This window comes from Dryobates pubescens, chromosome 10 (genome assembly GCF_014839835.1).
Source record: "Dryobates pubescens isolate bDryPub1 chromosome 10, bDryPub1.pri, whole genome shotgun sequence".
In the NCBI taxonomy this organism is placed as follows: Eukaryota; Metazoa; Chordata; class Aves; order Piciformes; family Picidae; genus Dryobates; species Dryobates pubescens.
In genome coordinates, this window is record NC_071621.1 from 23,144,454 (window position 1) to 23,216,263 (window position 71,810).

Below are 71,810 nucleotides of genomic sequence, written 5' to 3' on the forward strand. Positions count from 1 at the left end.
AAAGCCACTGCCTCTTTTCCCACACAAAAATTAACCTGTGACACTGTACAACTCCTGGTATATGCTCTTAGTTTACTGGTGAAATATTCCATGTCCTCTCATTATCATCTCACGATCATCACTAAAGATTTCAGCATTCCCAGGATTTATGGTCTATGTAAACAACTGATCAACAAAAGCTATAATGATTTAAATGGCCAAGCATCATGTAAGGCAAGATAAATTTCAATAAAGACAAGTTTTCTAAAGCATCTGTTCCAAAAAACATCATCAGCCACAATCACATATACTTGTCCAAAACCAGACCTTTAATTTATTTTTTTTCACATGTGCATTATGCCATAAATTCGTAGGGAATGGGCTCCAGCAGCTCTGGATCCTTGCCATTAGTTCTCACAAAGTGTGCTTCTCTTGGTGGAGCAGGCTGTAAACAGGAAGACAAAAAAAAAAGGCCTCATGACACGGTACCTCAAAAGCAACCTTACAGAAGATTCATTTTGATTTAACACATTACAATATACACATTACAGCAATTTCATCATTCTAGTATCTTGAAAATTTCATTCAAATAGTAGTAAGAAAATGATTTGTTAAAATGTGCTACATTTTAATTGCTAAAAGAAAAAACAAGACACTGTATGCTCTGCAATTTACTAATCCAAATTAACCCTGTACCCTATGGTTCCAGAAGCAAGGGCCATTATTTCCTCTCTGAAGTATAGCTATTAATTCTTTTCTTAAAGAAGCTGCTGCATCTAAACTCAGCTGAACAAAAAACCCCAAACCACTGATCCTCTAAGTCAGGTACAGCTTCGTGCTGCAAATCAGCAACAGAGAAGGAAGCATCTGTCTCTTCACTCACAGCCAGGGCTGCAGCTTCCATCCAAAACCAGCACAGCTCTAGTCAGGCACCAAACACACCAGACAGCTCAGGTACAGGCATGCTGCCACACTATACTCTTGGGGAAAAGCAAACCAACCTCCCGTACAAAAGGACTGAGAACCCAAGTGAGGGTGGTGGCAAGAAGACACTTCCAACACAATCTGCCACAGAGTAAGACTTTCCAGAACGGTGTAAGCAGCTTCACTCACATGGAGTGTTTTTTTGGTGGGTTTTGGTTTTGTTTGTTGGGGGGGTGGGTGGGGTGGTGGTGTTTCCATGTGTTTTTGTTGTTGTTTTCCGAAGAGAGAAAACTCAGTTTACAGATTTAACACTCTTGTTTTCAGAGGCAACGTTTTACTCAACTGGTTTGATTCTACTTGTGTATTTCTGTGAACTGAATTAACAACATGTCAAATACAATAAAATGGTTACCTGACGTTTCAGCTGAACCCAAATGCCTTTTTCTTTTGCTTCCTTTTTCTTCTTTTCATTCTCCTTCACACGCTGCAGAAAGCTGTCTCTGCTCTTGGAATGTTTAATGTGCTCAATGCGCACATTAATTCTTTTGGCAAGAATCTTGCCCCTGAGACAGGAAATGAGTTTTTAATCTATGGCATTTGAATAAAAGGCTATTTTGAAGCTAGTTTTATGGCCCTTACATAAGTAACTCCACAAGATCAATACACTGTTGATGCAAATCAGATATAACTTCTGTAACTAAAAGCTTATTAATACATAACAATGTGCTGACAATTTAGATTAAAGTTGTGGAGAACACAATTTTAACCTTGTAGCACACACAGAATTTTATCACCACTGTACTCCAGTTCCTGGATAAACCCCAACTTGCCCTTTTTGACTGAGCTGTGCAAAATCCAGCTGAAAAAGCTACACTAATATTTTAAAAGGACTTCAGCACCAATGTGAAAGTTGGCTGAAAAACCCCATTTGGTAATGTCACTTTAAGCACAGAAAAAAAAAAATGTTTCCTCTGACAGGATCCAAGTCAAATGAGCATCATTTGCTTGGGTTATAAAAAGGATAAACACTTTACCCACCTTGAATGACCAATAAAGACAATAACTGTCTAATTGGCAAAGTGAAAGGAGGGTGCAATTACAGATAACTTTCCCAAATACAAAGATGCAATACATGGAATTTCATTACTTACTTGACCTGCTTATTAACAATAATGCCCACAGCATGTTGAGTAACATTATATACTCTTCCCGTCTTGCCATGGTAACACTTGTGGGGCATACCTTTTTGAACAGTACCCATACCCTGTTGGGAGATAAAACAAGAGTGTAAAATTTAACCTGAAAAAGACAGACAACAAAAAACACCAAAGAAAACACACCCTACAAACCCATCGAGGGCTTCTCTTTCAATAGTTATTTAAAATACACACTTCAATTTACTTGTGACTGCTTTCAAAATACTCCCATTTAATTCATAAATTAGAACATAGAGCCATGAATGTTGTATTCAAAGACTACCAAATTTTGCCATGACAATTCTGGTTGCTTTCAGTGTCGGTGAAAGGACTGATCACTTTGCTTTCAGCAAGCAATCACAGGAGACAATCATCATCAAGCTCCAGGGTGTCAAGAAGCATTAATCATGAACAGTACAGTTCTGCAAGAGTCAAACAACAACCAAGTACATTACACACCGAATGTGTGACTGGTATGAAAACTCTGCATTTCAAATTAAAGGATTCACCAAGAAACAACCCTTGGTGAAAGGCTTTCAGATTCACAACTACTTAATTTTTAGAGTATTGCTGATTTTAAACAAGTTCTAGAATCTACCAAGGATGGGAAATGTTGCTTAGGTTCCACCCCCGCCTTGTATTAATACATGTGTCACATCCTTACATTTCTTCGTTTCTAGTTTTAATGTGGCTTTGCAATCACCATCCCTGTGCACAGAGACAGAGGTATCTATCAGGTACACCATCCATAAACTTAGGTGCAAATTGGGTGAAACATGACATTTCAGAACAAGAGGACACAGTCTCAAGCTGCACCGGGGGAAGTTTAGACTCGAGGTGAGGAAAAAGTTCTTCACAGAGAGAGTTTTTAGTTGTTGGAATAGCCTGCCCAGGGAGTCACCATCCCTAGAGGTGTTCAAGAGGGGACTGGATGTGGCACTTGGTGCCATGGTTTAGTAGTCAAGAGATCTTGGGTGACAGGTTGGATTTGATGATCTCTGAGGTCTTTTCCAACCTTATTGATTCTATGATTTACTAAAATAACAGCTGAGGTTTCTTAGAAAGTAGTGCTGGTAGGCACCAACCACACAGCAACTCAATACTAGATATGGCAACTTTCACTCAGTTTTTTTCAGTTGAGCCCATAATAACAAAGTACATCCAGATTTATTGTTTTTTCATATATACATATAACCCCACAGATGTGACACTGAAACATTACTATTGGTTCAATAGCACTGTCATTCCAGTACTGCTTCAAATAACAGCAGCAAGTACTTGTTGTTTACACACCAGTCAATATAAAAAGACCACCTTGAGAAACTGGAGACTGAAAAGGATTACAGTGCTTTAGCATTTTATTACATAGCATTGTACAAAGTACCTTGATATCGACTATATCACCCTTCTTGTAGATACGCATATAGGTAGCCAGAGGGACAACTCCTGTTAAAGAGAGACAAATTTGGATACTGATGAAGCCCAGGTTCCACACACACAAAATGGGGTGGGGGACAAAATAATCACGCAGTTGGTAAAGTTCTCTTAAGTAGCTCATATTGTAATTCATTTCAAATCCACAAAACTGAGAAAGCAAAGCATCTTTTCTTTTAAGTAGTAACTGCCTCCTCATGCACTCCCAATTAAAAAATAAAACACCTAAATCAGGAAGAATTGCAACTTTAATCCCATTGCTAACACAGAAGTTGAAAAGGGATTACACTATTTTCTACTTCACTGTGAACACTGTTATTACCACTGTTCATTGCTAAAAGGCAACAAAATGTGTACATTTTAAGTGTTAGCTACTGAAATATTTTCTTCAAATTTATTTTCAACCACTCACAGAATTAGCATTATTGTCAAGCAATCAGAATACCAATGTATAAACTGTAAGAGCTGGGAGTTTCACTTACATCAAATTCTACAGTTTTTAGCCTAAGTTGTCACATATTCTTGAACACAAACCACTCTGTTACAAACGCTACTTAGGTACTGCAACTTAACGCAGCATTCTTGCCACAAGGTATACTCACCATGCTTGCGGAAGGGCCTTGAGAACATATAACGAGTCCCCCTCCTCTTTCCCTTTGTGTTCGTCATTTTGTCTGATTACTGTACAAACAAATGCAAATTATTCAGAACTACTAGTTCATTCACTGAATTCTTGCCTAATAGTATGCTCAGATAATTCAGAAAAATCAAGTCTTTAAGATTATTCACAATGACATCACTTCCCAATTACTGTGTCAAATCAAGCAATGTTGTTAGCTTAGGCATTCATAGAAAATGGTTATTTATAGGACCACAGAGTAACTCAGGTTAGAATGGATGCTAGCAAGTCACCTAGCTCAACCTCCTGCAGTGTCTGCTATGAGATCAGACCAGGTTGCTCAGGGCTTAAAATCCTTCAAGGATGGAGAGAAACCACTGCATGACCTCCCTGAGCGGTCTGTTTGAGAGGTATGGCTTGCCCTAATGACAAAAAAGTTTCTCTTTGCACCCAATGTAAGCGTCTCATTTTGACTTAAGTCAGACATGTGGTGCTCCTGCCACGTGCCTCTGTCAACCACCAGAATCTGTCTTCTTGATCATGCACTGTCAGGAACTCTGCTCCAGGTCCATTAAGCCCAGCTCCCTCCCGCTCTCCTTACACGGCACGCAAAGATCAGTATCCCCACCGTTCTATTCGCCACGCGGCGTAAACACTTTGCAGGCCAAAGGGGACGACGGCTACCAGGCAGGTTAACGAAATTCGAGTACCGCCGCAACCAGCGGTCCTCACCCTGAGGCCTACCCAAAGGAGTTGCCGCAGCCATCCCGCCGGAGCGGAGCCGCTCTCCAGGCCCCACCATCCCGCTGGCGGCCGCGGCGCTGAACAGGACCACTACCGCCTCCCCACCCCTCCACTACCGCACCCGCTGCGGACCCCTTTCTTCCCTTCATCCCTCAGCATTCTGCTGGCCCAGGCCAGCGCCCCGCAACACGCCTGCATGCCGCGGCCTCCTCCCTCCTGCGCCCTCCTCCTCCCTCCTGGCGCCCTGCGCCAAAGACTCGCCGCCCACAGCCGGAGCCCACCCTCTCCCGCCGCCAGTGCAACTCGGCCGCCTTCCCGCCGCTACGCGGACCCGCGGAAGCACCTGAACACGGTGAGCGGGGCTCCGCGCAACTCACCGCGTGTGCCCTCAAAATGGCGGCTGGGGCAAAAAGGAAGAGGCGGGCCCGCGGCCGCCCTTAACAGCGAGGCCTTCGCAAGGCTGCCCGCGCCGCGCCTGACAAAAACTCCCTGGGAGCTGCCCCCTGTCCCGCCTGATTTGCTTGTCTGTCTGCCTGCTATGCCCGCCTTCCCTTGCCTGAGGTACGGCTTCGCAAGGAAGCTACGTAAGCTCATCCTGATAAACAACCACGGAACTGCCGTGGTAGAAGTTTGATTCTTTTGCTGGAGCCGAGACAAATGTAATTTTTTTCTCATGGCTGTGCTGTGAGACGGACGAAGAGAAGTTTGACAGTGGGGTGGCCACTTTGTCCTAATAAATCGTACAAAGACTTTGGCTGCCCTTTAAAAACAGCCTAAGTTTCCTGCCAACAAATGCAGTGGTTATGGTGCTTCTCACTCCCCAAAACTATTTAAGGACAGTTTGGGGATGTACTCAATTCTTTGCATAAGACCCCACTTACCTTTCTTTACTGGAACCAGGATGCTAACCCTATTCACTGCACCAGAAGCTTTGTTCAGTGCTGAGAACCCCAGATCTCTGCTAGACTGCTCATGTCCCAGGGAAATACCGCTATACCTCATTTTAATTACTTCTAATTGCTTTTGAATGGCTTGACTGTGCCAAAAAAGTACATTCCAAGATTAAATCCAGAGTACAAGAAGTTGTTTGCTAACATTAAAGAAGTACACCAGAATTTACATTTGTATTAATGTGAACCTTCCACTACTGTGTTTTGGTGACAGCTGCCTGACTGTAGATCCAGGTAGTCCTGGTCAGGAGAGCGTGATGGGAGAAGCAAACCAACAGCAGAAGCAAAGAGGCTGCTCAGGTTTGGAAATTCTTATTGTTGTAATGAGGTTTCTTATAATGCCATAATCTGCAATTTTTGTGGCAGATGTCTCCACAAAGATAAATCAAGTATGAATTCTCAACAAAGAGCCTTTACATGGCCACAGGTTGCATCAGCTGTGTGGTGCCTGAAAATGCAGCGGACTGGTGAGCAGCTTCCAGAGTTGGCAGAGTGACTCATTGTGTTTGTGCATCATCAATATTAGAGCAGACAGGAATCATCATGGGAAGCGGATTGCAGGCGGGAGTGAGTCAAAAAAAGGGCCTCCCTCCCCTGAGCTAAACACGCAGGGACAGCTCAAAACTTGTCTCAAGCAGTAGTTGCTCTGCTGCAGGAGTTTTTTGTTTGGAATGAGGGAAGCACTTATTTAATTTAGGGGAGGGATGATAACTTAAAGCAGCATATAAAAACTTACTTGATCCTCTGACTAACTTCACAATTATTCTAAGGTTGTCTTGCAAAACTTAAGCCCCTTCTATCGTCATTTTAAAGCTAGTTTAATATTTATGGATCACAAGAATGGATATGGAGTGTTAAATACAGTGTCAGGTTCTGCCTGCAGAGCTAGCTGGCGTGGCATGTTATGACAGAGGCTCTGTCTGCACATGAAATCTCTTGAGTAAAATAGTACATTTAGAAAAATGCATCTCTATTCCAGCTCTGCACCATGAAAAATTCAGAATTTACAGCACCTGATATCTACACAGAGAAAATCTGTATCATTTAATATACAGTCAGCCTAGGCACCATGAAACCTTTCCAAGTGTGAAGATAGTTATAAGCCTGAACAGCTTTTAGGTGGGGAAGCATATTGGCAGCAGATAGATTTTTAGGGAGGCTATCAAGCAAAGTAAAGACAGCATGCCAAATCCTAAAAGGCATTATTGAATAAAGGAAGATGGGTATTTTCAGTGAGCTGAATGCCTTACTCTTGCTAGTAATTTACATAGAGGGCAAATCTCCACATGGAGCAGGAAGGAATGGGCAAGAAACTCCACGTGTTGAAACTCATGTCCGCATATAAAGCATGTAAGCGTAATTCATAAGGGAGCAGTAACTGTGAACTTAATTGAACTCTGCTTTAGATGGGGCCAAGTAAGACATTCAGGATTTGCTACCTTTCCTGAATAAATTGAGTGAAATGTTTATTCAAAATTTCAGTAATGGTTTTATTTGTAAAATTTGCTTTCATTAGCACATCCTTCTTTAGCTCTGCTTTTGAAAGAAGCAGTCGTGTTTGTCTCCATCAAATCGCTCACTGCACGTGCCGTCTGGGTTTGATCTAGAAGTCTATCAGTCTGTCCCCTATACCAACATCTGATAAATGGTCTCCCAATACAGTGGCCTACTGAGCACCTAAGGACTGCAGAGCCTTTGTGTGTTGCTCACAAAAAGATTTCTTAATAATGGCTGTCTCCAGCAGATAAAATTGCACAAGTTGTGGGCCGAGTTCTGCTCTGCAAACTGGAGCTAGCAGCAAAGCAGGTAAGAGGGGACCTGCAGCTCTGCATTCCAGACTGCCAGTGCTCCTCATGCTGCCCTGTCTCATCCTCTCAGAAATCCAGCCCATACTACTTTTTCTTGATCAAATTGCAGTTGTGGGATGCTGATTCCAATTTCTCCTAAGCTGTAGAGCAAACATCACATCTGGTTCTGCTTCAGAAACACCACATCCTCAAGACTGGGATGAATGCAAGTGACAACATCTAGTTTAACATGAAGATCTAAAACCCCATATAGGTCCCAGGTAGGTGCTCAACCCGTTAATGTACTTTGGAAATCTTGCTACACCATGGTAAACTATTTCCCTCTTACTCTCTCTGGCTTGGAGGTAGAGCAAGACAGGGAAAGCAGCTTCAGTGGGAGCCAGTTCAAAAGTTGCTGGTGAAAGGACCTTGAAAGGGAGGGCTCATTCAAAGTCAAAGGAGTGGGCACTAGGTAAACATCACTTTGTTTTTTCAAAATGGGAAATACCATGCCAAAAAACTTTCCTAGTCTCCAAGCTCCCATAGTCAGGATTCTGCTATCTTCTCTGGGAGAAGCCCATTTCATTTCTGACACTTCTCTGCATCATCTTTCTGGTCAACTGCTCTAAGGAATAAATGTTCTATGATTATTCTGCACATGGGGTTGTCAGGAATCCTTCACTGAAATTTTAATGCACAGTGGGATCTGGCTTGCTCCTGTGCTCAGAGGACCAAGAGACACAGAGTTCTCGAGTGTGGCATTCCATCTGTGTTAGGTTATTCAGCAGGGCTGTGGAAGGAAATTAAACTAATGAGAGTTTGTAAAGGGCTTTGAGATGAAAAATGAAAAATATTCCCCCTTCAGTAGGGTGTAGGTCTCCTGTGTCTCTCCTCTAATGCATTTGTTACATGAAAAAAAAAAAAAAATCTGATTAGGACTGGAGCAAAATTTTAACAGGATTAACTGAGAATAGGTGTTAAATAAAGGGACTGAAATCTGCAGTTCCTCTTGTGATAACGCTGCAACACCAAGAGCCTAAATTGAAAACCAAGACTGTTAATTGGTTACCCCATGGTAGGCTTCCATTCATAGAAATGCAGCATCTGCTCTGTGCTTTTGATCAAAAGGTTACTGACCAAAGTAATCTGTGTCACCTCTTTAGTTGATCCTGTTCTTCCATTGTTCACTCTTTCCAGAAAGATCATGTTGTGGCATCAGAGAGTCACGCTTCTGTTCCCTCTAGCTCCCTGGTGTTTCTAGCTCTTAACATTTTATTTCTAGTAGTTCAAATCCACATCCACAAAACCTATTCTGTAAATGTACCTAGTTTCATGGGAGTTAAAATCAATACAGATTGTGGCTAAGGAACCAATAACTTTCTAGAAGTGACTGTACAAACTCTTGAATGTGCTCACTGTGGAATCGCAGAAGTGCCAGTACAGGTGGCTGTGCTGAGCTGCATTGCCAGTGAGGTGCTCCATGGAAAGAGGAATGGAAAATAATGACAGGGTGCCTTTGAGAGAAATGAAGGCAAAAAGAATTGTGATGGGGCCCAGTACATCACGCAGGGGTAAAAGGTTTCATTACACTAATACTACTTCTACAGTAATTGCTAGTTATGAATGTTACTAGATGGGGGTATGTTGATACTGAAGCCAAACAAATGGCCTTTCCCCCATCATTATCTCAATTGCCACATAAAATCTGAAATGCTGAAAAAGTTCTGTCATTCAATTGCTTATTTGAATAGCATGGCATTGTATTTGTGTATGTATGTCAGTGAATGCTGCATTGCTGACAATAGTGAAATTTTCAGGAACTTCCAAGGAAGCTCTTGTGTGATTGTGACCACTTTCTCATGGGTACCAAATAATATAATCCATTTATCAAACTTCAGATTTATCAAATGTTATTTCAGAGGCAATTGATGTCTCTTTCCTCCCTTACTAAGTGAGCCACTTACTGAGTGACTTCTCAGGAAACTGGTTTCATTAATGCAGTGTTTTCTTCTGATGAGCGTTACTACTCCTTTCAGGTCACCTGTCTCTGTGTAATCTCCCCTGAGTCCAACCCATCTAACCAGGAGCAAGCAACTCCTCACATTGTCAGCATCAGTTTCTCTTTGTATTTAGTTGTTTTGACAAAAGGTGATGAGCCCCTTGCTGGCTGACACAGCTGGTAATTACAGACACTTCTTGCTGCTTTGTTGTAGAGGACCTGAGCTTCTGGCAGCAGTAAATCTGCATGTGGGGATTTTTGTGGGGATTTTCTTTTAATAACATGTTGAATTCAAGTATGGAATTTATATTAAAATATAGTTTAAAAAACCTGATCTTTCATAATCTCCCTTAAGCCCTTTGCTAGCCCTTCTGGAAGCTATTAAGTGCAGTTTAAGAAATAACTGGCTTAATGATTAGGAACATACTGCTATTTTCTCTTTATTTGTTTATGTCTGATTTTATGTGCACTTCTGGCCAGAAGAAAACAATGTTTGCCCTTTTTCTGTAATTCTTTATGCAGAAGAATATCCTTTCTACACCTTTATTTTACTAAGCTAAATAATCCAGGTTCTTAGAGCTTCCAGGCAGGTAGCAGGCTCTGTATATTTGCCCCCATTCCCACAAACACAGTGGTCTCAGTTAGCTTATTTACTATGCACCAATTATTTCTGAGAGACTTCCTCTTATTACTGAAGATGATCATAATGCACAAAACATTAAGCTCCTGAGGTTTGGTTTTTTTTTTTTTCCTGGCTGTAAATGTTTAAGTGCTTGTCCATAAACTACTAGCTAGGAACTAGAAGACAATTTTTTCTGATCTCATACTCATGCAATCTCAGTGATTTTGGTGTCAAAAGTCAGTTCTTGATGATTTTGCTCAGGAAAAATTCTGTCTCTTCAAAGAACTTTTGTCTATAAGGAATAAACAGGGCAGAATAGGCCTTTAATAACTTTAAAGTAGATTGGCATAAACAAAACAAATACTCTAGGAAAAATTTCAGACTGACAAGGGCCAGACTTAGTTGACCTTCTCCTTATCTGATTTCTAGCATGTGACTGTTTTATTCACTGTGAGTATAATTTTAACCGAAGCTCAACCTATGCCAGTTGTCCAAGACAGGCTTAACTTTGGAGGGCAAAGAGACTGAGTTTTAAGTAGATCTGAAGATGAGCTTTGCTCCTGAAATGTAATACCTGATGTCAAGTATCATATATAAGAATAGTTTATAGTAATGGCACACTGAGGTTGAACTTACATGAAATCTCACTGAAACTGTATTGCAAAACTGTTTTTTTGGTGCTCATTCTCAGGTGAGTTTGCAGATGATACCTAATTGTTGGGAGTGGTCAAATCTGGAGTGCAAGGCTGCTATTGAGAGGGACAGAGACAGGTTGGAGAAATGGTCTGACAGGAAACTTGCAGTTCAGGACAGGCAAGCATGAAGTCCTCCACTTGGGTGGAAGCAGCCCCATGCAACAGAACATGCTGAAGGCTGGCTGTATGGAAAGGGGCTTTGCTAAAAAGCACCTGAGGATCCCTGTGAACAACAGCAATATGCTTATGCTGCAATGTCAGCTACATCCAGGACACTATTAACCATGAGGTTAGCCAGCAGGGCAAGGGATTCTTCCCCTCCATTTGGCACTTGTGAGATCTTATCTGGAGTATGCATCCTGTTCTGAGCTTCCCAGGATACAAAAGATATGAACATACTGGAACAAGCTCAGTGGAGTTCCACCGAGATGGTCATGGGGCTGAAGCACAGAAACCCATGAGAAGAAGCTTAAAGATGTGAGTTTGCTCAACTGGCAAAGGAGAACAAAATCTATCTCTGTTCTTCTGTCTCAAGGGAGTATGCAGAGAAGACTGAGAGAGACACTTGCAGGTGTGCACAGTAGAAAGACAAGAGGCAATGGACAGAAATTAGAATGTAGGAAATTTCTGACTCGATGAAAATGTTTTTAATGTAAAGGTGGTCACTCAACCAGGTTGCTCAGAGAGGTGGTGGAATATACATCCTTGGAGCTACTTGAAACTCGAGGATCTGCTTTGAGCAGGGGATTGGACTAAAGACCTCCATAGGTTACCGAGATTGTTTTGAGTCTGTGATGCTTCCAGCTTCTCAACATCAGGTGCTGTAGTTTAAAAAAGCAGCATACCTGATGGATACAAGAGCATACATCAAGACACTTGAACGTGTCCAGAGAAGGGCAATGAGGCTGGTGAGAGGCCTTGAGCACAAGCCCTATGAGGAGAGGCTGAGGGAGCTGGGATTGTTTAGCCTGGAGAAGAGGAGGCTCAGGGGTGAGCTCATTGCCCTCTACAACTACCTGAAAGGTGGTTGTAGCCAGGAAGGGGTTGGTCTCTTCTCTCTAGCAATCAGCACCAGAACAAGAGGACACAGTCTCAAGCTGTGCCAGGGGAAGTTTAGGCTCGAGGTGAGGAGAAGGCTCTTCACCAAGAGAGTCATTCGCCATTGGAATGTGCTGCCCAGGGAAGTGGTGGAGTCACCATCCCTGGAGGTGTTCAGGAGGGGATTGGACGTGGCACTTGGTGCCATGGTCTAGTCATGAGGTCTGTGGTGACAGGTTGGACTTGATGATCTTTGAGGTCTCTTCCAACCTTAGTGATACTGTGATACTGCGATAAAGTAAAAATGTAGATGGAGTAATTTTCTTACTCTATAAATAATCTATGATTGTATTAAAACATTGGCACTAAGGTAGCCATTTGCATTTCTCATTCTTCCAATCAAAGCCATTAACATAATTGTTTTTAATTGCTTATGAAATGGCAAAGAACCTTGACTGGAAGGGAAGGGCTATATACAATATTGCTATTCTTATTTCAAGTAAAGGAATGTTTTCGACTTGGTGTTAGCTGAATTCCAGTAAAGCACAAATCTAAATTTATCTACAAACTATGCCAAACTAAATTTGCTTTTCTGTATGAATACATACACAAAGTAGAATGTTTATGATTTTAACAGTGCTAAACACTGCTCTCTTTAATAATTCATGAAGTAACCGCAGTTACTGCAAACTGAAGTACCGAGCAGATTGTAACAGTCTTTCAGTAAACATTATTGTCTTACTCTAGTTCCACATCTTCTAGATGCTAAAAGAAAATCCTAGCCTGAATTCAAAGCCTTTTTCTTGAAAGAAAAGGAAGCAATAATCAAATACAGAAATTTCAGGAGTGAAAAGCACTGTCCTCTGCAATAAAGGACTTCACATGTTATTATAATTTCAATTATCTATTCTTCCCCAGGTGCTTTAGCAGAGCTTGAATTTCTGGTCAGAAAATGTCAACTTTCACTGAGTGATTTGTGGTTTTTACAGGCCAGCCTCCATGGTCTGTAGCTTCTGTAGTCTTACACATGCTAGTATCTCAAATGATGAACCTGAGACAGGCACCATGATATCACAAGGCACAGAGGCTTTAAAACAGTTGTATTTAAAAATAAAAATACATGGGCTTTTATTTTCATTGTTTTGAACATTTTCAGTACTGCCATCATTTTTCAGTTTTCTAGCTTACTGAGCTATGAACTTCTTATAATAAACAAAAGGTGAATTTCTCAAAGCAATCCTCATCACCTGAACCCAGGGAACTATCAGATATCACGGGGCTTGCAATGAAATAATAAGAGTTGGCTATGCTCTGACAGCTCCTGTCAATGAGACAACAGCTGCTCAGAGCAAACACTACAGCCACAAAAGAACAAATTAATAGTCAGTGAAGGAGAAGTGAAACGGAGAATTAACAAAGGCTAAACTTGACCAAGCTACAACCAACCAAGGCCAAACTAGACCAACTTTCCTATCTGTATAACAGGAATAATAAATAGAGCGCATTTGTGGAGCAGCATTGTTGTTAAGGATCACTTCATTAATATTTTTGAAACGCTGTGGAGTCCTTAGTGAAATATGCAAAATAGGAATGTGAGCTAATTAGCATGTGTGCTGCTCCAAGGCAACCACAGCTTATCCAAGGGAGAGAAGCAATGCAGGTGAAGGGGCAAAACAGGGTAAAACAAAGAGAGGGCAAATGGCAAGAAGAAGTGCTGCAGGGGGAAAAGAAATGAAATTGCAGGGGAAATGGAAAGAGGAAATGAGGCCAAGGGGGACAAAGAGGTGATGCTTGGGTTACTGCAGTAGAAAGACAGAGGGTACAAGTGCATATGAAATGTAGCATTATTAGTCCTGCTGCTCATGCAGTAAACTGTGGTTGGTTGGGTTGGGTGGGTTGGCTGGGGGTTTTTTAGAAAAAAATTAAGTATAGCCAGAGAAAACCAAGTATAACCAGATGGGAGTGTTTAACTGACCATCTGCAAGTACAGAGGGGAACTGTGGGTTTTCCAGGGTATAAATCTTCCAGAAGAAGAAATCAAAATCATTCTACTTCTGTATTGCTGACAAAGAGAGCATTGTTTGAGAACTGATTGCAAGACGCGCTTGAACAATAGCTTTAGATCAGCGGAAGCACAAAATACTGCAAAGTGTGACATATGTTTCAGTTAAAACAAAAATAACTAACCACCCATTAGTGTCATGAAAAACACAGGCTATTAACAGTAAATGCTCTTTAGCAATTTTATTATCTCTGCAAAGCTGTTTCCAGGATTTTTTTTTCTACCTCTTATGTATCTTTTTTTTCCACTGTGTGGCTATCTGCATGCTGGTTTGCATATTCCTCCTCAGAATCCTTTATATCTTGGTACTGCAGAGAACTGATTAGTGTGGGAGACTGTAAGGACACAAAGACTCTTCACCTGGAGGCTGCCTGTTGTCATATTGTGCGTCACTGTTGTTATTACATGACAGTTAATCTTGCTTTGGGAGAACTGCTGCAAAGATCACAAAAATACCATCTTGCTGACTGCAGTGGGAAGCTTTGCTTGGTATTCTGGTAGAGAACACAGAGACTGAAGAAGTGTCTTGCACTTTTTACCTCTAGTAGTGGATTTTCCAAGCCAGTGTTAGAGCTGTCACTGATTCCTGAGGTTTTCATGCTAAGGAGAAACTGGAGTTACTGAGACACTGCCTTCCCTAGTGCCTGTGTCGAGAATCAAACCCATTATTTTTAAAAGAATAGTTTCTATAATTGGGAATATTTAATTACAACATTAAACACCCTTATTCCTGAATACACTTGTGGCACAATGGCAGAAAGCACAGAGTTTTCTGTCTGGCTCATGTCCTTTCATATTGGTTATCATTGAGTCCCAAACTATACACATTTCTCTTGCAAAATACAATGACATCTTTCAAAAGAGCTACCATTTTATAATGAGCTAGTTCTAAAAACTGTAATTTTATTTTCAGTTAGAATTTCAGCTGCTTTTAGAAGGCTAAGAATTCAAATAATAATAATAATAATAGTTTAGAAATATACTGTTATTTTCAATACAACTAAATTCTTTAGTGTTACTGGGTCTCCCTCCCTCATGTATATTTTAAGTGCTGTTGGTAGAAATTTTTATTCAGTTTAGTAGCATGGATTTTTTTCTTATTTTCTCTTTGATCTTTTCAGATACTGGTAATCCTTTGTTTAATAACAAGTTAATTGTTTGCCAAGATGTTTGGCAAGATAAGATGAGCGGTGAGAATTACAGTATCAAAATATCCCCCTGTGTGAACTTTGCAAGAAACAAATATTGCCCTCTACTTAAAAAAACAACAACAAACCCCAACACTGTTACTGAGGAAAGCATCATGAGGAAAGTATCAGTCTTCCAAAATGAGTGCAAGGGAAAAATCATAATGAGCAAATTTTAATCTGTCAGAGAACTCTCACCTAATTTATTCAGTGTACAGATGTGGTCTAATAATTATTCTTTCTCACACCTCTTTATAAAGTATTCTGAGATTTACTGATGAAAAGTGCTATGGAATGAAATAATATTTATTTATTGTACAATTTTAGTATTGTAAATTTTACAGTTTGTATTGTTTTCTGTGATAATAATTCATTAATGTCTTACGATTACAAATAAGATTGAATTTATTCTTTTTGAACCTATCAATAAAATGTATCTCTTGTGTAACTTCTTGCCCAAATCCTCCCATATCCAACTATTCTACCACCCCCCCCCCCCCCCCCCAGTCATGGCTCTCAGAGAGCATGTACAACTGTTATGAAAATAGCTGTGTTTTCTGAAATGTAACATCAATGTAATTTGCAAAGATGAATCTGCTAATGCAGATGTTTAACACCTGCTAGTCGGTACAAGATGGTTTGAATAGAACATGACTTTCCAAATCTATTTCCAGTTTTGTCTCTTCTGTTCCCCAAAAGGATCCAGTTTCACTCACTTAAGATTGCAGTTCTGTGAAATTTGATGCAGCTTCAAGCTTTCTTGGAATTAGGAAATTCAAGTTGGGGAAAATGTCCTTTATGTCTTACTCTCTATTACCTCATAGCACAAATCCTGCATTACCCATTGCCTACAAAGTGAGGTGCATTTCCATAACAAGACTGGTTAATCTGTCGTGAGAATGGTGGATGATCTTCACTGAGCTACATGTCAATACAAATACAGATGGTAAATACAAATGGTTTGCTTTCAAGAACCCGCCCCTCCTCACCCTTAGGTCTGGATCCAAATTTTACAGCTTCCAGAACAAGTAGAGTGGTAGATGGACACAAAGCAACCTGTTCTGACCTGAGATCCAACTCTGCTGGGAGCAGAGGGTTAGACTAGAAACCTGCAGAGGTCCTGTCCAACCTGAATAATCCTATGATGTTGTGATCTTGCAGTCATGCTGTATACTGCTCCAACAACAGATGTCTGCATTCGGATACTGCAGCAATAGTCTGACCAGTTGGTGGTTTGACTAGTTAGTGGAAGGGTGAACAGATTCAGGGGCCCAATTCTGTTGTTAAGCAACATTGATAAAAACCTGACATGCTCCAGGCTCAGCCAAACCATCTGTAGTCACAGATAGATGATCCAGGCAAAACATACCTGTACCATGCCTACTCTTCAATTTCTGAAGCCAGTCTACCCACACACCCCAGTGTAAGCTGGGCACCTGCCAAACCACAAGATTATGAAACAAGAAGAGGCATAGGATGAGGAGCAGCAGCAATTTACACTTGTTCTATTTTCTGTTTGCTCTTCTGTGTCTGTTGGTGCCTCTGTACATTTGGAGTATAAATTCTTCAGAAGATAGAATGGGGTTTTCATGTCTGATGTAGTGACTAAGGAGGCAAAGTGCTCTGGCTTCTGATTTGTGTTTCTAGGTGTTATGGTAATTCAAACACCACGCAATAACAACAACTATGTGTTCCAAGGGACTTCAGAGTAGGGAATTAATTTTATCTGTTCAACTAATGCATTTGTGTGAGAAAAGCATCTAGTCTTTAACAGAAACCCTTAGGAGATACTGGATGTGGCATTTCTCTTGGCAGCATGCTCCAAACATTAATGTCTTCCACTGCTAAAAATGTGCATAGTTTGATTTCAGTTTATAGGTAGTTTTCTTGTCATGCCTCTGACTGTAGCCACTTTCCAGTCTTCTTTTTGATAAGCCAAACAGATTGTGATCTTTATGTCCTTCCATGCAACAAATTTTCCCCAGCCTCCAATAATGTCTCAGCATTCTTTTGACAAGGGCACCAGAGGCTAGTGCAGTATCGGCAGAAAATTATTCACATTGCCATGGACACATCTCTGGTTATATAGTCAAAGATTCCATTATTTGCTTATATCTTAAAATTTGACTGGAAATTAACTTTTTGCTGTGGTGGTTTTAGGCTATGCCTTTAAAATTGAGTTACAGGTTTCGAGCAGAAAAATAGAAAAATATAAATAAATCTCTATTGGGTGTAAGAAGAAAAACAAAAGATTATTCTAAACAAACTCATTGGGTAAATAACTGGAATAAAAGGAGCTGTGCCATAACAATTCTTCTTTTTCCTCTTCTCTTCTGATCTCAGCTGGTTTTGCTTTGCGCGGGAGAGATAATCTGCACGCTTTAGCTGGCCTTGGCTAAGTCTAACTTCTCTGTTCCTTTCTCTTGTCCCTTTTGTACAGGGGGGTAAGGAGAGAGGCAGGGAGGGAGAAGCTAGTAGCTTCCCCTGGTTCTTGACCAAGGGGGGTCCTTGTGGTGTTTATTAATTGTAAATATCTGTATAATATTATAAATACTGCCTATTTTGTACATATTCATTGCATTTCATCGTAGAGTGTAGATTTTGCTTTTAAATACAGCTTCTAACTGAGTTGGTCTGCCAAAGTTAATGTTGGGGGGAAACCTCAACCCACCACATTTGCTGTTCTGGCCACTGTCAGCTCTTAATTTCTCTTCACTGCTCTCCACAACACAGCCCCTCATCTCTGCAGATGTGACCTCCTCACTCTTATTTTTAGGTAACTCTACTTGTGCCTATATTAAAGCATACTGTATGTGAACAGGAGGAATTTACCAAACAATACAGATCTTACAAAACTCCCATCCTGAATTTAATTTCCCATTTAGCCACACTTTTTCTCTTCACAGCACATCAGTTTTGCTTTGTCATTGCTGAAAATACAAATGCATCTATTAGTTTTTCTCCATATTCTTCTCCATATGCTGTCCTGTCAGCTTTCCAGAGCAACCTTACACTTTTGAATTGCTGTTCAGTAGATCCCATGTACCAGTTTGCTGAAATAAATTAGTCTGTTCCCCTAAAGCCAGGGTCTGTAGCCTGCTGCTCTCCTCCAGTCCCCACAGGATTATAGAATAGAATAGAATAGAATAGAATAGAATAGAATAGAATAGAATAGAATAGAATAGAATAGAATAGAATAGAATAGAATAGAATAGAATAGAATAGAATAGACCAGGTTGGAAGAGACCTTCGAGATCATCGTGTCCAACCTATCATCCAACACTACCCAATCAACTAAACCATGGAACCAAGCATCCTGTCAAGCCTCGCCCTGAACACCCCCAGCGACGGCGACCCCACCACCTCCTCAGGCAGCCCATTCCAGTGGGCAATCACTCTCTCTGTGTAAAACTTCCTCCTAACCTCCAGCCTAAACCACTCCCCTGTCAACTTCTCAAAGCCAAGGCTTTGCTAACCATAGCCTCGATTACCACATCCTCAGTTCTTCCTTATTAGTAAAGAGCAGATTCAGCTGTGAATCACCCCTCGTTGGCCCAGACAGATGCCCCTCAGAAACTTCCTTGACTTCTTGCACTCTGATGTGTGGTGCAAATGGTGAGCAGGCAGAAATTCCCCCCCCAAACCAGGGTCTGTGATCAAAAGACTCCCTTGCTAAAGTTCTCCCCAGCAGGTCGTTTGGTAAGGATGCTCATAACATTATGTCAGGTGGATCTTCTCTCCCCAGTGATACAAGATATGACTGATATATATTCTCAGAAAGGGTTAGTTACCATCCTGATCTATATGCACTACAGTCGCTTTGTTGCTGTTTTCACAGCTCTATCTCTTCAAGCGTACACAAACACATGCACAATCCTGGTCTACCCATTTTGGTTTTCCGTAGCTTGTCAAATACCTAGCATACTTAATTTGGGCTTAATGATGATAAATGATAATTTCCAGTTCTTTTATGTATTTCCTCATATTTTACCTCATTGTAACAGTGAAAAATGTACAAAGTATCTCTGTAATTCCTCTCATTCTATGTAGCAAGAGTTCAGTTTGCTCATAATACGGCATCTCAGCTTAAATGGCACTTAAGAAAATAATCGCTCTTTCTCTATATTGCTAATTTAACATCTCCCCAGCTCCTCTGCTTAGTCTCCAGCCCATACCTGTCAGATGCAGGCCAGCACAGCCGTATATCCCCAATTCTTTTTGAAATGTAGCCCTATACTCCATGATATCTACATTTTCCATTGGAACTACAGACAGCAGGAGCACTTCACATTATTGTGCTTTCTTTTTCCAGTTTATGGGCAGAAGAAACTTTGAGACAATCTCTGATTCTCTATTCGAGTACCTTTCAAGATTCTTGCAGTTTCTGTGGCCTGTACTTGATGCCACTTAATTGGTTTGAAACAGTATTGCCTTGTAGGTAATCTTATAAGCTTCTGCAATGCTGCAATTGCTTGTTGTGGTTTTGCTCTGGGGAGACAGCATGCTATCATATTTTCCTTGTGCCATTTTGTGAACACTTCATCCACTCTGGATTACACAGGCGTTATCTTGTAGCATGTCTGATTAACACTGTAAGGAATGGTGCTGCAGATGTATCTCACAGCTTTGTATTTCAGCAGATGGACTGCTGGATAGCTGAAGGTTTGACACTTCTAACTGGCCAAATAGCAGTTTGTGGTTTTTTGCACCTAAGCGGCCAATCCACTTCTTTAGTTTCTATTCTTTCCCGTTCCCCAGTGCTGTCCTCCCCCATGGTTTCTGTGGCAACAGTTTCTGAATGTAGTCATCCAAGAGGTACTCATTTTCTCAAATACTATACTTTTGAAATATATGCTTCTAGACCACAGATATTATTTAAAAGAATTGCTTGAGGATATTTCAGGTTTCTATAAAGGGATTGGTTATAAAATTTTCTAAGGTTGTATTCTTTATGTTTTAGTTGAAGGAAAACTATTTCAATTAATTCCATTACTGAAGAATATATAATCTGAACATGAATATCATGATCTAATATTATAGATGTTAATATTTTTTTTAAACAGTGAAAGGATGCATTTATGATCTAGGCCTTATGTGTATATGCATTATTCTTAGTAACAATGCATCTCAAGCTGCTAGATCTTTCCCACATATGGAAAAAAAAAAAAAAAAGAGAGAGCAGGACATATATCTTCGCTAGCTTTAGGCTTCTTCAATGCAGACATCAACATCTTGAATATGTCATCCATATTTCTGTTATAGTCTGCAGGCAAACAGGCACATCTAGGTGATTCATCTTGTTCCCAAGTAGATGGTTTAGGTAGTTGATATAAATGACTACTGTACAGATCAGCTTTATTTTCCATTATGTCTGAGGCTGAGGCAGGCAAATCCCACACTCACCAAGCCCAAAGAGCTGGTGATGTAGAGACAAAGCAAGGAAAGGAGGAATTCATAGCTGCGTTCCTCTCCACATCCCGCTCTTCCGCGGAGGGCTGCCCTAGGAATGGCTTTGACAAGACAACTGCTGCTTCAGATGTGTGAAGTCACTCTGAAGTTAGCTTGGCGTTAGAGTAATTATTTTGATAGGAGGCAAAAGTTTTCTTAGTTTTGTTGTTTAACTGCTTTTTCCCGTTTGGGTTGGAGTTATTCCCACGCACTCCCCGAACGTCTCGGGGCCGCTCAGCACTTGCACTAAGGAAACATCCCAACTCCCGGCGCCACACTTTCAATGCCAGCGCGTACCCAGTGACCACCCGTTAGATTTCAACCGTAGGGCCACACAAGGAAGTATAAAAAGCAAAGCATGTGCGTGGAGACCAACCAGGCACAACCCTCGCACCCAGCGCCAGCGCCCTAAAGGCCGCCACACCGCGGTACAACACCCCACCAGCGGACGAGACCTCCCCCTGTAGAGAGCCTTGCCCGCACCCCCGCTCCGCCCCTCGGTGCCGCGCATGCCTGCTGGGCGGCGGGAGGTGGCGGCGGGAGGTGGTGGCGGGGCGGAGACAGGCCGGGAGCGGAGCTGGCCAGGGGGCGGAGAGGAGCGGGGCGCGGGCCGGTGACCCGGCGGCGCGCGGGCCCGGCGGGAGGTGGGGCCGGGCGGAGTCAGGCGAGGCGGGCGTGCCGCGGGCTCGCGGAGTGCTGGCGGCGCGCGGGGAGATAGGGAGCGAGCTTCTGGTGCCGGGTGGGAGCCGCGCGCCCGACCGTTGCGGGGGGCGCGCGCGCCCCGCGGCGGGCGCCGGCGGGGGCGGCGGGGTCTGCCCCCGTCTCCTGCCCTTCCGTCCCTTCTCCTCCTACTCCCGTCCGGCCCAGCCCGGCTCCGCTCCGCTCGGCGCTGTGATTGGGCGGAAGATGGCGCTGGGCGGATGGAAATCCTAATGACAGTCTCCAAAATCGCCTCTATCTGTACCATGGTGAGTGAGGGGCTTGGGTCGGGGCGCCTCTCTCCAGCCCCACCGGCTCCCCGGGGACGGGGTCTCGGGGCAGTGGAAGGGGCTATGCGAAGGCGTGCGAGAGGGGCGGGCGACGGGGGAGGCTGGGTTTGCGTAGCGCCCGGCGGTGGGTGGTGCGGCGGCGGCGGCGGCGGGGGGGACGGGGTGGCGGGGAGGCGTCCCTGGCTCGGGAGTGCTGCCGTGGGTGGGAATCGGGTTAATCGGCTTTGGGAGACTCAACCTTGGTGCAGACGCTGATGGGATTGAGTTGGGTTGGGCTGGGGGCGAAGGGAGAATCCTGACTGTGAACGGGATAGGAGTACGGGGTTACGGAGCACAGGTTTTCCCCGAAGCGTGCCAAAAGCTGTGAGGAATAGCTTTAAGACACTGCCTCGAGTTCGGGGTTGCTTGTTGCAGGTGTGTTGTTTTTAGGGCAGGGTTTCTAGAAGCGCCCTCCTTCTCCCGATACAGTTGGTAATTGTCCCTAGCTCTCCCAATACTTGACTCGGGTGGCGGGGTTGTAATTGCCTTGCCTCTTGGCGGTCGGGTGCTCCTCTGGTTACCCGAAAAAGTGTGAGCATCCCTCGTGATCTGTTCAGCCAAGCACGCTCCGCGCCTTGGTATATAATGTTACTTGTTTGCATCGATCCAGGTTCTGATACGAGGCTTCTTCCAGTGATTGCTTTTTCATTTCTCTCTTGATAAATTACAGCTATAAGCAGATACACAGATGTGTTAATGCCCTCTGGGGTTTGTTTAAAGAGGGGTGGGGGGCTCAGTAGAGTCACTGATGGAAGAATGCTAATTTTAGGAAGAAAATAAGACCTTAGTAGAATTTACTACTTGAGATGAACGAGATGTACTGATGGTTCGTACCTAGAGCTCTTTCATTTGTGCTCTTTTCTATCCGTGGCCAAATTAAAATTCTTGTTCTCAAGGGGAAGGGAAGAAATGGTTAGGGGGAAAAATACACTTTGGCTACTAGTTTGTTAATTTGCTGAATTGGGATTATAATCCCGTGTAACATCAAACAGTGGGAAATGCTTTCATTGTATGTTATTGGAAACTGATTTATGGTTTTCATAAATCTTGCTGCAGAGAGGCTTTAACATCTCAAACACACATTTTGGAGACGGCCTATGAGAAATATCAAATGAATGTCTGTAGGCCCATAGGGGGAGATTGCTCGGATGGTTCTTGATCAGATGGGAGTGTTTTGTGATATGCGAGATTGTATCTCCTTGTTTGAATTTGGGAATTCTGTCTTCTTGAATCCATGAGTGGTATACTAAGAGCTTTATATGGCCAAATGTTGTGGGCCAGGAGTGTTTCAGGAGTTTCCATTCTCTGAAGTAGTTAGATTTTTAGGCTAGACAGTGTGATTGATCCTGAACTGGGACAATCTCATTTTATTGCAATTCTAGCTAACATCTTTACACCCACAGTTGACCACATGCCTTTGTGTCAGTGTAAATGTAGTGCTGGCCTTTTGATTTAGGTCTTGTATGGGGCCTCACTTCAGCTTCTCGACAGCATGGAAACTGTAGGTCTGGACTGGCCAGGCAGCTAGTTTAAGATTATTCTGTATGCATGCTTATCAGAAATGACATTATGTCACTGACATATAGGTCAATTCTGAAATACTTTTTTTTTCCAGCTAGAAATTTTCTTATGATTAACCAAAGTGTCTATATCCGTGAAGCTGAAATTCTGAAAACAATTAGGTGGTTATTATTATTATCTGCCCAATCATAATTGTGTGCACTGAGGTGGATAAACTCCAGGCATAAGATTTTGCCTTTCTCTTTCTGATGCATGAAATTTAGTAGTACTGTGAGATGGGACACCAGGCATAAGATACCTGCTGTAAAAGTTTTTTCAATGCTTAATAGATAATCTAAGATAGTGCATAACAATATTTCAGTAAAAACAGTGTGATGAAGCACTTGGCATTTACTGTGGAGTTGTTTAGAACAATGTGGTATGGTAAGGCAGATCTTTTTAATGAGAGTCATATACTCATGTTTAAACATATATTTTGCAAAACCAGAAAGAGCTATATAATTGCTGAGTAATACTGTTGGGTTGTTTTTGTTGTTTGGGGTTTTTTTTCCCCCCTGGCAATTCTTCTTTGTGTCAACCCACTTGGGTACCCAGTTTGGTAAACTGCCAGACAACTTCCTAAACATTCTTACAAGTTTTTCTTGCCTTTCCCCATGCCTCTTACAAGAACTCTCACTCAGGCTGTTGCTTCTTTTCTTGTGTTTGGTTAGTACAAAAACACTAACAGGCAATTTTTGTCAAGAGACAGTTTGTGCCTATGCAAGCCTAACGTGCGCATACACTTAAAATCTGTAACAGAGCAGTATGGAACTATGTTAAAGAAGCTCTTCTATCACAGTCCTGCATGTCATGACTTCCTGGGTTCCAAATTCGAATTTCCTTCTGCTGACTGACTTATATTTTGTGCATCTTACCCTTGTTCAAGTTCTGAATATTAGAAAGCAATATATTACATTTTACAGTATGGGCAGATTGTGTGGGTACAGTGAAAAGTGATATGCAGTATTTTTAGTTCTGTCTGCAGAGAGTGGGTTCTTTCATGTACTTCATTAGTCCATTGGTCTATATTCTGGTGTTCAGACCAGTGATGGCAGAGCTCTTCCTGTAGTACTGGCTCCTAGTGTTGTATCCTCTTTGAGCTGCCTTTGACTTCTTTGCTTTGCATCACCACTCCCATGGTTCCTCATGCTGCACTAAGTCTTAATTAGAAGGTTGGATATTGTGGAAAAGCGCTGGAAAATATCTTTGCCCTTGAGTGGTTAGCCACTGTTGCTGTTGCGAAACATGAGGTTAAAAGGTGTGGTCTTTTTTTTTAATAAATGTTTTTTGCAGTAAAAGCAAAACCATTTGGTCTCTTACCCTCATCCATACATTAAATTGCAGTCAAACTCTTACATGACTGAATTATATGGGGGTTTTTATGCATGGCTGAAAAGTGGTAAAGTAACCTGTGCTAACTGCAATGAAGATGTGCCCCAGGCCGTACTCGCCATAAACCAGAGTTTGAATCTAGTACCTCTGTCTCGTTTCTATTGTCTAACATCCAGCAAACACTTGCCACCAGTTGAGAGGTACCAAGTCTTATAGTAGCTGAAGCAAAGAGGAGACAATAATTATTTTTATAGCATAAAAGCTAGTAAAAGCCTCAAAGATGTCAGTCTCAGGTGTACAAAAGGAGTTGTAATGGTAGTAGTACTTGTTTTTCAGCGTTTCTTCTAGGAACTGTTGGATTATGTTAGCACAACCCGCAAAAGGTTAATGAATTGTAAAAGCTATGCTAATCTTGAAGCTGTAGCATTGGACATGAAAATATTTTCTTCAGATTTCAGAGATTTATCTAGGTGTTCCCTTCTCTGCCAATTTAATATATAGGGTCAGTGTCGCCTAATGTCATCAGTGATTGATATAGACCCCAACACTGAAATAAAATGATAATTTGTAGCTAGCTGTTGATTGTATGATGTAACAGCATGCTATGACATGACGAGTCTGCATATCTTAGAATGCAAAGTTTTGTTTTATTTTTGAAAGAAGACTTTCAGAGTCACACTGAATAGTTGGCTGTTGTCCTTTTCCTGCCAGCCTTCTGTGTAAGGGTACTGTCATCTGTACCCTTTTGCCCATTTTCAGTCACATTTGACAAGGGTGATGTGGTCATTACTGCTTAAGGAATTATTTGTTTATAATAGGGTTTTCAAACTGATTGTGAAATCTGCACTTAAGGTAAATTGATGTTTGCCAGACTTAGCAGTCATCCAGAAATGGCTATGATGTACTTACTCACTCCTGTTCCTTCTAATTGCACTGTCTCCTCCAAAGCACAGATTATAATCCTTAAACATTAATTGGTCATCAGGCTAACAGATTCCACAGGGAATCTGAGTACAGTAGACTCATGCTGGAACAAGTGAGAATTGAGGGTTACAGCAAGAACAGAAAAGTTGTGGGAAAAAAGACCTTCAGAGTGAAGAGGTGATAGAAAAGAGAACAGAGGAGGAGGAGGACTAAAGTAACAGAAAATGGCAGTGTTATAGTATTCCGTTGTCCTTCTGTCTGACATGCTCATGTAGCAAAGTTGGCAAGAAGGAACATGTGCTGTGTCTCAGCCGCAGCATTTCACTTTGGCATCATGACCTGAACCTGCCTTATCAGTGGTCTGGAGTGTTCAGGCACATGTTATGTTGTGTTAGTCCTGTTGCAAGCACATTAAATTTTGTTGAGGTGTTTGTTTACTCAGTTGTAGTAAGAGCTTAAACCACAGTAGGGAAGTTCACTCCTCTGTTGGAGCTCTTACAAGGAGAATATTTCTGGATAAATATGACACTAAGATTCAAATGTGAATTAGGTGTTTGTCATCATCATTTTTGTAGATACAACATGCTACAGTATGGTAATAAAAGAAAAGCCTCTACCTTTTGCTCTTTAAAAGACTGGTTTTATGACACTACTTGGTATACTAATTAATTTAGAAAAATTTGTTGTCAGTTTACATAAAAATATAAATTCAATTCCAATATAAAACAAATGTCAAGTATGAGACATGAAGCACAAAATTCTGAAGTTGTACAGCTACAAAGCAGTATTTATACCAGCACAGAGAATTATTTAGTTGATATATTGCTTAGATGGATAATTTCAATTTTATGATTATTTCCCTCCCTTTTTGACCTTATGTATGTATCTCTCTATATATTCATCTTCCTTTGTCTCTAATCATGCTGACAGATTTTTTTACCTGTGTCAGTGGAAATAGCTGATCCTATTGCTAAACAAAGCTTGAGCATTTACGTTGGTCATTTATATAGTCTTTATATAACTGAACCAGCTAATTTACATTAACACATCTAGGAGTGACTGTGTAAAAATGTGGTTAAAGGATATATCCATTAACTGATATTGTCTAGGTTTCTCTTTGAAATTTGTTGGAAGGTTCTTTCAGGAGGACATAGAAGCTCTGTATAGGAAGTAACTTCTGTTTCCCTAGCTTAGGAAGTTTGCTGAAGGTAAATGCTTTTAAAAAAGTGATTTATTTTAATAGAGTCTATCTGACCTTTCAGTTGAGGAAAAGAAGAATAGTCTCAATCTTTTTGTAGCTGAGAACCAGAATGGTGTATTAACCTAAATAGACCAGAACAAAAAAAAACCCAACATTTTGACCATTTTTCATAAACAAATTCATTTTATAATTTCATGAAAATGAGAAATTATAAAAGCTACATGCTTGTTTTTATGGAAAAAGGAATCATGTAGCTTAAAAAAAGGCATGTAAAATAACACCACAATGTGCAGTTTATCAAGAAAAGTGATCAAGCAAACGTGTTCTGCTCCCTATTTTGGATGATATGATAAGTCTGAGTTTTGTAAGAGATTACTATAATGCTTGCAACTGTCAGTATTTTTTAGGCATTGAAAGATTTCTAAGGTCATCCGAGATCCTCTTTTAAATATACCTCATAGACCACCTATCTTGTTCCTAGTGCAATTCAACCATTAACTTAATGTCTTTGAAAGTAACAGTTTTGATCTTTTGGGACCCCACTTAGTAAGTGTCATTATGCATGTGTTGTTCTGATGCTGTTGAAAACCCATTTGATTGGGGGAAACTAAAGCAAAGGCATATGATATCGTGAACATGTCACCCCAGGAATTTTCTGGAATTACACACTATAACTGTATATGACTTAGATTGTTGGCAGTGGTTTATTTTTTAGCAATATGATTGCATTCTGTGTTGGGAGAAGTAGACAAAGTCCATTTCACATTTGGCAGCAACTGAGGAAGAACTGTAGAAACATCATTACATCTTATCATGTTTTAAAGATCTGTTCCATGAAAGAGCCAAGCCCAGAGGCGTAATTCTCAGTCTCAGCCTCATATGTGAGAGTAACTTACCTATGACGTCGGTATGAAAAACAGAAGGAAGTATGACTGTATCTGGTTGCTGTGAAGGAAAATAAGTTGTGTAAACAATGAGAATTATTGGATCCCACTCAGTATAATTCACTTCTGCTTCCTGGGCTAGAAACAGTATCAAAAGAAATGCTTTTCCATTTTGGCTGTAGTCAAAACAGTTGGCATAAACTGATTTAATATGGCTATTCTGTTTGCTCTTAATCCTGATGCATATAAATGCATGGAAAGTATGAATTCACCTATTCAGAGAAAACATAACTGGAAGTATAGAATTATGTATTTCTTCTTTAATGGAAGACTCCATCAGTCACAGTGCATTGATTAGTTTAAGCTTTGAAAATCATTATACCTTGACTAGTGGCACAGGCAAGGATGAGACTTGTAATAAATGGCAAAAAGAAAAAGTCCTTAACCCACAACAACTAGTAAATGAATGTATCTATACTGAGATTTAGTTTTGTAAATTATAAACACTCCATTTTGCACTCACAATGTTTTGGGGGTTTTTTTTGTTCCTGAAAACATTGCTGTTACTGAGTTTTCCTTTTACTTGTTATGATTTTCTATCACTAGAAAGAAGGAAAGTTCTGTTTCAGGTTTTTTATTATTGTTCACTTACCTATAGCTGAGGTCATATTATAAACCTCTGTAACATGGTTGAGTTATGAATACATAGAATACATAGAATAAACCAGGTTGGAAGAGACCTTCAAGATCATCGCGTCCAACCCATCAACCAATCCAACACCGCCCAAGCAACTAACCCACGGCACCAAGCACCCTGTCAAGTCTTCTCCTAAAAACCTCCAGTGATGGCGACTCCACCACCTCCCCAGGCAGCCCATTCCAATGGGCAATCACTCTTTCTGTATAGAACTTTTTTCTAACATCCAGCCTGAACCTCCCCTGGCGCAGCCTGAGACTGTGTCCTCTTGTTCTGGTACTGCTTGCCTGGGAGAAGAGACCAACATCCGACTGTCTACAACCTCCCTTCAGGTAGTTGTAGAGAGTAATAAGGTCACCCCTGAGTCTCCTCTTCTCCAGGCTAAGCAACCCCAGCTCCCTCAGCCTCTCCTCGTAGGGCTTATGTTCCAAACCCCTCACCAACTTTGTTGCTCTTCTCTGGACTCGTTCCAGCAAGTCAACATCCTTCCTAAACTGAAGGGCCCAGTTACTTGCATTTTTGAGGTAGGTGGAGAGCATTGTAGGGAAGGTTTTAGCGTAGTGCATGTGTGAAGGGGGAGATGAATCTTCAGAATTTTGACAAATGTATGTTGTAAGGTAAACTTCTTTTAAAGGTGACATTTTTTGGTTTAGTCAGGAAATTTACAACTCAATAAAGCTGTTATAGCAAACTACTGAAAAGATGACCCAAGAAGTTATCAATTGATGTTTATTCTAGGAAGGGATAAATCAAACCTGCCCAGATACATCTCATCCCAGTAAGACTAACACCAGTGTGATCTTCAAAGCACATTAGGTTTGTTATGAATCCTGCCTGCTAGGTTGGGTGATAACAAAAAGGCAGGACACTGAAACTACAGTACTTTGCCTGCTGCTGACTGGGTTTTAAACAGTATTGTCAATATAGGGTGGGGTTTTTTTCCCTTCCCTCCCTCCCCCCTTTAAATGAGTGCCAGGTACATTTTCCTTGCTGCTTTAAGTAAGGTGTGTGCAGTTCTGAAGTGATTCTCCCAGGCATCCCAATGTACTGTACTTTATTTCTCATCTTGGAGTGGTGGTCTTAGAGTGGCACAAATTGGATTTCTTTTGAAGGACACTAAATTGAGCAACATAGTTCAGCTGCAGCTGGGTGTTCAGTTACAGAGCCAGTCTAGAAATAATATGGCAAAACCTCTCTGAAACCTGAAGTGTGTATGTCAGATTATCAGCACCAACAGGTTGGCTCCAGTTAGCTTATCCATACCTTAGCTGCTAATATGTCTCAGGGGTACTAGTGTGACGTAGCACCACAATAGTGTGACCTCTAAGGCAATAATAAAAGCGGAAATGGCATTTAATGATATTATTGTTTTAGTAAATGAAAAACTAAACAAAGCCCCCATCGTATGTCTGCACTTTGTTTTCCATTTTCCATTGAAATGCATAACATCGTGGTGTTTTTAATTTACTTTAGAACTTTGGGAGAATATATAGCTGTAAAAGTTAAAAAATGGAAAGATTCAACTGTACTACACTTTCTTTTTCCTCTGTATTTTCTGGACGTTGATTCCACTAAAGCGAAATAAAGCATTTATTTGGTTGATGTTAAATGTATTAATTTATAGAAGCCTCAAGCTGTTTTGAAAACAAAAGTTGAGAAACTTAAGGGCCTTCCATGGTAAGCATGGAGTCTTATCCCTTCATTAAAAATTGGCATCTTAGGGGATATTTGATAAATCCAGCAGTGCAACCTTTTTAGTTTGTTGGGGAGATAATAAATGTTCAACTGATTTGAACATGGTTAAACTAAGATTACTTGTTATTTATCTCATATCAGTTTATACACAGAATGAAGTGTACAGTAGTTCAGCTTTGCACTTAACTTTTCATGATACCTAGTAACATTCTTTTATAATTGTTTGATACTTAAGCATTGCTTCCAGGATCGTTTCCAATAACAAATAAAGCTGAATCTTGTTTTCATATTGTTTTCTTGTATACACACCTTAGCTGCTCAACTTCCTTCCCACTTTGAAAACATAGATTGGTTAATTATGACAAATACTTCTTCTATATGCCTTTGTATCTCTGTGCTGAAAGGAGTGTAATGTAAAGCAGTGTTTGGTGATGTATAGGTTTTACATTAACATAATGCAAAAAATGGTAAATGCCAGTACTATTGCAGTACTGTTTTGGACTTGTGTCTCTGTTCCTTCCCACTTCTGGGTAATGACCTTCTGTGCTTCTGCTTAGAAGGGCTGGGAGAACTGGAGGTAGATAACTAACCAAAGTTGATGGTGTTCTTTTCTGTCCCCTGCACAATGTCCAAGTCACGTTGCTGTGTGGGAACTGAGCACCTATTGTATGGGTTGTTCAGGTGAGCCTGCAAAAAAGAGATTCATTTTGAGATCTTCCCACATCCCAGTTAAGTGGCAGAGGAAAAAATTCCATACTCTGCAACATACACCACAGCCTATGATATCCCAAGTCTAGATCCCAAACCCAGTAAGTCTCTTTTGGCTGATGGAAAGTCAAGGCTTAACTTCTCCCGTAAACCTCTGCTGTCTTCTTGTCCAAAAGATAATACAGTACCATAATAGCTGCTGTTGTCATAGTGCTTCCCTTTTGGATCTGTATTTGCATGATGGAAGTGGCAGATGAGACTGTTGATATATACTGTAATAATGAATGGGAAACTTCTTGCAGCGAGGGATAGTTAGGTCTTAAAATAGCTTTTATAGGTCAGATGTGAACATGCATCTTACCATACTCCTTCAAGCCCCTGCTGCATACTATGTTTTTGCTCTATGCAACCAACACACTGTGCACGGTATAAATGATTACTTTAGGAGGAGGAATAACATGCTTTATGACAGACAAAATGAGAGCTGTAGAGGGAAGTCTTAAATAGCTTGAGGGTTTTTATATCCATGCTGGTTTGTAGTAATGAAACATTCATAAACAACTGCGTTGAAACATAGATAACGCTGTACTTTGAAAGCATGTGATAATCTGAGCCTTGAATGAAACAGCCTTGAAAAAAACATGACAGTATTGGAGTATCTTAGCATGTCTGTCTTATTGTCAAGTCAGAATCTTTATTGTGCTAGAAAAAACAGTATCAAAGTTATACTGTAATATTCTTCCTTCCAAAGAGAGATTAAAGTAGGTACTCCACCCTAGCTTCCAAAAGAGAATTTCCTAAAACCCTGCTCTTGGATTTATTTATTTTTAAAGAAGTTGGGATTTTAACAATAGGATAAAAGGCCTCCATGGTTCCTTTTCTCCTTGTTTGTTTATAAATATAATATCCACCTTGCCAGAGCTTGTGGGTGTATTTAATAAGGCTACAAAACGAAATATTCAGAAGTCGTGGAGTTCTTTAATCTTAAGTGAGGGTTTATAGCCCTTTTCCTTACCACCAACATCACCATTTGAGAACAGTTTCTGAAGTAGTAAGCCCTGCAGCCAAATCTCTGGTCAAGGAGGGGATTTATCATACTGGATAATGGCAGGGGAGATGACTGATGAAAAAAGCAGCTGGGGCCATGTTGTGAGTAGAGTGGAGCTGTGCTGTCTCCAGTGTGGAGCTGTGCTGTCCTTTCCTCTGTTCTAGTTAAGGTTGTTACCTCCTAATGGGCCTTTGTGTGTTTCCAGTTTCAGAACTACTTAGCTAGATTGTGTAAGTTCTGCAGCACCACAATCATGTCACGGCAGATACCACACAGTAGCATTTCATTTTAATTTTGCACATTTGGATACATTTTGACACAGATCCACTGTGAAAATAATAAACACAGATTATTAAAAAAAGGTGTAATTTAATGAAAATACATGAAAATTATATAATTTAAAGATAATTTTGAACCTAATGTATTTGGAAACACATATATCTAAGTTATTTTGGATTTTGTTGAAAGAATTTTCCTCTGGTGTGCTGGTTTTGAGACAGCCTGCTCTCAAGCAAGCCCCCCACACGAAGATCAGGAGGGAAAGTAATGCAGAGATAAGGAGTTTAGTGAAAATAATACATTGTACAGTTACCTTAGCCTGTTTACAGAAAAGCATGTCAAAGGCAGAAGCAGCAGCAGAAGCCAGGGATAAAATGACACCCCTCCCCAAAGTGCACAGGTAGCCCAGTGGAAAAGACCAACCCTGCAAACCATAAACCAGAAGTAGCAACCAGAAACAGGAAGCCTCTTGTGTTATGACGTGAACTGTAAGCTCCATCATACTTTGCTCCAGCCAGCACTTTCATTTTAAAACTGGTATGATGTCAGCATAGTATTGAATATTCATCTGTAGATCAATTGGCTGAATCCATGACATAGTGGAAGAGTGTTAGGTTCTTTAGGTATGTAAGTTGTGGGGCTGAAGCCTTGCTTTCTGCTTTAAGGCCTGTGTGAAATGCTTTTTGTGGACAGCCTAAACATCCTGAGAGTGCAATTAAACCTAGAATTTAAAGGACTGATTTTTCTGCATTTGTGGCTGATACAATCCTGCCTACAAGCTTGCCTTTGCATTAAGCAATAGACTAACTAAACAAGTTTGGTTAATGCACCTTGTATTATTGTTGAGCTGTGTCACGAACTTCACTTTCTGCGCACACCCTCTCCCTCCAGGATACAGACAGGGAAATGTTTCATCTGTTTCAGTATTTAGTCTGTGATTTACTTTTGTTTTCCTCCCTGCTGACTAGAGAGCGCTTCAGTGTAATGTAAGTTTAGAAACCCAAGTCTTATGGTTGATTTTGTTCATTTTTCCTTGCCACAAAAACTTCACACACTCCAGTGTGTAGATAATTGCAACACTAATACTTTACTGCTTTTGTTTTTTTCGAGGGCGCCAATGCCTCTGCTTTGGAGAAAGAGATTGGTCCAGAACAATTTCCAGTCAATGAGCACTACTTTGGTTTGGTTAATGTAAGTTTCATGACTTTGTTGCTTTGAATTACAAGGCTGCAAGTAAGTGAACAATTAAAACACTGAAAGATATAGTAATTGAATATAAAATCACTGAAATGTGGTTCAATATTCAATGTATTTGTTGAAATACGCTTCTGAAATAATTGTTGACATGGAACTGTTTATTTAACACTTGATTTCATTTTAATAATTATAGGGCATTTAAAAAATAACTTTCTTGCTATTAAAATGTAAAAGTCTTATAAAATTAGTTGCTTAAAATAATGTAGCTTGTTTTTCATAATACACCAATCAAAGTAAATAAATACAGTAAAATAATCTGACTGACTGTGATGATATGTTCACACATGCCACTTGCATTAGGGTTTTTAAAAACACTGAGCCCAAAGAGGAAACAGTGGTGGGAAAAAATATATTGAATTGTTTAATTCCATCATCAGTTTTAAAGAGTTATTTAAATCTTAATATCTGGTATTACCCACAAGACGTGGGTATCTTGTGAGAAATGGCATTGTTCTGAAATTAAATATTGCTTTCTCTGTTGGGGCTTCAGAAAGCACATATTTAAACCAAGCTGGTTTAACAGGAACTTCCTTAGTGAAACTAATTATTTCTTGTGCTGGTCTGCTTCTCTGTGTCTCTGCCTCCAGGTTCTTAGCGCTGAAAGTGGCCCAAGAGTCTGCAACCCAAGCATAGACTGTGTAGTCAGTAAACACTTACTGATAAACTGACTTACATGCATCTCAAATGCCATGGAGTAGTAATTTTTTTCCTTTCTCATGAAAGCTCAGATACCTTCAAAATGACACATTTTTTTATCTGAAAAGAGGAAATACGGTAGTTTAACTGTTAAGGTTTGTTGTTAATTGTGTAGCAGAGCTGAAGTTTTCCATCAAAGCTGTTTTCTTCTCAAATCTGTTAATTCTGTTCTCAGATAACTTGTTTTCCAAATTTCTTGCCTAAGTCCAGGGAGAATTTAAGATTTAACAGTAAAATTGTATTGTACACTTAATCTTGAAGTTTTACATATCTTGTCCCCTTAAGAAAAGTTTCGATAAAGGACAATATTCCTATATATATAATGAATATCAACAAATTCTGGCTTTCTGTAGCCCAGAAGGAGGGGGAGATTTGAGGGGAGACTGGTTTTTAAGTCATCGCCTGCAAACCATACACGTAAGAGGCAGGCAAGCTGAGATATCTCAGAGTGCTCTTAACTTTCTGTGTAATATAGGAATATTGCTCAAAAGCTTTAAACAATAAAGCTTTATGGACCAAAATTCTTTGGGATGTAACAAATAGATGTACTGGAATCCATTTACTGTGGCATGCCAGTGCTGTGTGTTTCAGGTACAGTGGTTAGCTAAGGAAATTGAGTCCTGTTGTAGCATGAATGGTTTTCAGATTTGTTCTGCAGGCGGTTTTTACTAACACAGTATGTATATGCCTTGGATGTGCAATAAGCTTGCAGAATTTAAATCTGTGAGGAAAAGGAAAGGTAGTGACCTCTTCATAAGCAAACTGTGGCCAATGGCTATTCAGAAAGAATGGCAGAGCTAGTGATACTTAAAAAAACACAATAGATGATTAGATAGTAAATGAAGGGTGCTGTTACACCAAGAAGTGATAGAAATCACACATTTTGCCTTCATTGGTATCTCTAATTGTTCCATACCAATTAAAAGAAGTGAAGCCCTTAGAGGCTCATTAGCATTTACTGCTAATTTTTTCTAATTTGTTTATTGATTTTGTTTGTCCTAACTTTGTCCAGAGTAATGGGAAAAATGGAGATAATGTGGAAATCAATAGCTCTTTCCTCACTGCATGATAGCTAGCCATTTGATGTGCCTGGAATGCCAGGCAGGATTTTAGATGAAGATGACAATTCTGAGGTGGAGATCTGTCAATGGTAAATGCAGAGTTTATCTGGAGGTACTGTAAAAGATGGTAGAAGTGGTATCTTGTCTTCATCTTTCCAACAGACTCTAGGGATCGTTCAGTGGATGTGCTGAAAAAATTATTTGAGAGGTAAAAGAATTAAAAAAAGGGCATTTGTGGAAAGCATATGGAAGACCAGATGGTTGATGGGATGTTTGATTCTATCAATAAAAGCTCTAAATGGAAAATTCAGCTTAGACTTGAAAGGAAATGCCATTCACTAAATCAGTAGGAAATATTTAAGATATGTGGTAAGATGAAAATGATAGTAATATGATGTCCCATGGACAATTGGGAACAGCAAATCTGACTCTTTCCTGCTATAGTGCAGTAGTGCAAACTATTAAAATCTACATGTTTCTCAAATTAAATCAGTGATTTTATCCAAGGAGTGTGGAAAAATGGATGTTTTTCAATTTGTAAGAGCTATTCAGGTAGCACTTCAGCAGTTTTACTAGGCTGTGTTTTGGAGAAATCCCAGTTACTGGTGTGATCCATTGTGACAAATAAAATTTGTCAGAGCTGCTGGTTCATTGGAGCTGGGAGGAACTCTAGTGCTACATAAAGTCAGTGTTCTAAGCAGATCCAAGTTCCTGCAGGTCTCTTGTTAATTTTTGTGGATCTGTGGTTCAACAATCAAGCCTTAGTGAGTGCGTGGTGATTTTGTGGCAACTATCCTGGCTGACGGTTTGAGGTACAAAATAACAAAATATTGGTCTTGCTTACCATCTTCTGTGTTGTTCTGTGGCAGATTTCACAAGCATTTAATTAGACAGTGCAGTGCTTGTGCATCTTTTTGCAAACATGTTTCTGAGGCACTGCTAACTGTCAGGTGAGGGGAGAAGAAGGTGTATGTTGGCCAGGTCAGCAGGAGAGTAGAGCGCTGAAGAAGCAGAGTTAGAAAGTGAAGCATTGGTGTTCAGTGGGTGGGTAAGGACATGAGAACAAGGTCTTGGGTGTCCTCTAATGGAGTGAGAGATAGGAATTGAAGTAATAATGATAGTAAGACCAGCATTTATTCATGTAACATATCCCCTTTTTGCTTTTGTCTATAAACCTCCACAAATGATTGGCACCTTGTATTTTTAAAAGAGCTTACGTTTTGAAATAATAAAGACTGATGTTTTAGATAGAAATGTGAACTAATTAAAATTTCTTCAGGAGCTGTTTGGTGTTTGTTTGTTTTCAATCCATCTTCCATTGCTTACTGTCTCTCTGAATTGGGTTGAAGAAACATTTTAATGATTAAGTTTGCTTTCATTTCCTACCCACAGGTTTCCATATATATGTACTAAATGAACTGAATTTTGTTAGCCGCTCTGAGTTTTCTGTTGCTTCCTATTTTGTGATTTCTCACTGCATGTTTGCCATTCTAATTAATCATCAGACTGTTCCTTTTTGAAATTGGAATGTTATGAGATTTCTAATTTGCTGCCTTTTCATCTTTTGACACTTTGAGAAAATTTAGCATTTCCCCCATTTGGTTTATTTTTAAGAACTTCCTTGACATTTTAATGTAGTTCTCTTTATGACTAATTCTAAACTCACAGATAGCTTACAATATTGAATGTTTTGACAGGAACAACAGTGTAATTTCACCTGCTTCCTTTAAGGAAAAAAACACTGGTTTTCCTCCCAAATTCATTGACTTACTTGAGTGCAGATTTGGACCACAAAGAAGTTAATATAAGCATTTCCCTAGCTTAAATAAAAATGGGCTCTAATTTTCTCACTTTTTAATATGGAGATATTAAAACTTCTTAATATCTTGTTAAAAATATATGTTTTACTCATCCTTTGTGTGTGTCTTGGGTATTTAGAAAGTAGTTCCTCATGCATTATTAATTTAAAATAAAGGGAAACACTTTAAAGTTTTGTGGTTAAATTGCGTGGTGCTCTTGTTTGTCATTGTCTCAATTAGAGAACAAAAAGAAGTCACTTCCCTGTTATTCCTTAGACATAAAAACTTGTTTATTTTCTATATTGAAAGATCCTGCTCTTAAAATATCTCTAAATGCTGTATGTCTCTTTTTCCTATATAACAGCCTCCTCATATTACAGTCTTAAAGTTTGCTATTCATAAATGCTACTGTCTTTTTATATAAAGTAAATATGAACATTATTTTCACATTATACAGACTATGTGTAGTGGATATGGGTATGTGCTCCATTTGCAGGTTGAATGAGTGCAGCTTCAAGGTTGGATTACTTGCTAGAGGCCTTATGAGGATTTTTCTCACACATTCAGTGTTAGATAATAGGTTTCACTGGAGGGGAGCAGCATAAAATGAGAGTGCCTATATCCACTAACAGCTCATGATGCTTTCACAGAAGTAACGGGGGAGGTTTCATAGAATCACAAAATGGCCTAGGCTGGAAGAGACCTTAGAGATCATCTAATCAAACCTCCACACTGTGGGCAAGGATACCTCTCAGCTAGACCAGGTTACCCAAGGCCCCATCCAGCCTGACCTTGAACATTTCCAGGGAGGGGGCATCCACATCATCTCTGGAAGATCCATTCCAAGTCTTGCCACCCTTGTAGTGAAGAATTTCTTCCAAAGATTCAATCTATACCTGTTCTCCTTCAATTTAAATCCATTTCCCCTTGTCCTATCAATGGACACTTACAAAAAGTCCCTTTCCAGCCTTCCTGTAGGTTCCCTTCAGGCATTGGAAGGCAGTTATAAGGTCCCCCCAGAGTCTTCTCTTCTCCAGGCTGAACAAGCCTGGTTCCCTTAGTCTATCCTCATAGCAGAGGTGTTCCAGCCCCTGGATCATCTTTGTGGCCCTCCTCTGGACTTGTTCCAACAGTTCTATGTCCTTCTTATGGCGGGGACACCAGAACTGGACACAGTATTCAAGGTAGGGTCTCACAAGAGCAGAGTAGAAGGGGAGAATCACCTCTCTTGATCTGCTGGCCACTCCTGATGCATCCCAGGATATGGCTGGCCTTCTGGGCTTCATGAGCGCACTGCTGGCTCACATTGAGCTTGTCATCTATCAACACCCCTAGGGCCTTCTCTTTAGGGCTGCTCTCAACCCACTCTGTACCCAGTTTATATTTCTTTGCCATGTTGGAGTGAGCTGGAGACAGGATCAATGTTCACAAGACTCTAGTGCTAGGGGCTGGAGGGAATCTGGGGAAGAGGGAGCATCTCAGTGTCCTGGTATGAAAAGGTGCTATGGATGCTTTTCTAACTGCCCCATTCAGTGGCTGACTCCTTCAAATTGTGCATGTCTAAAGTGTGCATTCTTTTCCTTTCAGTCTTGATGTGAAACTACCCCCTGTACCTAAACATGTGTGCCTGAACAAGACATGGTTTAGTATTTTAAGAATACTACTGAATGCCAATCCTGTCTCCCTGAAATGAGAACTGAACTTTAGCAGCAGATTAAAGCAGTTATTTCTAACTTTGATCACAACTAGTAAGTTTTGGAGAATTCAATTTCTGAAGTATGTGAGAAGCTCTCCATTTACAACTGAGTTTCTTCACAGTGCATGGTTATGCTGTGCCTGTTCTTTACTGCTGTGGCTGACTTCAGCTAGATAGATATTTTTACTTGGGAATATTTTGGGAGCTGTGCAATTAGTGGTGTGTGTTTGAACATTTTAACCCAAGTAAGTGCAAAATATTACTAATAAATTGAATTTCACCAGTGGAACAAAGTTATACAGTATTGTTCAAATGTACCTGGTTTTTCTTACATATACATACAATATTGTGGTAGTTTGAGGCCTTTAAGAGAGGAAAAAAGAGAACATAGAGTTGAGTCCTCCATGAGGAGCAGAAAGGTCCAGACATGGCCTGGAAGATTGTAAGTTTGTTATTCAATCCCATGGAATAATGTAGTCTGGTTGGGGGAAAGTTTTGGGGTTTTTTTTCTCATGTGTCCTGTATATGTGTTAGGTGTTAAGGATTCATGTAGTCTGCATTTTCCTGTATGTTTTTGAATATAACTCTGTATTTCTTTCCCATTCAGTGAGTGCATCTTTATTTTACTTCTTTTGGGGTAAAATTATTTCTGTCTGCTCTTTAAACCAAGCCAAATATACCCGTGAATCCTTTGCAAAACAGAAATAATGCATCACTATCTTAAAGTCAAGAAGAAATGACTTGATGAAAATTTACCCCTGTTTACACACTCTGTTCTGCTTTGGATTTAATTTTACCTCTCTAGAGTAGTAAAATGCCAGCTAATAGATCTCTCTCTTATTTTGTAGTTCGGGAATACATGCTACTGCAATTCAGTTCTTCAGGCACTTTACTTCTGTCGACCATTTCGAGACAAAGTCTTAGCATACAAGAGTCAACCAAGAAAAAAGGAAAATCTGCTTACATGCTTAGCTGATCTCTTCCACAGTATAGCCACTCAGAAGAAAAAAGTTGGAGTAATACCTCCCAAGAAATTTATAACAAGGTTACGAAAGGAAAATGGTAATTTTCTCTTTTTTTCCCCCTCCCTTGCATAATAACAACATCAATGTGATTTAATTTGAGGTTGACATGGAGGAATGCCTGTGTATTTGTTACACATAGAATGTGTTCTTTGTGCTGCAGTTTAAAGAACAGGTGACCCTACAGTAAGGAGGTAACCCTAGACCTGTTTTGGGAGAGAATGCCTGTCTCTCATAATGTGGAATGGAGTGTATTATCAGTGTTTGCTTATGACATTGCTTGCTAACTTTGCTTCTCTATGAATTGGGTTTTTCACTGTAAAATTTTTGTTCTGTGTTCAAAAAAATATTACTGAGTGCAGGATCAGTCTCCCAAACTCTTTTTTCCTTTTCTTTTTTTTTCCTCCTTCCTGTTTGAAATTGGCTTCTGGATGCCATCAAATGAATGATAGGAAAGCTTCCATGTAGTCCCTGCATGCACTTTAAAACTTAAGCTTCACTGAGTATCTTTTTCATTCATCTTTCCAGTTGTGAGAGTTATCCCTCCACTGAAGGCCAGTCTCTTGGCATGTTCTTGGACTACAAGCAAATTGCAGGTTATAATTAATTGAAGTAATTGCACATTAAAATGCTTGTATGATAGTAGCCAGGGATTTACAATGCTTTTTAAATTGGAAGATAAATTTCCTTTTAAGAATTCCCAGTCAGAGAAAGAACTATTGATAAATCCAGTTCATTGCCTTTACATTTTTCTTAGTCCCATTCCTAATGTGAGGGTTTCACAGAATTCTCAGGGTTGGAAGGAACCTCAAGGATCATCTAGTTCTAACCCCCACTGCCATGAGCAGAGACACTATCAGGTTGCCCAGAGCCACATCCAGCCTGGCCTTAAAAACTTCCAGGGGTGGGGCTTCCATCACCTCTTTGGGCAGCCTGTCCCAGTTTGTAGCAGTAGAGATTTTTTCAGATTGATATCCAGGGGACTGCAATAAGTTCAAGCCCTGTGAGGAGAGACTGAGGGAGCTGGGGTTGTTTAGCCTGCAGAAGAGAGAGGCTCAGAGGAGACCTTATTGCCATCTACAACTATCTGAAGGGAGATTGTATCCAAGAGGGGGTTGGTCTCTTCTCCCAGGCAACCAGCACCAGAACAAGAGGACACAGTCTCAAGCTGCACCAGGGGAGGTTTAGGCTGGATTTTAGGAAGAGATTCTTTACAGAAAGAGTGATTGGCCATTGGAATGTGCTGCCCAGGGAGGTGGTGGAGTCACCATCACAGGAGGTGTTTAAAATTTTAAAGACTGGATGAGGCACTTAGTGCCATGGTTTAGTTGATTAGATGGTGTTGGGAGATAGGTTGGACTTGATGATCTCGAAGGTCTTTTCCAACCTGGGTAATTCTGTATTCTGTAAATACTAAAGGCTACTTATGAAGAAATTATGTTTTCAGGGATGTAATAATTTGAACATAAACAAGAAAGTAGTAGTTGTGTTGTTCAAGATATTGACAGAAGCTTGGCAGGAATAGCATTGCCTCTGTAGGAGATCCATGTCATTGTGGATTGGCATCTGGAGGCTGGGCGGGATGAACATTTCAAGTTGGCACCCTGTGTATAGGTGGTTGAATCATGACCCTGTTTTCTTGCAGAATGGTTCATTCCAGTTAATTCTGATCAGCTGAGAGATTTCTGTGAATGTAAGCTGACTTGCCCTCCTCTCTTCTCACCCTCTATATTTTTGGCTTAATTTATGAAATACATGTTTCTGGGTTGATGTGATACACACATTGTCGTGAACACTTCAAGACCTGAAATAAACACTGGCTTTGAAATTTGCTGCCTTTTAAAACCTTTTTTTGTGGTATAGCACTAACCAATGAATTAAAAAGTTTTTCCATTGTTTTATCTCCTAGAGCTTTTTGATAACTACATGCAACAAGATGCACACGAGTTCTTGAACTACCTGTTAAATACAATTGCGGATATCTTGCAAGAGGAAAGGAAACAAGAGAAACAAAATGGTCGCCTGCCGAATGGCACCATTGACAATGAAAATAACAGCCCACCAGACCCAACCTGGGTTCATGAAATCTTTCAGGGAACATTAACTAATGAAACCAGATGTCTTACATGTGAAACTGTAAGTCTGTATGTACTTTGTAAAACTAATTCTTCAGTGTTTCAGAGATTCATGTTCATTTATCAATTGATGTATTCCTAAGACTGATGAAGCCTACTACTTGTGGATGTGAAGTTCTTCTCAAATTTAATGTCTTCATAGGTCATGCTTAGTGATACACCTAGAGTACTGTGTCCAGTTCTGGGTCCCTGAGTTTAAGAAGGACATTGAGACACTTTAATGTGTCCAGAGAAGGGTAACGAGGCTGATGAGAGGCCTCCAGCCCAAGACCTACAAGGAGAGGTTGAGGGATCCGGGATTGTTTAGCCTGGAGAAGAGGAGGCTCAGGGGAGACCTTATTGCTCTCTACAACTACCTGAAGGGTGGTTGTAGCCAGGAGGGGGTTGGTCTCTTCTCCCAGGCAACCAGCACCAGAACAAGAGGACACAGTCTCAAGCTGCACCAGGGGAAGTTTAGGCTCAAGGTGAGGAGAAAGTTCTTCACTGAGAGAGTCGTTCACTCTTGGAATGTGCTGCCCAGGGAGGTGGTGGAGTCACCATCCCTGGAGGTGTTCGAGAGGGTATTGGATGTGGCACTTGTTGCCACTGTCTAGTCATGAGGTCTGTGGTGACAGGTTGGACTTGATCTTTGTGGTCTCTTCCAACCTTGGTGATGATTCTGTGATTCCATAAATAAATATTCTGCATCCATTTCCACTGATTACTAGTTTTTAAATTTACAGCCACTGAAATCTACATGCTATGAAACAGTAGAATGGATTCTCAAAGAACATAACTTACTGTGCAGGAAAAGTAATCCTTTCCTAGATGTCTGTGTAGTGGAATTCTTCTAATGCTACACTGTGAGAAAAAAGCTGCTGCTTTGACTAAGCTATGCTAATTTTGTTTTTTAAATAGCTCTACTCTAAGAGAAAGCATATTTTTCAGAAAAACTTATAATTAAATTTACCTGCTAGAGAAAGAGCACCACAGTTTGAAAATTTCAGTAATTCTCTCATGATCCATGTCTTAGACACTGTAAAGAGCTAAATGACCTTAATTAGATGATGCACATATTTCAGCATGATGTCGGAAAGGAGGGATTAATCAGATTAAACCTATATCTTTCACCTGTAATTTTCTGTCTTCAAGAAAATACCTACCTCTATTTCCTTTCAAAGAAAACAGATTTCTAGACTTCAGTAGATTATGGTATTTTGAGTAATTTAGGTGCTGATTTCTAGCTACTTTCCTAGCTGTATATTCTTTCCTGTTAGATTTCCCCTCCCTAATTACTCATTCATGGCAACTGTCAATTGCTTCTCTTTTAGTTCATGAGCTGGTGTTTTTATTTCTTGAAACATGAGTTTAGCTTTGTCTTTGAACATGACCAACATCATTATCTTTCCTCACTTGGGCATAGTGCATTATTGTTAGGATTTTGATCTAGATAACAATCTTTAATATATATTTTTTTGAATGCTGATATGCTCAGCTTCTTTTGAGGACACACTGTGTTATTAGCCCGTCTTTAAGACAGAAGAATTAACTGACCATTCAAGTATGGGCAGTGGAATATAGGGAATGTAGATACAATTCTTTAACAAAGATTTGTGTTTTGGGTCAAGCCACACTGTAAAATGAGTAAGTTACAAAACAAATCATAACTTTTCTTATGTCTTTAATATGATTTCCTGTTAGGATGCTTTCTCCTGTCTTTAACAGAGGCAGTATGATGAAATGAATGTTGCAAGTTTTTGTGACCAGTTGATTAAAAATGATCTAGAAGTATATTTGTTTTACAGATTTTTCCTCAAAATTTAAGGAAAGAATAACAGTAAACCAGAAAATAATGTAGTTGACTTCATGAAGAATAAATTTGAAATGGCTAGGTGTGGCCAGTACCTCTACAGTGAAAAACAAGAAATCATATTGGGCCAAAAGCACCAAATATATTGATAATGTTCTTCTCCAGCTGGTAGCCTTGCTCTTGTGTTCACTACAGGACATAGAATTCTTTGTCTCAGTTCTGCTTTGGACTGAGAGGAGGAAATAAGAAAGATATCAGTGGGGTCTCTTACAGGAATACTATAGAAGCCTTAACTATGTCCTACCAGCATAAATCATGCCCATTGTTTCAGCTTCATTTAAAAATAGTTTCTGTCTTAGCACACATGGGAGCGTGCAGTTTCAAAAGGTTGTCAGTGAGCTGATTCACATGGCTGGTGAAATTCCAAACAGAGAGAAATACAGATCTTGTGAGTGTTAGCCCTCTAAGGTTTCTGTTCTGTGTGGCATTGATTGTCAAAGTACAGCTGAGCTGTTTTAAGTGCAGATTATGTCCTTGATGTGAGAACAATATAGCCATCCCCTTTATCACAGAATCACAGAAACTTGCAGGTTGGAAAAGCCCTCAGGATCACCAAGTCCAACCGATAACCCTACTCTACAAGGTTCACCCTTAAACCATATTCCCAAGCACCACATCCAAACGACCTTTAAACACATCCAGGGTTGGTGACTCAACCTTCTCCCTGGGCAGCACATTCCAATGCCTGACCACTCCTTCTGTGAAAAGATTTTTCCTAATGTCCAGTCTAAACCTGCCCATTTGCAGCTTGAGGCCATTCCCTCTCCACCAGCACCAGCCTCTCCACAATGTCCTTTCAAGTAGTTGTAGACAGCAGTGAGATCTCCCCTCAGCCTTCTCTTTTTTAACCTGAACAGTCCCAGCTCCTCCTGTCACTCTTCATAAGATTTATTCTCCAGGCCCTTCCCCAGCTCCATTGCCCTCCCCTGCACTTGCTCCAGCACCTCCACATCTCTCCTGTATTGAGGTGCCCAAAACTGGATACAATACTCAAGGTGTGGACTCACCAGAGCCGAGTACAAGGGGACAATCACCTCCCTACTGCTGCTGGGCACAGCATTTCTAATACAAGCCAGCATGCCATTGGCTTTCTTGGCCATCTGGGCACACTGCTTGCTCATATTCAGTTGCTTGTCAATTAGAACCCCCAGGTCCCTTTCTGCCAGACAGCTTTCCAGCCACACTTCCCCAAGACTAGCATTGCTCAGGGTTGTTGTGACCCAAGTGCAGGGCCTGGCCTTTGGCCTTGTTGAAGCTCATCCCATTAATGCTGGCCCATCAATCCAATCTATCCAAGTCCCTCTGAAGAGCCTCCCTACCCTTGTGCAGATGAACGCTGCCACCTAACTTGGTGTCATCTGCAAACTTACTGATGACACACTATGTCTTCATCAAGTTCATCAATAAAGATGTTAAACAGAAACTGAGCCTTGAGGAGCACCACGTGTGACTGAAACACCCACATTCTTACTGTTCAGATGCTCTTGTTAGGAGCACTAAGTTGGCTTTTTGAACACATCAGGGCTTAATTCTGCAAGTGATGAGGTTGTGTGAACATGTCCATCTTTTTGTCATTCTATTGGTTGTTGAAATGTGTAGCAGTTGTGACTTTAGTTGAAGGAACTTAATGATGTTTATTTGAAACAGAACCTCTACAGTAGAGGCAGAAAGATGGGCTAGTTAGAGTGGAGTTTTTGAAATTAAAACTGTAAAAGTTAATGCTGAGAAAAGAGTACTGTTCAAATACTAATATTTAAAAAACCTTAACAGTTAAGACTAGCAATTTCTAAATGCTCAACGTAGATGGAAAAAATCTTCTTGGCTGTTCTTCCAATGGTTCTTCTTTAATGGTTCCTCATGATCAGCAGTGCACCATGGACTGGCTAACCTGAGGGAGTATTAACACTAATAACAGAAGAATTCCTTTTGCCAACTTCTGGTCTCAGTACCAATCTCTTTTTAACCAAGAGTAAAACATCCCTTTCTTCTTCGCCCTCTCCTTTGCACCCTTACACTTCTGTGTGGGGTAAAGCTGCCTGTAAAATCTCTATTGTTTCATGGAAGGTTTTTTTTATTAGAGCAAGAGAGGAGTAATTATCTAATTGCATGTCTAAATAACACTGATCATGTGACTCCTTAATTCCAGCTGTCCTAGCTGAAGAGTGCAGCAATTTTCTAGAACTGTGTTTTGGTTTTTTCTGAGTCACTCTTAATCCCTAGGCTAAGATGATTTCCAACAGAGTTCTTAGTGTTATTAACTCAAGTCTGATAATTCCACAAGTGGTTTGCAATGGGATGTTTTTAAGAACTGTCCACACATCTCAACCATAGTACATCCCTGAAGGCATGAAGTGTGCAGTGCACTGAAGATGCAAGTGTTGTGTTGGTTTGGGTTTTTTCCCACCCTAAAAAAAAACATCTTGGAAGTTTTCCATACAAGCATTGTGATCCCTTTAAAAGTAAAAATGTTACACTTCAACTTCTAAATTGCTAAATAGATGTGCTATAGTGACATATCTTCTGTACGTGTACACTTACATGGAAGGGAGAGATCCTTGCCCAGTCCTCTTAAAGATACTAGCAGCAGCTTTTAATTTATTTTCATAAGTTTTTGGATTTGCTCAACAGCATATAGTCTCAAAAAATAGTTCTCTTGATCATCTGAATTTTATTCTTTTTATTCTCCATGTGTGCTGCCCTTAGGAACTGTGTGTTTCATTTCTTGATAATGAGAGAACAACTTTCCAAGTTTTATTTTTATTCCAAATTAAAAAGAGACCATAAACCTCATGTGTTTTAACTTTCCATGCTTTCAGTCAAGAAACTGCAGCCAAGTATCTTGTCTAAAAGTATTTTCATAGCTAGGAGTTAAAAAAGGCAGAGGACCTTCTCATCAGTGGCGTTAAGTATCTCTAGATACGGGGAAGAAACGCTCGCAGACAAGTGTTCAGGTTGCAGGTTGCTCTTTCCTAAACCATTTAATAACATTGTTGACTTTCAGGGGAGCTGTGGATTTCCTCCTTCACCATTTTTCAGGAGTTGTGATGGAATTTATTCTCCACTTCTAGGATTTTCTGGTTTTTACTTTGTTGTTCTTAACAGTTTTGTCAGAAATGGCTATGCACTACTGCTGCCTCTGTCAGACTAAGTCCCAAGCTGTCATTTACAAAAAAATTTGCTGTGTATAGCTCATTTAAGAGTATGAATCTGGCCAGATAGAGGCTTCTAAATGATTGTGCTATTTATTAGGGGCATTATGATATGCAAATACAGAACTTTTCAGTTGGAGGGAATCATAGAGTAAGAACAGTGGTGACAGTGTGGCCAGCAGGTTGAGGAAGGTAATTCTGCTGCTCTGCTCCACTCTGATGAGGCCTCACCTGGAGTACTATGTCCAGCTCTGGAGTCCATAGCACAGGAACATGAATCTGTTGGAGCAGGTCCAAAGGAGGGCCACAAAAATGATCCAATGGCTGGAACACCTCTCCTGTGAAGAAAGATTGAGAGTTGGGTTCGTTAAATCTGGAAAAGAGAAGGCTCTGAGGAGATCTTATTGTGGCCTCTCAGTACTTAAAGAGGACCTGTAAGAAAGATGGGGACAGTCTTTTTAGCGGGTCTGGTTGTGACATGACAAAGAGTAATGGTTTTAAACTGAAAGAGGGGAGATTTGTATTAGATATAAGGAAGATGATTTTTACAGTGAGGGTGGTGAAACACTGGAACAGGTTGCCCAGAGAGGTGGTGGTTGCCCTCTCCCTGGAAACATTCAAGGTCAGGTTGAACAGAGTTCTGAGCAATTTGGTCTAGTTGAGAATGTTCCTGCTCACTGCAGGGAAGTTGGTCTAGCTGACCTTTAAAAGACCCTTCCAAAGCATTCTATGATTACACAGAAGAACCCCAGTGATTGTATTCTTTTGAAAAGAGTGAGGTTTTGAAGGAATTTTTGATGAGTATTGTTGAGTTGAAATCACAGCATAATGACAATTGGCGTTATATCCACCCACACATGCACGCTTCTTTTTTCCTGAACAAAATCAGAAGCAGACATCTAGGAAACCTCTTAAATAGAAAGGCCACTTGTAACAACATTTAAAAGGCTGTTGTAAGGTGAAAAATGCATTCTGTGACTAGAAAACAATGCTGGAACAGAGAAGTAAATTAGTATAACTTCTTTTAACTATAACCTATTATGGCAGATAAGCAGCAAAGATGAAGACTTCTTAGACCTTTCAGTTGATGTGGAGCAGAATACTTCAATCACTCATTGTTTAAGGTAGGTGCAAAAATCTGATTTGGGGGCTTTTTTGTTTCGTCTTTCATCTGTTCCCTAGAAAGCAGGAAGCAAAACTAAAAGTTGAAAAGACTTAGTAAATTCTAGCTTATGCAGACTTAAGAGTATACACTTTAGTTTGTGTTTGTATGTGTTTATTTGTGCATTTCAGATAAGAAGCTAATATCTATAGCATTTCTCTTTTTTTCTTTCTTATTCAGGGGTTTCAGCAATACAGAAACTCTGTGCAGTGAATACAAATATTACTGTGAAGAATGTCGTAGTAAACAAGAAGCACATAAAAGGTATGTCAGACTTGAAGGGAAAAAAATAACCTATGCATTTAATGAAAATACTCTTGCATTTCCTTGTATATGTGTATAAGGCAGAAGGAGAATGCTTTTTTCCCCTTAATATGTCTCATTCTTCTTCTACTTAAGAGTAACTTGGTTTCATTCCTCTTTCTTGGATTGCCTGTTTCCATGAGCAAAGAGAATCCACGTAACGCATTTTGGGACTCCTTTGATCATTATTTTACAGATGATGAAAAGAATGATCTTCAGTCCAAAATTAAGTTAAAAAGACAAGTTAAAACAAGCTGCCAGGGGCTAATCAATGGATGTGGGTAATATTGAAAAAAATCACTGGTTTCACGTGACATTCCAAACTTGGTTTTGTCTTGATCATAAAATATTTTTTCCAGTTGCTATCAGAATGTGATAGATTTTGTGTGTGTGTGTGTGATTCAGTCAGGATTGTGAAGTTTCTGGTTTCTTAAAGGTGTGTAGTTAGTTGTGCTAAACAGTGCTTCTGAAAAGCATCAGAAGCTCTGTTGAAGCCTGTAATTCATTATGTTTAAAAACAGTTCTGGTTTGCCCAGTGATTTTTTTCTAGTCTTGTTTACACCTCTGGAAAACCTCAGTATTTATTATCTGAGAAAGTGTTTGTTGGAAGTAGTAGGGACACTGACATGCTATACCTGTTATACCACTGATTCTGTTTATGTGGTTTACCCTAGATTCAGCACATGGCTTTTGGCATATCTCATCTGCAAAGCCTGTCTTCACATATTGCTTAAGCTTACTAATTGCTGTGTATTAGAGGTTTGCAAAGCCAGGTCTGTCCTGTTGTTTCGTGTTGCCTTAGCTCTTTTTCTGTGTGGGTGGTAATGTGATCCCTGGCCAATATAAGCTGTGTTGACTTAAACCTGTATTAGAGGCACTACCATATTAGAAAACCACACCTTTTATTATTTATATTTTGCTTTTCATGTAGAACTTCAGTTCAGTTTCACTAGTCAATAATGTTCTTCTATCACTATAGCATGTAGTTTATCTGTGATAGTGGCTACTGAATTTATGAAGGTGGTGTGGTGAAGTTTTTCACCACTGAAACAGCTCCTATGGTCAAACACATCTGCATTATAAGAAGGAACTTCATTTTGGAAAAAAAGAGCAGAAATTATATCCATATCTCAGTAATATAATAAAAATAATTGCTTCTGTCATCTTTCTGCTCTTGTACTTTTTTTTCATTTCCTGGTTCCCTTGTAGGCCAGGAAGAGCATTTGAGTCTAGTAAGGTTTCCTACAGGTTATTATCAGAGTAAGTTTAATGAGAAAAAGGAAAGGAAGGTGAGTTTTTGAAGGATTTTGTCCCCAGCTCCCCATCTTTTGGAAAAGGATTGTCTTCTACAAACACATTTCCTGATGTTTTGACAATACGATCTCAGTAGACGCATCTGAAACCTGGGCTGTATTGTTGAGACCTTTGAGCTACCTTTTGAGGATGAAAGCAGTTTGAAAAATTCAGCACAGTGCTGATCTAAGGTAATTACATGTGCCAAGAAGCAGAGTATTCTAGCTCAGTTGCTCTGTTAGTACAAGTGAATTTACTGACCAGAGTGTAAAGTCTGTGTTTTGTGCTATGGTTGGCTGAAGAGGATTTGTAGGCAGTCATGCAAGATCTCAGTACTTCAGACTAGGGAAACCGGCCAGTAAGCCCTCAGTAAAACTAGATTTGGCTTTGACAGCCGTACTGTGCTAAAGCACAGCATTATCTTGTTTGGGTAACATCAGGTAAGGTGAATAACAGTAGGCTATTTGTATCCCTTGGCAATGTTAAATGAATGGTTTAATATGAAAACTTGGACTAATACATATGTAATGAGGTGAAGTTTGTTTGTCTTGGCTAGTATGCTGAGAAATTCAGTTGGAATAGGATCTCTGGAACAACTTTGTTGCTATACCTCCACTGTAAACCAAGTAGGATCCAGTTTTTGTTTTTTGAGAACTCAGAAAAGCTGTATGTAGGTATGCTTGAAACTTGCATTCTGTGCATGCAGTCATTATGTCTAAATTATTATGGGGATTCATCATGGCTGTTCTTGTTAATGCTTGCAGATTTTTTTCTAAGACTTCAGTAAGACAGCTTTCCAGTTTGCTGATATCTGCTGAATGTTTTGGATGGATATGGGAAATACTGTTGTTCTTTTGTTGTTTGGTTTTTTTTTCAGGATGAAAGTTAAAAAGCTGCCTATGATTCTAGCTCTCCATTTGAAGAGATTTAAATACATGGATCAGCTGCATCGATACACAAAACTCTCTTATAGAGTAGTTTTTCCTTTAGAGCTCCGTTTATTTAACACCTCAGGAGATGCCACCAATCCTGACAGAATGTATGACCTTGTGGCTGTGGTAGTTCATTGTGGAAGGTAATAATATTTACACAAAGGATTTTTTTTTCCATAACTATAGACCTATAGAATCATCTAGGTGTAAAAAGGCCTTTAAGGCCATTGAGTCCAATCATTATTGAACTCTGCCAAGTCTGGTGCTAAACCATATCCTTTAGCACCACATCCATTCATCTTTTAAACTCTCCAGGGATGGTGATTCAACCACCTTTCTGAGGAGCCTATTCCAGAGTTTTGATAACCCTTTCAGTGATGACATTTTTTATAAGATCCAATCTAAAACTCTCCTGGTTCAACTTGAGGCCATTTCCTTTCATTCTGTGACTGGTTACTAGCAAGAAGAGACCAATAGTCACCTCACTACAACCTCCTTTCATGTAGTTGTAGAGAGTGAGAAGCGAGGAGTGAGAAGGTTTCCCTTTTTCTTCAGTCTGAACAAATTCAGCTTCTCATAAAACCTGTTCTACAGACCCTTCATCAGCTTTGTTGCCCTTCTCTGGACATGCTGCAGCAACTCATTGTCTGTCATGAAGTGAGGGCGGTGGCAGCTGTTTTAATTACTGTTAAGTATTGCTTTTCTACAAGAAAAAAACCCCAAACAATTTAATGAAACACATTTCTATATACCTGTGTGTTACTTTCTGTATTCTTTTCTAATTGTATTTTACAGTGGCCCTAACAGAGGACATTATATTGCAATAGTGAAGAGTCATGATTTTTGGTTGCTTTTTGATGATGATATTGTTGAGGTAAGTTTTGTGTAACCCTGGAATTTTCTCTCACATACTAGATAGAGCACACAACCTATTTGATTACATAAAGTGCAAGGCCTAGTGTGCTGATGGAAAGAGGGTGCAACTCTAGTCTAAATGAGCAATAACTCTTGAGTGCAGAGCTGTGCCTGATGATTTGACTGTACAACACTTTGAATTGCTCTTTGGTTTTTGAGAGAATTTCTTTGCTTTGGATACAGCCACTATCTTTCACCTTTATTTAGTATGCTATTCCTGTAGCCAGAGGACATGGCAAATGAAGATAATAGATAATTGGCTTTACTGCAGTTCTTTTCTGAAGGCACTTTCTTGGACCAAGCCAATTGCTCATATTTTCTAGGAGCATATATTTAATAGAATGAATCAGTCTGGGATCCTGGATTGTTTGAGACGAAGCTGTAACAAATATGAAATAGGAAGAAACTTAAGACTTCTGAAATTTCACCCTAAAATTTAAAAGTTAATCCCTGAAACAAGCTTTTTGCCTCTGTTTTTGACTTTGTGGTAGTTTCAGGCTATGCATAGGAAATTTTCCACATCGTCTTTGTTTCATCAGTTATCTTTAGTTTTTTATTGAGAAAAAGAGCAGAAACTGCTGATGTCTGTATATTATATCATCTCAGGTTTTTATGCCTGTTCTGTCATATTCCCTTTTTCCCCCCCTATGTCTGTGCGTAGCATGAACAGAAGTATGATTGCTGTCCAAGTCTTTTTCCTGCCTTTCTTTGAATCTATTAAATGCATAAAATGAATAGTTTACCTTTTTCTTAAAATACTGGACTTAGAATGTTAATTGGCGGAGGAGTCAAGGCTGTGGAAGAGTTCTTATCTCCAAGTCACATTCTGGATGGTTTTTCACACAGGAAATGACAAGTGTGGAAATACACAGAGCTCTTAGGAAAATAAAAGGATTATCTCTATGTCTTACCAAGATACACTGTAAATTGAGATGTCTCGATAGGGTCAAAAGTTCACTTTCCTCCAAGGAAAACAGAGGGCTTTAGTAGATCTCATATCATTTCACAAACATCAGGGGCAATCCAGTTCCAAAGCAGTAACACCTGGTAGTAATGCTTCCCCCCATCCTTTTTTTCCCCTCTCTTAGCCTTTCTAAAGAGGAAGGAAGGAGTCTTTTTGTTCTTAAATCTAAAGCATCTTACTGACTTTTAGGCCTGTGGTTCATCAAGTTGAAATGGCTCACTCCCTCCTGAAAGAAGTTTTATCAGAATAATGGAAATGAAATTAAATCAAATCTACCTAATTCAAGGAATTTTTATCTTTCTGTCTTTTTGTTCTTTGTAGCCCAATTGCTTTTGATTTAAACTATGGCAAGAAAGCTTTCTTTCAGTTTAACTTTCTTTTGTAGCCAAAAATGAAGACAATGGAAATCGGATAATACTCTTTCCACCTTTTCAACTGAAGGTTTGCATTTCCCCCCAAAATCTTGGTTATGGGAGGCTTTCCAAGCTAACAGAATCACAGGCAAGCATTCTGTGTGGAAAAACACAGGAAATTTAGCCTTCTTTCTGTGCCTTCTCTGTAGTGTCCTCTGCACTTGACTGGCTTACACTGCTTAGATTTAGAAATGAATATTTGCTACTTACATTCTTCATATTAAGTCTTGATGAGATACTGTTGTCTTTAAAACTTTCTATGTGCAATTTGAGCAAGCAGTGCACGTAAGATTGCACTCAATAGCAGGTTCATGCAGTACTTAAAATTCACATATGCAGCCACCACCCTCTGCAGTTGATAACAGAGGGGAAACATAATAAGTTTAAGAATCATCTGGATTTTATTGCTTTATGTAATGTTATGAAAGTTATTTTTGCAATAGTTTTTGGAGTGGAATTTAATGTCATGTATATGCAAGGTTTGCTTACTTCAGATTTTTGGGTTTTTACACGCAGAAAATTGATGCACAAGCTATTGAAGAATTCTACGGGTTGACGTCAGACATCTCAAAGAACTCTGAATCTGGTTACATCCTCTTCTACCAGTCTCGGGATTGAGGGGGAAGCTGTTAGTGAAGGGAGAATTTTATGCCCCACATCTTCTCTGTCTTGGACTGGAGCAAGCACTGAACAAAAGGAAAGTGGGGAGCTCCGGGGGCAGTAGCACAGTTTGCACACGACTAAGCAAAGAGTTTGGGATTCTTAAAACCTTTGTATCATTTTAATTTTATTTGCTCAGGTTTCATGCTGACCACGCATCTCTACTCCATCCCATAAGCAAAAAGCGAGATACCAGCCACTCTTCCAGGAGCTTTCTGTTAGGTAATGCTATCTCTGTGGTCCTAATTCAAAGCCCATTAAGGTCACTGGAGAACCTTCTATGGACTTCAGTGGAATTTCAGTCAGGTTCTAGCTGCGCTGCCAGATTGGTGCAACAGGAGCATTAGAAATCTGTATTTTACACAGACTTTATGTATAAAAGGTAAAGGACTCTTTGTGAATTTAGTTTCCTGTGCATGAATTTAAAAGAACGAGGTTGGGAGGTTTAACACGTTAGCAAGAAGTTCTGGGCTCAGTAAAATTGCCTTCTTGATGGTAGTAGTTTAACTGAAGATACAAACTGGTGTCAGGGAGGCAAGTATGTTTTGCTTCTCTGAAGAAGCTTACATTATTTATAATGTTATGATCGGGAACAATCAGTCAAGATTATGGCTTTTAATCTCCGTATGGGGAAAGATTTGGTTTGTACTAGTTTATTTTTATTTATAAATTATTGTAACTTGTGTATTGTCCTTTATTCTAACAAGTATTGGAAATTTTATAGATTAATTTGAATTGAAACAAAAGATGTTTAAAGGTTAAAGAAGAACCGATATAAATTCTAAACCCAATGCTTACCATATCTGTAAAAAAAAAGGATAATACAGAAGAGAGATTTCCTTCTGGAGGAACTGGTATCTAAGTGAGGTACTATATTGAATTAAATTAGACTATGCTCTTTCCATTAATGAGTGGGGGGGGGAAAGTGACCAAAACATTACACAGAAGACTGCAAGAACGCATATGATAAGAAAATGATGATGCAGTCATGGCATACTGGTCTACAGTTCTTTAACAATTTGTTAATGACTCAAAGCAAATGGATCCACTTCCCAATGACATGGGTGATTATCACACAAACCATTCAAGGTTTAATTTATGTCGCAGTAATAAGAAGAAATAGGCTTGGAGTTCCATGAGGCTGAAGGGTACCACATTCCTTTAAAAGTAATAATACTTCAGTTGTGTACAGTGAGAATTTCTGAAACCAGGCAGTTTACCATGCTTTAGGTTTATGAGACAGCAGTAAGAATTAAATCCTGAGAAAACACCTGTTCTGTAAGAAATGTGAACTGTTGAGATTTGACATTCTTCCATTACCAGTACATGGTCTGACAGTAGCTGAATGTAGTTTCTGGAAAGTCATGGGATGTGCATTCCAGATTGTGGCAATCAGGTCATGGATGTCCACGTCACTCCCTCTTCGGCTAATGGTTTTTTACATTATTGTCATTTTCTAAGGTTATTTTCTTGATACTGTTACACCTTCTAAAAAGAATGTCTTCTGTCTGCTGCTATAACTGACTATTTACTTAACCTGTATCTTTTAGCTCAGGAAATGACTTCACCTATTCACTCAGCTGAACAAATCTTTTAACAGGGTCACTAAATAAATTGGGCTATTTAGCAACTGTCATACTGTAACAAATTGCTTTTGTAAAATGCAGAGTTTCTAAAGCCTTGGTTTGGCTAGAATTCTTTTATAGAAAATCAAGTATAATGATCAAACTACCAGCATTGTAGAGAAAAGCATAAACATGGTGGGAGATGCAGAAAATGAGATTGGATTTTTCTTGAAGAATTCAAATAACTTAAAAACCTTTTTGTCAGCTTTCAGTGGGAAAAAGGTTAAGAGATGAATCAGTTGGATAATGGTGCATGTTAGAGGGATGAAGTCCTTTGCATACTAAAAGTACAGTATTGTAAAAGAACTGTCACATTACTTTGTGCTAATTGAAACTAGGTGGGGTTTGTTTGGTTTGGGGTTTGGTTTTTTTTTTGGGGTGTAGTTAAAAGCTGAGACTAGTTGCTAAATATTTTGTACCCTAATAAAATGGAAAACATTTTTGTTGTTTCACTGGTTATACTCCTGCTGCATATTTTTATAAGATACCAACTTTTATTTGTATAGAGTTTTTCAGATAGTTATATATTTCGTTTTTATTTTAGTGCAGCTGTAATAATTGTAAATTGTTAATTAAACTGATATCAGAAATGACAACTTAAAAAGGAGGCAGGGAAGTACAAAATGGGTATATAAAATGTTATAGGAATTTTTTTTTCTTGGCTGTAACAGAGTGAGGAGTGTGAGAAAGTTTGTCAGTTGTTGTAAATGGTGGAAATTATTTGCTGTGTAAATGTCAGTTGGGACTACGGTCCCTTATTTTGTATATTGGAGCAAAAAACTTCTATTAAATAAAGTATGTTCTATAAAGGTAAGTACTGTATCCTTTGTGGAGTGTGAGTGGTCAACTACCTGCCTTTCAAACCTATGGAATTTCCTATATTTAGCTAACTGCCCTGAGCTATGGAGGGAGGAGCGTGTTTAAATACACTGCATTGTTTAAGTTCTTTACTGTGAGGGGGGTGGAACACTGGAACAGATTGCCCAGGGAGACAGTGGAGGCCTCATCCCTGCAAACATCCAAAGTCAGGTGTGATGGGTTTCTGAGCAACCTAATCTAGTTGGGGATGTCCCTGCTTAGTGCAGGGATGTTGGACTAGATGACCTCTAGAGGTTCCTTCCAACCCAGTGCATTCTGTCATCCTATGAATATGTATCTTTCAGGATGCATTCATATGAAAATAGTTTGGTGGCAGCTGTGCTTTTTCTCTAGAATTAGTTCTTAAGTCGGTCATTGGTTTATGAGGTAGAGGAGAAGGGTGTGATTTGAAACTGTTCTTTTGACAATTCCTCAAAATAATCTCTACCTTGCTATAGAATATGCATCCGGGTTATGTAAGGGATTGGTTGGATCACCACCTTCTGGGAGGGAAAGTGGAAAGAAAAATAGGAGTGTTTATAGCACTAATATGTAAGAGAGGCTGGCCAAAGAATGGGAGTCCAGCATCAGAAATAAAAAATGCAGCTGGTTACAATACTCATGTATGGTTTGATATCAAGTCATTCTTCGCTGGGAGTACGTGCTGCTGTTGGTAATCAATACATGTGTTTGTGGTGTTACAAACGGGTCGCACCCTGCCACGTTTATAGTTGTGACGCCCACATGGGTGACTTGAAGCTGTTCAGGAGCTTGCACAAATGGTTACGTTGGATTGTGTTTTCAGAAGTTAGTCATAAATCAGATTGCATATCCTTGGGTGACATTTGGGTGTTAGCACATAGGGATTCGACAGACCTTTAGATCTTTTGCCATGCCCTTTGACATCTGCATGGGACTGGCAGGTATGACCGCATCCTTCTGGAGCAGCAGCTTGAAGGCAGCTAGAACATCCTGCCGTCTTCCCTGTGTCTCTGTCTTGGGGTTTCCACAAGCACTATTCCACATGCATTATTTGGATCATACACAGATGTAAGTCTGTATTGCTTGGTTACTTCTTTTGTGGTGATGTTTGTAAAATTTAAAACCTGAAGCACCAAAGGCCTCTAGTTACTTTCATAATCCCCATTGTTCATAATATGTTCATAATATGTTGTTCATAATCCCCATGTTGGTCCAGTCTCTCAGCTGTATGTTTAAGATGCTCATGTGCAGTCTTACTATTAAGTTCATCCTTGTAAGTAAAAGAAATTTTAATATGTCAAATCTTCAGTCTTCATTTACCAAAACTTAGTTATGTTTTTCATTGTTTTGTTTGGGTTGGGTTTTGGTTTGTTTGGTTGGTTTGTTTGCTTCATTTTATTTTGGGGGTTTGGGATGTTTGGTTTCTTTAAAAAGAAACTTGCAAGTTGCCTGAGAGCAGCAATCTGTATTTATAGATGAAAGCAGCAGCAGGTGTATCTCTTCAGTTACTTTTGTCTGCAAGAGGAAAAAACTTAATTTCAGTGCATGCTAACATACTGTGGGCTGCAGACTTACATTGCAGATACTTTGGTGATTTTTTTTCCCCCGTAGAAGATTAGATAATCCAAATATGGTTTGTTTGCTTTCAGAGTGTGTTTACAGTCCAAATTGTCCACATTTCCCCCCACCATTTGTCTGGGTTGATGTTTGTGTCTTAGAAATTCAGTCTTTGTTTTCCCTCTCAGTAATGCAGTATGCACATTTTATGGTTTCTGGCTTGTAAGGCTTCAAAGTCCTCTAACCTCTCACAGCATAACGTGAGATGTATAATACATTAGTCTCTTTACATGCAAGCCTCCATATAATTATTACTGAAATTAATATTCTACATAATCTGTATTCAAGGATTGTTCATTTTGCAGCAGCTTTGCTGCTGACTGTTATAGTTGAACTATGCGAGTCAACTACCTTGCAAGCAAACACAAGCTTCGTCTTTATATTAAATATAGAGATCTCTGAAATCTCACTTCCAATTTTAATGATAGAATGTGGTAAGGCAGAAATAAACTTTCTTTGGTCTGTATTTAAAAATGTCTGAAATAGCCTGCCTCTTACCATTTTTATTTTAAAGTGAGTTAATTTTTAGGCTGAACTCCAGAGTCATAGGTTGATGCATCCCTGTGGGAGAAATTGTGTACGAGTATGACAGATACATAAGGAGGATTGTTTTCAGACATCACCAATTTTGAAATGAGCTGAGTAATAATTTCCAGTTTCTTCACCAAAGTACAAATAAATTACATTCTTTCCTCCTTTCTCTCTAATGGCTTGTGATTGCTGCCTGCATAAGAGATTGTAAGGGCTCGGGAAAAGGGCAAAGCACTTTCTACCTAGCTCTTTGTATGGAACTCGCGTTGGCAGCATTAGAAAGCTTTAATTACAGAAGGATCATCAGTCGTGTCCTTTATCTGTGTTCTGCAGGTTGTATAATCCAGGAGAGAAAATGCACAGCAGGATCTGCCAGGGAATAGGGAGAAGTAGCTTTGCCAATATTTACTAACACACGAGATATGTATGAAAGCAACATTTCCCCACAAGAAAATTTGATGCAGTTTTGTAGTGTGGGGGAGAGGTAAGGAGTGCTCAAAGCATCCTGTCAGTCTAGGTTTTGGTGGTTTAATAAGAAGTCATGCCTCTCTGTGTGTGTGTGTGTGTGTGTTTAATTTGCTGTGTAAGCCTACATTTGAAATTTCCATCTGTACAAAAGCTTGCTGGGTTGATATAATTGTATTAATGAGTCTTCTCCAGAAATAATTTATGTGTGTATGTGAATCAACTGGAATATAATATATGAATAATCTGATCTACGAAGCAGATTCATCTGTTCACCGGGCTTCATTTTCATATTTTCTGTTACTGATTTTAAGTTAGAAAAAAATAACCCTTAAGATCTGCAAATAGTTTATTGGTATGCTGTATAATTCACAGGAAGTCAGGGGTTGGAAGGGACCCAAAGAGATCATCAGGTCCAACTCCCCTGCCAGAGCAGGACTTGTACAATCTTGCTCAGGTCCCAGAGGAACACATCCAGACAGGCCTTGAAAGTCTCTAGAGAAGGAGACTCCAGCTAAGGAGCCTCTTCCGGTGGTCTGTGACCTTTACAGTAAAGAAATTCCCCCTTGTGTTGAGGTGGAACCACCGGTGCTGCAGTTTACATCCAATGCTCCTTGTCCTGTCACAGGGAGCAAGTGAGCAGAGCCTGTCCCCTCCCTCCTGACACCCAGCCCTCAGGTATTTATAAACATCTATTAAATCTCCTCTAAGTCTTCTCCAGACTAAAAAGCCCCAGGTCCATCAGCCTCTCCTTGCACGTGCTCCAGACCCCTAATCACCCTCGTTGCCCTTCGATATCCATGGATGCCTAAAAAGCTCATGGGTGTTCAGAATTTCATTGTCATCACATCGTAACGCAAGTTGGTAATACAGCAACTGCTTTGAGCTGTGATTGTTACGTTGTTTCAACTCTGTTTCACTGAATGTCGCTTTATTTTGATGGCTGCTTTAATCAGCTCTCATGAGATGCGCTAACGACATTCAAGCTCTAGATCCATCCTTTCATGCCTGCTCATTTGTTTGTGTTTCCAGAAGCTGATTATCCTAATGTTACGTCACATCAGTCTCCTCTCTGCATCTTTCATCTCAAGGAAGACAGTGGGTACACAGCAACAGGCAAGGTTTGCTGAATTACTGAGCTGTATTTCAGAGACAAAATCAACGTTTAAGATTTTTTGCACTGAAAATAGGCGGAGCTTTTTTTGTCTTCTAATCCTGACACCTCTCTGGTGAAAGTAATCTTCAATATAAAAACCTCCTTTGGAATCACAGGATTGAACAAAACCAACATTGGTATTCCCTTCCTCTTTTTAAGGAGCCTCAGAAATGCATTCAACATCTTTCCCTAAGATTGTTACAGAACTAGAATCATCTCTGAAAAAGGAAACACCTGTTCTGTAAAACATACCCCACCAATTATTTGTGAGCTTGCTTAGACTTCAGTGGAGGCATGTGATATTGCAGAGATCTAAGAGAACAAGTAGTGGGTTGAGACGAGGAAAGGCTGTGGGAGATGGGATTGTTTTAGCCTGGAGAAGAGGAGGCTCAGGGGAGACCTTATTGCTCTCTACAATTACCTGAAGGGTGGTTGTAGCCAGGAGGGGGTTGGTCTCCCAGGCAACCAGCACCAGAATAAGAGGACACAGTCTCAAGCTGCACCAGGGAAAGTTTAGGCTTAAGGTGAGGAGAAAGTTCTTCACAGAGAGAGTTGTTAGCCATTGGAATGGGCTGCCCAGGGAGGTGGTGGAGTCCCCATCCCTGAAAGTGTTCAAGAGGGGATTGGACATGGCACTTGGTGCCATGGTTTAGTCATGAGGTCTGTGGTGACAGGTTGGACTTGATGATCTTTGAGGTCTTTTCCAGCCTTGTTGATTCTGTGATTCTGTGAGACCTGTTAGGAGGTAAATAGCTAGGAGGGATCTCTGTTTGCTAAGGCCTAGTGTATTCTAGCTGGACAATAAATTTCTCAGAGCAGCTGCTGAGAACGTTCAGTGAATCTCAGGCTGCACAGGCTGAGTGTACGCAAGGCTCCAAGACTGGCCACTGCTCCTTTTCATTCCCTTTTTCTGGATAAAATTGAGATAGTTTTCGGGATCTGATTTTGACATGTATAGGCTATGTATTCACTCACCTTTTGCTTTTTTAGGTAATAAAATTCTGGTAACTTTCTTTGAATTGCAGCATATTAGGGAGAGGGACTGCAGGCTGAGATTAAGAAGTATGTTCCACACATACATCACAACACAAATTAGATTCTTTTTTTCCTATATATTGTATATATATATTAAAAAAATCAGATAAGAAAGGAGACAAAAGTGACAACAGTTCCTAAGCTGTCTTTTTTCCTTTCTTCATTATGGGAGTGTGTACATACTGGGGCGGGGGGGGAAGTTAAAAAAACCCTAGAGCATTAAAAAATCCCAAAGCAACCATGCATGATAATTTTCTGCTTCAGTGTGTAACAGTAGTTGTTAAAGAATATAAAGCAATGCAACACTGATTTAGGCCTAATTGGGTAACTTCTGAAAGACCTATCATACTGAAAGCTTCTTAATAAGGATTATATGAGATGGGAAAAAAGCCCCAGAGCCTTGAAATCTTCTGAAAGCAATGACCACCCTACCCGTCTGGCAGGAAAAAACTCAGAAAGGAATTAAATAGTAGGTAGCACAGGCTGATAGGGGCAGTTTATGAGCCTGCATGTCCAAATGGCATCTTCTGCTGTTTGTGCTGTAAGTCAGGTACATTTACATACAGCAGAAGACACAGTTCTTCATTCAATGGCAGACTTCCATACATCGTGGACATAGTCACAGCTCATGAATATTTGTCTAACTGCACAAATGACCAGTTGTTGGAATTTGAGAAGGAAAATGTGAAAACATGACTGTCGTGTGTGTGTGTCCCCAGAAAAGAGAAATCTTAGTCTTATGGGGATGCAGAATGTCCTTCTCCAGAGTCCTGAATGATCCAGTCCCACTTTGATGCTTGCCTTCAAGAAAATCCATGTTTCAAAGAGCTGCCAGAAATTTTCCCTGGAGGACCCCAGCCTGCCTGCCACTTCCTCCACTGTAGTCTGGTGTAGCAGCCACCTACCGGAAGTGCACGTAAAATGTGTATCTTACAAAGCATTCCTTTCAAAATTAGAGGTAAGACTGACTAGAAGCCTGGACGAGCTGGTCACCTGCTCTTCCACTTACGTGCAACAGGTACAGCAGCTTCTAGGATTTATGTGTATCCATGGTGGGTTTCATATTCAAGTCATCCCTGTTCTGACTTGCTGTGTTTAGTGGTTTCTAGCTGAGGAGCACTTAGCATCTGCTCATGGAAATTGTCTCATAAACCATGGTCCAACTCCAGTTTCCATTGCTGGCAGGGCATGGATGGAAATCACTTCCTGCTGCTTCATGGCTGTTTACATACTAAGAGCAGCACTACAGTGTCTGGTTGAGTTCCTTCAAGGGCTGGGTAGAGGTCAGCATGCGAGGAGATTACAAAATCCAATCAATCATTAAATTTAATTTGAGTTATATATTTTAAATACTTTCTCAATAAGGACCACAGATGCAAAAGCTGTAGTAATTCCTGCAGAAGCAAGGAGTGCTGAAGGTTTGTGGTCTTGAATATCAGAGAGAATAAACCTTGCAACTGCATATGGACCCTCAAATAGCAACATCTCTTCCCCAAGCATTGTCTTGGAGATGCTGATGCAATGCAGATGACTTACTGGTAAAAGCAAAAGTAATGAAGCATTCTTTCCATTCTCTGAGCAAGGTCTACCTGAATTTTTGAGACTGGAGATGTTTTTCATTGAAGTTAGTTTTGATGTTTTGTGCTTAATAATTTACTGGAGTACTTTTTACAGATGCTTAAGTTTGGTGAATTAAAGTTCGAAGTCTTCTTGTATCAATGCTGTTTCCCCATTGCTGCTGTTGTATTTTAAATACAGTAAGGAGATGAGAAGTCAGCTGTCACATTAGCATTCCATTTAACTGGCAAATGGGTCTGTTGTGGATGTCAGGATAATCATATGTAAATCACTGACTCTTGCTAATGGCCAGCTTGAGAGACTTTTTTTTTTTCCCCATAAATTTGTCAGTTCTTGAATGTTTCTACTAAAGCAGGAGGAGGAATTAGAAAAACATTTTCACATATTTGTGCAAATGTAAGCTGGATGTAGGCATGCAAATGCTTAAACTTCCCTATCTAAAAATAGATGTTTTCAACATGCTGCTTTTATACTGGAAAACAGGCTGTGCACTTAAAAACTTCTGAGATGCAACTGCCTGAAGCTAATTGTCTCAAGATGGATTAAAATTCTACTTGCCTTCTGAACTGTTAATATGTTTTGGTGTTAATAGTGAAGGTCTCTTGAAATGTAAATGAGCTACATGATCTCAGTGTTTTTGAAAAGGTCACTATAATTTAGATGCCTAATACAGTGTTAGAAGCCTGGTTTTTCACACAGACTTGACAATTTTGGCCTAACTTGGTAATATAAGTTTTCAGCAGCTTGACATGAGGAAAAGAATCTATCTCGTGGATGATGATGATGATGATGAAAATCTACAGTTCCATATTACTGAACAGAATTTATTGCCTTGTTAAATCCTCATTTTCTTAAAGTCAGTGGAGCTAGTAGTAGCAATGGTAAAAGCATTAGGAACGTTCCAAGAGTAGCATAACAGCACAGCATATTCAAACCTATGTGAGCACAGACTGGTGTTTAAAGGTGATTAATGGCATTTGTACAAAAATACTAACAAATCAGGAAGAGCTTTCACATAGTAAGTGCAGGCGATAAGTTCTATCATCTTTAAATAGTCTTTTGAAAACAGTCTTTGTTCTTAACTTCACTTCAGTTAATTGCACAGATCTTTCACCACAATTTAATCTCGTCTCCTTCCGATGTCATTGGGTATCTGAGGCGTGCAGAAAACATTCACAAGAAATTTGGATGCCTTTATAAATTCAAATAAATGAGTTGCAAATGAAAACTGAGTTGAAGAATGCATCCTAACATAGTTGTGATTGGTTCCTTCACAGTTCACTAATAGCTCTGTTATTACACGTAGAATTAGTGAGGACGGTGAGACAGTAGAGCAAGTTGCCCAGGGAGGTGGTGGGTGTCCCCTCCCTGGAGGTGTTCAGGATCAGGTTGGACAGGGCCTTGAGCTTGGGTGGGTGGTGTTCCTGCTCATGGCAGGGGCATTGGAGTTGGAAGATCTTTGAGGTCCCTTCCAACCCAAACCATTCTACCATTCTGTAGCAGTGTTTATTCTGTTTTCTCACACTAGCGCCCTTAGGTTTTTGGGTTTGATAAGCACACACACTATGTGAGAAGAAGAGCCCCCTTTTAGGACATGTAATAAACTAAATTACAAAGTTGTATAAATATATACATGTAATTCTGTGAAACTGTGTATGTCTTTCATAAAATACTGACATGGACATTGACAATGGATATCAATAAAGTGCAATTCTGAGCTGCAGACTGGCCAGCTGACTGGAGGGTTTGGGTTTTTTGTTTTGTAAATCATGCTCTGGTTGCCAGATGTAAATACTGGCCTCTCCCTCTTGCATCGCCTTTGTTATTGTCAAAAAGCCTTGAGAATGAAAACTAAAACTAGTGTTCCTGTTGCTGGTTTAGGACTGGTAAGCAAAGAGGGATAGTGGCCACTGTACACAGTACGTGCACTCAGCTTCATAAAAACTGTTATTAGTGCTGCCCCATATGGACAAGTTAAACCAAAAAACTATGCTAATGGAACAGAGTTATCCAAACCCTTGATTTCATGAAAAGGCAATTTGCCCTGATTCACCCTGAGACTGACCTTCAGTGGCTCCCAAGCGACACTGTCAAGAGGGAGTAGGCGGTCCCATACAGGGTGTGCCCCATCCATACATACTCATGGACAAGGTAAACTGAACATTATGGAACAGATTTATCCAAAATGAGGCTGGTGAGAGGCCTCGAGCACAAGCCTTACGAGGAGAGGCTGAGGGAGCTGGGATCGTCTAGCCTGAAGAGGAGGCTCAGGGGAGACCTTATTGCTCTCTACAACTACCTGAAGGGTGGTTGTAGCCAGGAGGCGGTTGGTCTCACAGGCAACCAGCACCAGAACAAGAGGACACAGTTTCAAACTGTGCCAGGGGAAGTTTAGGCTCAAGGTGAGGAGAAAGTTCTTCACAGAGAGAGTTGTTAGCCACTGGAACGTGCTGCCCAGGGAGGTGGTGGAATCGCCATCCCTGGAGGTGTTCAAGAGGGGATTGGACGTGGCACTTGGTGCCATGGTTTAGTAGTCATGAGGTGGTGGGTGACAGGTTGGACTGGATGATCTTTGAGGTCTTTTCCAACCTGATTGATTCTATGATTCTATGAAATCAATGAGTTCATAAAGAGGCAATTGAAGATTCACTCTGGGACTGACCTTCAGTGGCTCCCAGCAATGCAGACTGGAGAGATTAGGTGGTCCCATCAGGATGCCCTGTACCTGGGCTCTGGCTTTCTTGTCAGAGGAAGAACATTGCAGTGCCACAGAATTCAAACGCTCGTTAGACCAGTCCTCCCAAGGCAGCACCACATACAGGATGTGTAAAGTACTAGTCTGTCATCAGGAATTTCACTGATGACTAATGGTGCATTAAGGATTTTTTGGCTTAGAGTGCTGTTGTGAGGGAAAGTAATTGCATTTGTGTCAGTGATACATGCTTTTAAAAGCAGGGCTGCAAGAGTGGCATTGTGAGAATAGGGAGTTTAGTTCTGTTGAAACATGTTTCTGTGTCAAAAATGAAATCCAGCAATTTGCTTGGGCAAACAATGTGATTACATGAGGGAGCTTTGAAGGAGTTCCAGCTTGTTGAGCATGCAGTGGGCCACCTACCAAGCAGCACTCGTCACAGTAAACGTAACACCCCGGCACTCAGCCCTGTGCTGATTTCCCGTAGGATGCTGGCTCAAATCCATCCTGCTACTCCTGGTCTTCAGAACACCAATGAAATGAGCCTCAACTTTCTCAGATCCCATCCTTCTCTGATTAGAGTTAATAGAATGGAGGTCACCAAACCATGAAATCCATTAATTGAGTATATTGTTTTCTGAAGAGGGTCAGCTCCTATTGTATTTGTGCGCTTGTGTCTTCAGAGCTACAACTGAGCAGAAATTTTCCAGCAAAGGTTATTTTGTTAGAAATCAATGACTAGTGAAAATTGAAATGTTTTGTGAGACTAACTCACCAATTTTGTGGTGAAATCACTGCAGAGCAAAGAGAGCAAACCATTTACTTGCCTGCCAGCTCATCAGTATTATGGGAAGCTCGGATTTTAGGATTTGAGCATAACTTTGCTATTGTAACATAACTTTGCTCTTTGGTGGCAGGAGATCCCACCTGCTGGAGCCCTTAGCCCACCAGGATATAGGGTAGTCATGAGGGTTTAAGACAACATAAATAAATGACTATGACTTGGAAATTTATCTTGAAGCTAGAGAGGCTTCAGTCTAAGAATTTGGGAGTCACTGTGTGTGTACTAGGAGGCTGGATTAAGACTGCCTTCCTCTCATTTATCCTTTGCATACTTGTTTTCACAAACTTCATGACATTTCGCTGGGGCTTGTTTGTAGCTTTCTGGATTTTAATGTGAGGGAGAAGCAGAGGTGTTTGTGTTTTATTGTGCTGATTATTTATCAGTATCTAGGAGTGGAAACTGGATTGGCATTTGAGCTAAGAGAGCAAGAGATAAAATGAGTATATTCTGAACACTTTGTTATGAAATGAGTTGTATGAGATAGCAAGTGGGCATCACAGAGTTTTTGAAGAGAATAGGTGACCTTGGAGTGAGCTTCTGACTCCCTAGGCTGGAGGAGATTGTTTCCCACTCAACCACCCATTGTCTCATGCCTGCCCACGGCAAGTTGATTTAATTGCTTTCTCATGCCATCCTCTTGTTTACTTTTAATTCTGGGTAATTAAACAGTTGGTTAATGAAAGAGCAGGAACTATTCCCTTCCCAAAGCCATGTTCAGACACTGTCTGTGGTCAGACCTGGTTGCTCAGGGCCCTTTCCATTTGAGTCCTACAAATGCCAAAGGCAGAGACTACAGCCTCTCTGGGCAGCCTGTGCCACTGCTTGGCTGTCCTTGCTGTGGAAATTTCTCCTTGTGAGTCTAAACTTCTCTCTCCAATTTATGGTGATTATCTCTCATCTTCCCACCATGTACCACAGAGAATACCCTGGATTCCATTTTCTGTTTTGAAACTAAAGCACTGTTATTACTTAAATGTGACTTCTTGTGTATCACAGAGATATAAATTTCATCTAGCTCCTCCTGTGGATCACCTCTAAGTCTGAACCAGCAGTTTCCTCCTCACCTATCTGACTAGTGTCTCCTTCCCCACATTTGCCTTCACCCTGCTCTCTCCAACTCCGGAAGAATTTTTCTCTGCATGTTGAGTCTCATTTTCTGTATGACTTGCTCCCCTGCCCCAAACTCTCCTTGCATCTCAGCACATGCCTGCATCCCAGAGCAGATGCCTGCATCCATGAGATTCTACTCTTCAACTCATCCTACTATCTCCAGTCTTGCTCTCTTGCTCTCTGTCTCTCCTCCTCTGGGGTCGATCTGAGACTTGTGCCCTCTATAGTCACACTGGAAATGCTTGGCCTCTTCCTGCCTGAGCTCAGCAGTAGGATGTCCCCCAGCCCCACCACATGACTTGTGACTCCTGAGTTCCACCATCAAGAGCTGCAGATTCACAGGCTCCAGGTAGTCCGTGTATCATGGGGTTACCTTTCTCCAAGTCCTGAGCAATGCTCCCTGTCAGAGAAGACACTGCCACTAACTGTGTTCAGCCTCGAAACCCTCTCTCCCAGGCAGCATTTCTGTTGTATTATACAAAAGCTACATGCTTTAGTTTCAAGATTTCCTACCTGCCAGTGGTCTGCTCCTTTTCTCTATCTGCACACTGACTTGTGTGCAGGTAAGCTTCATTTTCCTAACAAAGTCACAATAGCTTTTCCTTTTTTTTTCCTCATTTATGTGTAATATGAATGCCCTGCTTCACATTCAGCAATTTGTAAACAGCATTGGCATGATCACTTCATTACCTCCTTCTGAAGCAAAATTATCCTTGAAACTCACCTGTAAAGTCATTTGATGTGCTGTAGCTGCTGCTAATAATATCATTTTTTTCCCCTCTCATTTTCTAATTTTAAATATGCACTCCTCATATCCATTTATGTCCCCTGAAATCGTAGAGGGGACCTGATTATTGCCATCTGTTTATACAGCATGAGTCATAGAATGGTTTGGGTTGGAAGGGGACCTTAAAGATCACCTTGTTCAGGTTGCTCAAGGTCGTATACAACCTGGCCCCCCTCCAGGGAGAGGGTATCCAAAACTTCCCTCAGCAATCTGTTCCAGTGTCCCACCACCCTCACTGTGAAGAATTCCTAATCCTGTCTATATCTACTCTCAGCAACTGGAGGCTGTCTCAAGATCATCAGACCTTGTCCTTGTGGGCAACTTCATCCTGCCAGACATCTGCTGGGAACTTAACTCAGCAGAGAGGAGGCAGTCCAGAAAGTTCTTAGAGTGTATGGAGGACAGCTTCTTGATACAGCTGTTACGTGAGCCTACCAGGGGTCAGGCCCTGCTTTACCTGCTGTTCTCAAATAGAGAAGGGCTGGTGGGAGATGTGATGGTGGGAGGCTGCCTAGGGTGCAGTGACCATGAGATAGTGGAGTTTTCAATATGCAGGGAAATAAGGAGGAGCAATAACAGAACCCTTACTTTGAACATCTGGAAGGCAAACTTCAGCTTATTTAAGCAACTAATTTGGAGAGTACCCTGGGTAGCAGCCCTTAAGAACAAAGGGGTCCAGGATGGTTGGACCTACTTCAAACAGGAGTTCTTGAAGGCACAGAAACAGGCTGTGCGCATGTGCTGGAAGATGAGCCAGCAGGGATGGCGGCCAGCCTGGATGAGCAAGCAGCTCCTGAAGGAATTAAGGGGAGAAAAGAGGCTGTGTCGCCTTTGGAAAAGGGGGGAGGCAACTTGTGATATGTTTAAGAATGTTGTTAGATCATGTAGGAGAAAAACTAGAGAGGCAAAAGCCCAGTTAGAGCTTAAGCTGGCCACTTCTGTGCAAGACAATAAAAAGCATTTTTATAAATATATTAATGCTAAAAAAGAGAGGCAAGAAGAACCTCCACTCTTTATTGGACCTGGAGGGGAACATTGTAACTAAAGATGAGAAAAAGGCTGAGGTTCTAAATACCCTCTTTGCCTCCTTTTTCAACAGTAAGGCAGGAGGACTTCAGGATAACTGGCCTCCTGAACTGGTAGATGGGGTCAGGGAGCAGTGTAGTATCCCTGAAATCCATGAACAATTAGTTTGGGACTTGCTGAGCCACTTGGATCCTCACAAGTCCATGGGACTGGATGGGATCCATCCCAGGGTGCTGAGAGAGCTGGCAGATGAGCTGGCCAAGCCACTCTCCATCATTTTACACCAGTCCTGGCTCACGGGAGAGTCTGTTCCTTTCTCAGTTGCAGAAGATGTTTCTTTTCTCTTTTAGGTGTGACTTCATTGATCAGCAGTGCTGTAGGTGGTAAGTAGAAGAATGCAGCGGTGGCCTCTGCCTTGCCCCTTCCATTCTCCCCAAGTGCCATGGCAACACAGACTACTAGGTCTCTACCCTGTCCCTGTGACAGCTCTGGTCACTATGTGTTTATCATCAACACTGGGCTTGTTATTTTTCCATTATTTTATGCTTCCAACAGTGATAAAATTAGTTCAGTGTTATTTTTAATTCTCCCCTCACTTTGGTGCTGGTAATTTCCATCTGCCATGGGATTCCTCATTCTCAACTCCATGTAATGCGTTTTTCATTTTAATGGTCTGTCCTGCATAGTGGGCACATTGGGGTCTCCTGTTTCTGTAAATGAGCTGTGCTGATCGAAGCTGGGGGCACTGGGGATCTGTTCAAGGGAGACAGCCAAAGGGTGTATCACTCAGCCACCCTGCCATGACCCACGGCTTCAGCAGAGGGCAGCTAGTCCAAACAGCATCACCCATGAAACCTAGCAGATGCTGGGTTAGGAGGAAAAGCTGTGATAAAACAAACTGTGCTACAGTTGCTTTTCTGTATAACAGCTGTCTTACCACTGCTGGGTCTAACAGCAGGCCTGTCTCACATCTCCTGCAATAACAAACCAAGCTCCCCGGAGCACCGCTTTCTACCTAATGAAGAGTGTACAGCCAATGCTGAGAGGAGTAACAAGGAGTGACAAGCAGATGCAGGATAGATCCCTGAAAAGTTGTACTTGTGTGCTTCTGATGGGGAGTTGTTACCATCCATCCAAACAACACTCCAGTTTGACACACTGGTGTTTGGTGAAATGAGATGGAGTCTTCCCAGTCACTTGCTAAGGAGCAGTTGCTTACAGGATGTGGCTGCTCCTGCCATAGATGACAGCTGTCTCTCCAGCTCACTGCTACGGTGGCTCCCCCAGGGCTGCTAACCACCTCCTTGGAGGACATGACTCCCCAGCACCCCCTATCTCCTTTTTCCTTGTCAAAATATCCACTCTTGTCCTCTGAGAGGAGGTGAACAGCTTGGCAGCAACACAAAAAATCTCAGAAACAATCTCTCAAGGAAGGGGTTTATAAACATTGTGCTAATTCATTACAAAACGGCATGAGGCTGTAATCAGGAGTAATGAGAGGAGGTGCAGCTCCAGCATGCTGCAAATTAGGTACTAAAAACCTGAGCACAGTTGTCAGCACCTCTCTCTCCTGTGATAATTCAAAACGTGGTATTCCTCCCCTGACAAATCCCCCTTGATGAATAAATAAAGAGACATTCAGTTATAATCACATGAAGTTATGGCAAAACCCATTCACTTTAAGCTCTTACACATCTAAGAACAGTCTCTGGCAAAGTCAAGAGGACTCATTCCAATTACACCAAAACATGAAAATATATTGCTATCTTTTTTATAAACAGTTACTGAAAATTGCACTTGTTATTTCCCCACAGCCAATGGCAGAAGTGCAGCTTCCTCGCCTGGCTGGGCTCCAGCCCCAGCCTGGGCTGCGTGCCTGCCATGGCTTGTTTGGGAAGTCAGCTCCCAAGCTGTAATTTATCCCTCCAGCTGGTGCCTCTGCAGCGTTACTGTAGGGATGTGCTAATTACCTGGTATTTATCCAAGCAGGGACAAGCACACCGCGCTTTCTAATTTGTAGGTAGGATGAAGATGTCGGACATTGATCCCACCTCTAGCAACAGCCTTTTGGTTTGCTTGGGGGTCCGTTGTGCTGAGCAAAACGGACGTCACCAGATGGCCAGAGACTTTGATATTTGGATTTTATTTCTTGTCTATTCCGGATGAGAACAAATACACAAAAGTTGGTAACTTAGAATCAGAATCAATAAGGTTGGAAAAGACCTCAAAGATCATCAAGTCCAACCTGTCACCCACCACCTCATGACTACTAGACCAAGTATCACAGTATCACAGTATCACAGTAACTAAGGTTGGAAGAGACCCCAAGGATCATCAAGTCCAACCTGTTCCAACAGACCTCACAACTAGACCATGGCACCAAGTGCCACGTCCTATCCCCTCTTGAACACCTCCAGGGATGGTGACTCCACCACCTCCCTGGGCAGCACATTCCAGTGGCTAACAACTCTCTCTGTGAAGAACTTTCTCCTCACCTCGAGCCTAAACTTCCCCTGGCACAGTTTGAAATTGGTGTTATTCATGATGGTGATATTCATGGTGTGGCCATGAATACCTTTCCACTTAATATGAATTATTAGCCCACTCTGCCACAGTTTGCTTTTCTGGAGTAGGCAGTGACTTGGATTTCCAGTCATAAATCCTCATTCGCCATGTCTGAAGGTTCCTCAGCCATGCAGTGGCTCTGGTCAGTGTAGTAAACCAATCTCTTAGTTAACTGATGGATGTTTTACAAATGGACAGAATTTAAAGATAGATGATTCTGTTATTCAGGGTAGAAATACCAGAAGAGGCAAGAAAAGGCCTCTGGGCTGGGATGAGCAGTGGGTGTATGGGTAGCACGGGCAGTGTTGCACACATAGCAGCTGCTAGCCATGTTTTCCCATGGTACTTAGGGCCTCTGTGAGAATGAGATTGTAATGAAAGTGTTAAAAACTGTTTGCAAACTGTTTCCCAACAGCCCTGCTGCAACCTGAGCAGAGATATGCTTGATCTGGAATGAAATAAAGGCCCTGGGCATGAAAAGATCCTCCACCTCAAAGTGCTCCTACCCCATGTCCCAGAGTGTTGGCGACGGAGTTCAGAATCAATACAGACGACCAGTATGATCTAAGTATTGTTCAGTTTAATTAAGGAGA

General features: G+C 40.6%; 2 protein-coding genes and 2 non-coding genes across 4 annotated transcripts; 1 reads left to right on the top strand and 3 right to left on the bottom strand.

Annotated features, from left to right (window-relative positions):
• Positions 1-289: 289 nt before the first annotated feature.
• Positions 290-4,227, bottom strand: RPL21 (ribosomal protein L21). The gene is made up of 5 exons (XM_009907055.2): positions 4,136-4,227; positions 3,484-3,545; positions 2,055-2,167; positions 1,316-1,466; positions 290-424 (listed from the first exon to the last, which is right to left on the bottom strand). The coding sequence occupies exons 1-5, from the start codon at positions 4,200-4,202 to the stop codon at positions 335-337; spliced, it is 483 nt and encodes a 160-aa protein (XP_009905357.2). The 5' UTR covers positions 4,203-4,227; the 3' UTR covers positions 290-334.
• LOC128897504 (small nucleolar RNA SNORA27) lies at positions 1,864-1,996 on the bottom strand. The gene has a single exon (XR_008462424.1). It is a non-coding gene; the product is annotated as a small nucleolar RNA SNORA27 (small nucleolar RNA).
• LOC128897493 (small nucleolar RNA SNORD102) lies at positions 2,408-2,482 on the bottom strand. Its single transcript, XR_008462413.1, has one exon. It is a non-coding gene; the product is annotated as a small nucleolar RNA SNORD102 (small nucleolar RNA).
• Positions 4,228-21,401: 17,174 nt separating the features above from the next.
• Positions 21,402-55,340, top strand: USP12 (ubiquitin specific peptidase 12). Its single transcript, XM_054164675.1, has 9 exons — positions 21,402-21,652; positions 33,151-33,231; positions 39,398-39,611; positions 41,481-41,707; positions 47,752-47,828; positions 48,047-48,130; positions 50,340-50,537; positions 51,190-51,268; positions 53,203-55,340. The coding sequence occupies exons 1-9, from the start codon at positions 21,605-21,607 to the stop codon at positions 53,302-53,304; spliced, it is 1,110 nt and encodes a 369-aa protein (XP_054020650.1). The 5' UTR covers positions 21,402-21,604; the 3' UTR covers positions 53,305-55,340.
• The last annotated feature ends 16,470 nt before the right edge of the window (positions 55,341-71,810 follow it).

Bases quoted from the DNA above. Each gene is read 5' to 3' on its own strand.
- RPL21 (XM_009907055.2), bottom strand. From the start codon at position 4,202: ATGACGAACACAAAGGGAAAGAGGAGGGGGACTCGTTATATGTTCTCA. The intron at 3,546-4,135 runs GTGAGTATACCT...TCTCTTTAACAG, and splicing joins AAGGCCCTTCCGCAAGCATG to GAGTTGTCCCTCTGGCTACC. The intron at 425-1,315 runs GTAACCATTTTA...TCCTGTTTACAG, and splicing joins GGGTTCAGCTGAAACGTCAG to CCTGCTCCACCAAGAGAAGC.
- USP12 (XM_054164675.1), top strand. From the start codon at position 21,605: ATGGAAATCCTAATGACAGTCTCCAAAATCGCCTCTATCTGTACCATG. The intron at 41,708-47,751 runs GTAAGTCTGTAT...CTATTATGGCAG, and splicing joins GATGTCTTACATGTGAAACT to ATAAGCAGCAAAGATGAAGA. The intron at 47,829-48,046 runs GTAGGTGCAAAA...TTTCTTATTCAG, and splicing joins TCAATCACTCATTGTTTAAG to GGGTTTCAGCAATACAGAAA.